This window comes from Salmo salar, chromosome 18, assembly GCF_965601325.2.
Source record: "Salmo salar chromosome 18, fSalSal1, whole genome shotgun sequence".
Classification (NCBI taxonomy): domain Eukaryota; kingdom Metazoa; phylum Chordata; class Actinopteri; order Salmoniformes; family Salmonidae; genus Salmo; species Salmo salar.
In genome coordinates this window covers 11,943,755-12,015,647 of record NC_138308.1, presented here as the reverse complement: position 1 = coordinate 12,015,647, position 71,893 = coordinate 11,943,755, and the positions used below count along the sequence as shown (strand labels likewise).

The window sequence follows — 71,893 nt, the reverse complement described above, 5'->3', positions numbered from 1 at the left end:
GTTCTTGCAGCATGAACTGACATGTCCTAATCAAAGGATCAGATAATGAATCTAGTACTGAAAGCATAAGCTACAGCTAGCTAGCACTGCAGTGCATAAAGTGTGGTGAGTAGTTGACTCAAAGAGAAAGACAGTAGTTGAGCAGTTGTGAAAAATTCAAGAGAAGTGAGATAGAGCTTGGTTGTATTTTTTAAAACTTTCACTTAGCTAGTGAATGCAGCTATCTAGTTAAGCCTACTCAAACACCAGGCTCAAACATAGTGGGATACTGAGCTAGTTAGCTGGCTATGGATAGCCAACACTGGAACTCTAGTTCTAGTATGTTGACTATGACGTGACAATCATGTAGGCTGTGTGTGTCTGTTAGCGGTCATGATATTAAAATACCAAGTACTAAGGTTTGGAAAGGTTTTTTCGACTGGTCACAGACAGCTGATGTGTTGTGCACTGAAGTCCACAATCGAAGGGAAAAGGTGAGAGTGCATAGATAGTTGAGAATTATATATTCAACGAGAAACGTGATCATGCTGTTTTTAAGTGGCTGCTATGAAAGTGAACTGTGTTTGCGTGTGATCAGCAGTGTATTCACTATGCCGATTCTGTTGAAAAATGTAAATAGTCCAGATGGCCATATGATTAATTGTTCAGCAGTCTTATGTCTTGGGGGTAGAATCTGTTAAGGAGCCTTTTGGACCTAGACTTGGCACTCCGGTACCGCTTCCCATGCGGTAGCAGAGAGAACAGTCTATGACTCATGTCTAAACCTATCAATTGACAGTCATCCAATATGCTGATATAGAAATAAGGTCATGCTCATAAAAAAAAAAATATATATATATATATCATCCTCCCTTATCGTAAAACAGCACCGACCGCCACTGCCGCGGGCCCGATGATATTCCAGGGTGCATTCCCAGAGCATACGCAGAACGGCTGCCAATTTTCATGGAAATGTTCAACCTCTCCTTGTCCCAGTCTGTAATCCCCATGTTTTAAGATGACCACCATCATTCCTGTCCCCAAGAACTCTAAGGCTTCATGCCACAATGACTTCCGTCCTGTAGCATCCGTAAGTGCTTTGAGAGGCTGGTTATGGCACACACCAACTCCATCATTCCAGACACCCTAAACCCACTCCAATTTGCATACTGCCCCAACAGATCCATAGACAACGCCATCTCAATTGCACTCCACACTGCCCTCAACCACCTAGATAAGAGCAATACCTATATGACAATGCTGTTGCATTGGCTACATCTCAGCGTTCAACACCATTGTCCCCTCCAAGCTCGTCACCAAGCTTAGGACCTTGGGACTGAACACTTCCCTCTGCAACTGGATCCTGGACTTTCTGACGGGCCAACCCCAAGTGGTGAGGGTAGGCAACGTCACCTCCGCCACACTGACCCTCAACACGGGGACCCCACAGGGGTGTGTACTTAGTCCCCTCCTGTACTCCCTATTCACTCACGACTACAACACCATCATCCACCTCGACGGGATCTGCTGGTCGAGAGCTTCAAGTTCCTCGGTGTCCAAATCACACACAAGTTCTGAAGTTCTAAGGCTGTACCATTGAGAGCATCTTGACTGGCTGCGTCACTGTTTGGTATGGCAATAGCACCGCCCTCGATCGCATGGCGCTACAGAGGATGGTGTGGACTGCCGAATAACATCACTGGGGCCGAGCTCCCTGCCATCCAGGACATCTATATCAGGTGTTGTTGAAGGAAGGCCTGGAAAATCATTAAAGACTCCAACCACCCAAGCTATAGACTGTTCTCTCTGCTACCGCACGGCAAGCGGTTACCGGCGTATCAAGTCTGACACCAACAAGCTCCTGAACAGCTTCTATCCCCATGCCATAAGACTGCTAAATAGCTAACTAAATAGCTACACGGACTATCTGAGTTGACCTTTGTATTTTATTCTTGATTTTGCACTGTCTCTATGTATCAGTGTTGCTTGCATCCCTCCCCTCGCCCCAGTGACAATAGTCACCTTCAAAGCATCGTTATCTTTCGCCCCACAAAAGCCGCGACCCTTGCAGTGCAAGGGAAATCAGCTACGTCAAGGTCTCAGAGCGTGTGACATCACCGATTGAAACGCTATTAGCACGCATCGCTAAATAGCTAGCCATTTCACGCCGATTACATCTATACACTCACAGGGATTACATCTATACACTCACAGGGCCCTACACGCTATGCACACTGATACTCCAACACACATACAAACACTCACTCTATAATTTGCCGACACACACACATAAAACGCACATACATTTATACTGACTCTACACACACGCACTCACATACAATCATCATATAGGTGGCTGCTACTCTGGTTATCATATATCCTGATGCCTAGTCACCTTACCTCTATATTTATCTACCTCTATTGATCCAGTATCCCTGCACATTGTAAATATTTTACTGGAACTGACCCTGTATATAGTATGTTTACTTACTTAATCATGTTCTTCTTATTTCTTCTATGATTTCTTATTGTGTGTTTTTGTTCTAGCTTGTTATTTTTAGTCTTACATTGTTATTGATTAATGCACCGTTGGGGTTAGAGCTTGCAATAAAGGCCTTTCACTGTACTTGTGCATGTGACATGAAAAACAGGAAACTTGAAACGTGACATGAGACTCCCTTGCCAAGCAGTGTAAACATGAATTCCTGGCTACTTGAAATCATATGCTCCATGTAGCTTAGCAAAGGGGCAAAACATTTTGCTACTGCTCCCACAAATATCTTAGCAGGCTCTCCAGTCTAGAATATGTTTTTTAGTTCTGGTTCATAGTGTGTTGCACAGCACTTACACTGCATATCACTCAGCTGTATGTGCTATGAGGCGAAGAGAGTTTGGACTAGGCCACTAGAGACAAGTGCTTATAATATAGGGGCCCCTTACTTGAGTTATTGAACCTGGCCATAACCCTCTGAGAAGAAATCTGATATAATGTCTAATAAGGACTACTAACTTTACTTGATGAAGGGTTTTCATCCATACATGATGTGTCTATATGACCACCCAAGTTTGTTGGGTAGAAGTGTGCTATGCATCTAGTAATAGCTGCATACCACTCATTCTCACTGATACTCTGTGGCTGCGTTTAGACAGGCAACCCAATTCTGATCTGTTTTTCGCTAGTTGGTGTTTTGACCAATCACATCAGATCTTTTTCAGAGCTGATCTGATTGGTCAAAATACCAATTCGTGAAAAACAGATCAGAATTGGGCTGACTGTCTAAACGCAGCCATTCACACTTATTTAAAGATCCAGGTGGGATTACAACTAACCTACCAAAAAGTAGCCTAAAGATGATTGTAACACCATAATATATTATCCTATTGTGACATACCACTAGAAAACCATTTATGACACATTTCTAACCTGGTCGTGCAGTAGGCCTGTGTGACGTTACAAAGGAAACACTGTCACAGTAACTATGACAATATTCATTTGTGTCATTATCAACATCTTAAACTTCGACCTGGGTCACACAGTGTCAGCTTGTTGAAAAATGCATTGTTCGTGGGGCTGCTATTAGTAACAGTCACGGTCTGAGAAGCTGTAACTCTATCTCTGTTGAACAAACAGCAGACGGCGAAGTGCATACACACAGTACTGGGAAAACAATGACCGTAGGAAAGAATATTTCCAAAGTTAGTGACAAATCCCGCGATGATGCATCATGCAGGACAGAGGAGAGGGTAAGCTTGAGACCAGTCAGTTTAATTTTGTATCTTTGTCATGAAAAAAGAGGTTTGTTGAGAGCCAAAATAGGCTGTGAAGTGTTATCATCTTTGCACTCAGGAGGAGTTGGCAGTCATAGGATATTATGACTGTACACTGAAGTTGGATTCAGTCTCTTAGCAAAGAAATTCTGTAGCTATAGGTATTCATGACTAAAATGTCACTAAAATGTAGCTGTAGAAATAAATTAAGTCGGTTATTTTGTCACGTATACCTCAAAATACAGTCCATAAACAAGCCTTTTGCCTGTATTACAAGCCTTTTTTTTACTGTTTGGTCTTTCTTGCATCTACAGGGCAATGAGAAAGGGGACCAGTGTGACAGAGGCAGATGGTGGATGGGTACTTTGAAAGTAGGTATTTTCAGTGAGGGGAAAACAACAACAGTTGGTTTCAGTCATCTTCACACAGTTCTACTATTAAGATGATGGAATTATATAGAATTTATGTAATATTAAAAGATTAGATAAAACTCTCTATCCAGTGCATTTAAAGGTGATGCTGTCCCAAAAATGCCTTGTGTGCAGGAGATATTTAAAAATATATATATATTTTCCTCTCATTCGCATCCCTCCAGGATACGCCCATCCCTGGGAGTTACCACATCCGGGACTTCATTGAGGAGGCTGGCCTGAACCCGGTGCGTAGGACGTATGGCTTTAAGGGTACGGGGAGAGACACCAAGATGCAGATGCGTAAGGGGGACTTGCTGCTGCCGGGAGCCTATTGCTTCACTGACTCCACCCAAGAGGCCCTCCAATGCCAGGCCTCCTACTCCTTTAAGAGCTGCCCCCGCCCGAAAAACTACACCCTGGGTATCCGCGACAAGGTGGGGAGAGGATGGGAAGGGGACAAGAGGAGGGGGACCAGGGGAGGTGTTGTGGGGGAAATGAGATGGGGAGGCGCGGAGAAGGGGGTGTTATCAGCATTCATGTATCTTCTAATAATGCAGTTTTATTTGACATTTTAACCTGAATGTTTTATATTGTCCATCTTTGTCCAGGAAATAGACCTTTCACCATGCCACTACAATGTGACCCAGAAACCAGTGCCCAAGATACCCTGCAAGTAAGCACCTGTCCTGCACAATCTATCGTCATCATTTTTACACTTTCAAATCATCCTTTGAATCACAGCAAGCAGACTGCCTCTGATTCATCTCCTTGATATATGAATCATCCCCTTGATATCTTTTTCCTGTACAAACAACCACCTGACCTCTCATTTCCAGTACCACACAACAGGTCTGGCCTCTTCTCTACGGCACCTATTCTCCTCTCGAACCACTCTCTCTCTCTTCTCTCCTTGCAGACAGGTGATGTTTCGTTCGGCAGTGCAGCGTGCCAGCTTTCTGCCTGTGAGTATCTAGTCTCCACTAGCTATGACTAAGCCTCTTACCTTGCCAACAAAGGCTTGCAGACTTACGTGTTTCAGTCGGTTTGGTTATGACACCCATAACAGAGTCTGTTAGAGACCTACAGTATGTTATGGAGGTTACGGTATATTATCTCTGACCACATTTGATGCCTATTATGGCACTGTGTTGATTGATGTTTCAAGTTCGGTTGCACTGTGTGTGCTGCAGTGTGCAGCAAGTGCGTCCGCACATATTTGAGCAGTGTTGGCAGCTCTCTCGCGTTAACAGAGAAGGAAATGTGTTGGGAAATCTCAAGGGTGTCATTACTATGTAGGAGGGAGCTTTTTTTCACCGCTAGTGGTGTGTCAGGGCTAGTCCAAAACAAGTTTATTGTCAAAGGTTAAACAGTTCAACAAGTCCCGTGGCAATCATATTTGTAGCCACAGCCATTCAGACAGCTGTCTGCTTGATGAATTGAAGCAGGTTCGCCATATATCAGGGGGTCAAGGGTCACAGAGTCTTAATGTTTTACACTGAAAATAGTCAGCCAGCGAATCCCTATCAATCTCATTGAAATGAGCAACGGAGGATTTCTATTGGATTTCTCTTTGCAGGCTCCAAATGTGAAGTAGACTTTCACATATTCACATAGAAATATCCCCAGGGTTTAAGGCATTGCAAACCCAACGAAGAGGGGGGTTGTTTTCTTTCTTATGATTTGACTTAATTTCTTCATCCTCGGGCCTAAATGTGCCCCAGATTTGTTTGTGTGCACTGTGCAGTGTCTGTGCAGATGCAACTCAGAACAAACCATGTTTGGAGCCTGTATTTCCACTTTATTTGATTTATTCCTATCTGGGATTATCTAAATAAAATCTTTATTGTTTGGCCATGGCCTCTGATAAAGTTTTGTGGTCGAAGAGAACAGCTCGGGGTATCTGCACTATGCACACGTGGCGTATCTATGGGAATAGAGGTGTCGAGGACCTTCACTGCGGCATAGTCCATCTTGACACACATAATTAATGAAAGGTCAAAGGTTCAGCAGACATTTGTGGCATGGGCCAGTTATCTGTGCCACACCGGGAGAATGTGGCACTCGCTCCGACAGCAGCAAAAAGTAGGCCGGGCGCCTTGCACAGAGGCAGATCACCAGGACAGCTCATCACGGGCAGGCAAGTGTGCTTTGGTCCTCTGAAATACACCTGCATTAACACCTTCACCGCAGATCAGCTCCCCTGAGGGCTGGCGGACAGGCGGGGATCAAGTGAACTTGCCCAGCGCAATCAAATGGCAAATAATGATAGCTATAGCTAGCTAGTCTGAGCTCAGGGACATAGAAAGGCTTTTCTTTCTCTTCTTTTTTTTCTTCTCTCGTTCTTTGTGCTATGAATCACCGCATCAGGAGGGTTAGGGATGGATTACTGGCTCAGCGACATAAAAATGTTTTATGTCAGGAACGGGAAAGGCTAGGATAGGCTATGTGCTATTTTCTGCTTGTGGCCAACAGTGTGTGTTAGTGGGCAGCAGGTGGAAATGAGAGCTGGATGCCATTGAAATAAAGTAGTTTGAACCTCACGTAATTCATATAATGTATATGCCGTGGTTCAAGTATAAATAGCCATACAATATGAACTGCCTCACAGATCCAACTTCCAACTTTAGTCCTTGAATACTTATACAATCGTGATTCGTGCCAGTAAATAATCTTCCTTGGTCCCTCTGAGCAGTTTTCTTTGCCTGTGTGAGTGAGTTAGCCTATTGTAAATAGTGAATCAAATGGTTCATGTTTGTGTTCAGAGAGAGGGCCCTGCTCCTGGACATTACAACATGAGGACGGGCCCGACCAAAGGAGTCACGTCCTGTTTCAGATCCACTGTGCCCCGTCTTCACAGTGTGCGCTCGGTGAGTGACACACACACACACACACACACACACACACACACACACACACACACACACAGAGTCACCTTCACCACCATTGAGAGTAGTCGCACTCTCCTAAGCATAATGTCACTTCAAATAGTTAAAAAATAAACAGAAACTGTAATTTTTAAAGCTTGGTATGGGTATGGTATGCTCTCTCCCACAGTAATGATACGTGAAAACCTAGCTAGCTGTGCTTTTTTTAGTGAGTGTTTGTTGATCTTGTTTGGCAGAGGACACCAGGACCGGGGACCTACGAGCCGTCCTGGCAGATGGGTCACCGTCTGGGGACGGAGGCCAACATGGGCAGGGCCCACGGTCTCTTCTTCCGCAATGTCTTCTAGATCGTCCAACAAGTGTCATCCAGCCATCCCTTATTATGACTCCCTAGTTCCCCCACTTCTACTGTCTGATAGAATGCACGTGACACTGGGTGGTCATGTTGTTTATTTTCCCTCTGAGTAAAGAAAAACCCTGATTTCGTTGTCAAATGCACTTGACTTCATTTACTCACAAACGCATCTCTTACTATTCCCAGACACATAGGCCTACCATTATCAAATACATTTGTTTTGCCTAAGTCAATTTTAGAGACACTAACCAGGGAAACCAAACAATATTAATCTGCATTGCAACGCTGGTTGACTAAGGGCTCGATTCAATCCGTAGAAGATCGGCGTTATAGCGGGATTGAAATTTAACGCCAGTGTTTTCACGGAGACTGCATTCACGTTAAACGATGCATATCTCGGCTCTATCGAACATTTCCTAAAAACGTCCCATCTTCGGCACTATGGATTGAATCCAGCCCTTTGTACTTCTGCCTACCCCAGTTTCTCTCCCTCTCTCTCTGCTGGCAGCCTGTCTGGCAGGCTGTTGTGCCTCCACACTATCTGCTGTGCTATGCACTCGTGAGTGAGGGGGGAAATGCAGTTCAGTCATCCGTCACATGCACATAGCTGGCATGCTGCACATTCAACATTAGCGGAGCAGCCAGTGTCACACCACGAAAGGGCTATTCTTATCACTACCGATCCTTACTGTCAATGAAAAAAACTAACACGGGATAATGTTGGACTCAGGTTACACTGACATAAACCATAGCCTTGATAGGAATCAGCCCTGTGGACGATAGGCCAAGTAGTTCGTTTCGGTTCTGGATGCTCCGATTGTCTGAAACCACATTACATTCTCATCAGATTGTGGGAATAAACAGAGAGAAAATACTCTTCTCTCTGTGCAGCTATGAGATAAAAAAACAACAACCAGGGAGTACTTGTTCTCGACGTCTTTTGAGACATCACTATGTATCTCACTCGTTCCATTGCCCTGTATAGATGTCAGTTCATAATGTCTGCATTCTCGCAATATTCCCAAATATATCCACAATGTCATTATTTTAGCACATCAGTTTAAACCTTCCAGCACTTCACGTCCTTGTCTTCAGCTAGCGACACATGCGAGCGGCTCAAGTGTTTCAAGAGCAGGGCTCTTATTGACGTTGTCATTATGTAGGGGACTAAGGAGAACACTTTGAGGCTGACAGAAAGACATCCCTATTTACATGGGCTATAAGCCTGGTCCTGTAAGTGGGTAAATCCATTTTGAATTCAATCACTTTTTGACAGCATCCCTTTGGATTTAAACAAAACTGTTCTTACATGTTTGCCAATGGAAGAAAGTGCTCAGAAAGTTACTTCTTGGACCTGAACGCCAAAACATTCAGGAGATAAAGGTGCTCAAAATGGACCCATTTTGCATACCCCACCATACCATGAGACATCGATGTCCTCAGCACTGGAAAATATAAACGGTTGAGTTTGATATCATTTAAAAGCTTACAAACATTTCTGGTGGATGCATCATCGCTGTAGGCTGTGGTCAGGTGTACACTATAGCCAGCCACTGGTAGCCTAGTGGTTAGAGAAGCGAGCCAGCAACCGGAGGGTTGCTGGCATCATCCTAGTTACCATCACCCTTGTACAAGGCCCTAAACCCCCTACAATTGCTCCAGGGGCACTGCACTGCGGGTGACCCATTGCTTCCAGTCCCCCGGGATGTGTTTGTCTCAGGGGGTTGGCGTATGATAGTAAAGACACATTTAAGTTCTATTTAGTTAATGAACAATAAAGTACATCTTATTTTATAATCCCTCATGGTCATCATGACAACACTCTGATCTGTAACATATGCCCCATAGTGAGGACTTAGCACGACCTCTCTTTTAGGTCCTGAGTCAATGAAAGACATTGGTTAGGCTGACCACAATCCCTAGCATCATTTATACCTGGTTCTAACATGTGTCCTGATCTTGTCCACATTCCGATTGTGCCCACATTTTCAAACATGTGTCAAACAGATTTCCTGGTCCCTCCCCGTATGCACATTATTTTACAGATATTCTTTCAAAATAATATTTAATTTTAAGAAAAATGTATGCCATAAGCCAATGGTGCCACCTGTCAATGATTTTAGAAGGCAATATAATGATGATTTAAATGGTTTCACTGTCCAGATCCTTATATCCAGACACAATGGGTCTCCGACGACCTCTGGAGGTGATCAGGAAATCTGATCACAATCAGATCACAATGTGTCTTTTGATTGTCTACACCCGTCAAAAAAATGTGGGCACAATCAGAATGTGAACAAGATCAGGACAAAGGATGCATGCTAGAACCAGGTGTAAACGGGGCTAGTGAGAAAAGGACAACATATGATTGAACCAGGATCAACCTCTCCAAAAAATGCGGAATAAATTACTCTCAGAGAAGGTAAAGCATGCACCTAGGCCACTAGGCTACATTTTATTTTCTAGCAATTGCGTGACTTTATGTTATCGAAAAGCAAAGGAAACGAGATAAGCTTGTTCAATTGATCACCTCCTAAACTCCATGTAAAATCCTCTTCCGGTTCGGAGGCAGTTGGGTTGGCTGCAGCCAAGGTTTATTGCAGGATTAAGTCACTCACTTTCATTAGAAACCATCTGGTGTCAACAAGGACAACTAGGCAGAACAGGCAACCCAAACATGACCTTCTGATTTCTTGAATAGCTATATGAATTCAGGATAATATTGGGAAGGCGATATGATAGTGGATGTTCTTAAAATCCTCCAATCCTTATAATTGGCAGCTTTGAACAGGAAGTGACCCAACATCAAACCAAGCAGTTCAAATAAATTGCCACACTATTTGTGTTTTCCATTGTTTGAGGTAAGGACGTCTGTCCTGAATTGGCGCATACTGTCTCTGGAGATGCAACAACAAGCATCATCAGTCACTCCACGGTCCACATCACTCTTATGATGAACCCACGACGCCAAACGAGCGAAAACAGCCTTTGTTTACAACGCAATGAACCAAGATGGCCGCCCCCACACAATCTACTGCTGCTTCCTCCCTTCCTTGTATTACATGACCACCTTGAAAAACTCCAGCCCTCTCATGTAGCCAAATGGTAAGACATGAAGACAGAGCTGTCATGGAGTATTGTTCACTTATGTCCTCTCCGGCAGGGTCACATCCATTCCCATCGCCACCACGGTGTTGACGGCTGGCTAAAGAATTCAGAAGGCAGCATGACACCAAGGCAGATGACCAGGTATCTCTTTACCATGTAATTGACAGGTGCGATAGGCCGACATTACAGCTCTATTAAATGACATATAAAAGTTTAACAAGGTTGAATAGGCTGCTGTTAGTGAAACAAGGGGTCATTGTTTATCCCGTAATGGCGCTGGCATGATGTTGGGCACATGGACACGGACCAAGGCTGTTTGAGGGCGATCAGGTGAGTCGAATTGGTGAAATAGAACCCGGGGGGGGGGGCAAGGTTGGTGATATCTCTGCTGCTTTAACTCATTTACATTAACTGGTCAACCTCCAAACGTTATCAAGGAGAATACGTTTCAATTGGATATCTGCCACTTCATTGGCTGCTGCCTCTTGTGTCAACATTGTTTTCAAATGTATTGTTAGGTTGCCGTTTTCCTTTACTGATTGTTAAAGAGATATAACCATCTAGGTTAATGTGAAAACCCACACCAATGACCTAACATAATTGCCCTCCAGGCCTGAAGTTCAGATTGCCACACATTACCTATTGTTAGCATCCACTCTATTAAAGGTCCAATGCAGCCGTTTTTATCTCAATATCAAATCCTTTCTGGGTAACAATTAAGTACCTTATTGTGATTGTTTTAAATTAAAATGGTCAAAAAGGAAAAAAAATGCTTCTCAGCAAAGAACACTTTCTCAATAAATAATTTTGCTAGGACTGTCTGGAGTCGGGAGGGGAAAACCGAAAAATATCTGTTATTGGTCTATTAACAAATTTACGACATGATGATGTCACCAGGCAGGCCAAAACTACATCCCACCACAACAGGTTGAAATTTCAGGCAGTCATTTCAAATAGCTTTTACACTACAAGGGCATATTTTTGTTCAACCTCATAGTGTGGAAATATATATACACTACCGTTCAAAAGTTTGGGGTCACTTAGAAATTTCTTTGTTTTTGAAAGAAAAGCCAATTTTTTGTCTACACTATATTTCTTATCAATTTGATGTTATTTTAATGGACAACATTTTTTGCTTTTCTTTCAAAAACAAGGACATTTCTAAGTGACCCCAAACTTTTGAACGGTAGTGTATATATACAGTAGCAGTCAAAAGTTTGGACACACCTACTCATTCAAGGGTTTTTCTTTATTTTTACTATTTTCTACATTGTAGAATAATAGTGAAGACATCAAAACTATGAAATAACACATATGGAAGCATGTAGTTACCAAAAAAGTGTTAAACAAATCAAAATATATTTTATCTTTGAGATTATTGAAGTAATGATGTAATGATGGACTGTCATTTCTCTTTGCCTATTTGAGCTGTTCTTGCCATTACATTTACATTTTAGTCATTTAGCAGATGCTCTTATCCAGAGCGACTTACAGTAGTGAATACATACATTTCATTTTATGCATTTCTATTTTTATTTATTTATTTATTTTTTGGACTTGGTCTTTTACCAAATAGGGCTATGTTCTGTATACCAACCCTACCTTGTCACAACACAACTGATTGGCTCAGACGCAATAAGAAGGAAAGAAATTCCACAAATAAAATTTTAACATACAGTTGAAGTCAGAAGTTTAAATACACCTTAGCCAAATACATTTAAACTCAGTTTTTCACAATTCCTGACATTTAATCCTAGTAAAAATTCCCTGTCTTAGGTCAGTTAGGATCACCACTTTATTTTAAGAATGTGAAATGTCAGAATAATAACAGAGAGAATGATTTATTTCAGCTTTTATTTCTTTCATCACATTCCCAGTGGGTCAGAAGTTTACATACACTCAATTCGTTTTTGGTAGCATTGCCTTTAAAATGTTGAACTTGGGTCTTTGCTGATTTCTTTTGATTTTCCCATGATGTCAAGCAAAGAGGCACTGAGTTTGAAGGTAGACCTTGAAATACATCCACAGGTACACCTCCAATTGACTCATATGATGTCAATTAGCCTATCAGAAGCTTCTAAAGCTTTGACATAATTTTCTGGAATTTTCCAAGCTGTTTAAAGGCACAGTCAACTTATTTTATGTAAACTTCTGACCCACTGGAATTGTGATACAGAGAATTATAAGTGAAATAATCTGTCTGTAAACAATTGTTGGAAAAATTACTTCTCATGCACAAAGTAGATGTCCTAACCAACTTTCCAAAACTATAGTTTGTTAACAAGAAATTTGTGGAGTGTTTGAAAAAATAGTTTTAATGACTCCAACCGAAGTGTATGTAAACTTCCAACTTCAACTGTATATACACTACCGGTCAAAAGTTTTAGGACACCGACTCATTCAAGGGTTTTTCTTTATTTTTACTATTTTCTACATTGTAGAATAATAGTGAAGACATAAAAAAACACCTGTTAATTGAAATGCATTCCAGGTGACTACCTGATGAAGCTGGTTGAGAGAATGCCAAGCGTGTTCAAAGCTGGCATCAAAATCAATGGGTGGCTACTTTGAAGAATCTCAAATATTTAATATTTTTTGATTTGTTTAACAGTTTTTTGGTTACTACATGATTCCATATGTGTTATTTCATAGTTTTGATGTCTTCACTATTATTCTACAATATAGAAAATAGTAAAAATAAAGATAAACCCTTGAATGAGTTGGTGTTCTAAAACTTTTGACCGGCAGTATTTATATAAATATAATTAAAACACAGGAAAAACACATTTTTGACTGCACTGGGCCTTTAACTTCCCTCTGCCCTACAATAACCCCCTGGATGTTGGCAGTCTCATACGGTTGCTCCCTTTTTCTCCTGAATACCACCCCACACACAGTACAGTAAAGGGCTAATCATAGAAATCGAATTACTAGAACATTGCCGTGTTCTGGCGGTCTTTAAACTTCATAGTAATTCAATTTCTATAGGGACAAAACTCTTGGCATGCTTCATATGAAACAGTAGTACAGTTTTCTAAAATGTTGGTGTCATACATTTTGGTACTGCGGTACCAGTACACCGTGCAACACTACTTTTAAATTCTGTTGTTCCCACTGAAACAACAGGCAGGCTGTAGTAGGGGTGTAACTGGGCCCGGACACCTGACCCCCCTCTCAGCCCCACAGTGTACAAGTAGAGCGACCAGGGACCTGGCCGCCCAGCCACCCCTGAGGGTAACCAGAGAACCCTGCCAAGGCCACCTGACATCACATGAAGCTGCCACACAGCAGACACAGCCACTGGGACCCACCTATACATAGGGGAGAACAAAGACCTAAGGACAATCAGTGTCTCCCACAGTGTCTCCCGACCCCTCCTGTCTCAGCCTCCAGTATTTATGCTGCAGTAGTTTATGTGTCGGGGGGCTAGGGTCAGTCTGTTATATCTGGAGTATTTCTCCTGTCTCATCCGGTGTCCTGTGTGAATTTAAGTATGCTCGCTCTAATTCTCTCTTTCTTTCTTTCTCTCTCTCTCGGAGGACCTGAGCCCTAGGACCACGCCTGAGGACTACCTGGCCTGATGACTCCTTGCTGTCCCCAGTCCACCTGGCCGTGCTGCTGCTCCAGTTTCAACTGTTCTGCCTGCGGCTATGGAACCCTGACCTGTTCAGCGGACGTGCTACCTGTCCCAGACCTGCTGTTTTCAACTTTCTAGAGACAGCAGGAGCGGTAGAGATACTCTGAATGATCGGCTATGAAAAGCCAACTGACATTTACTCTTGAGGTGCTGACCTGTTGCACCCTCGACAACCACTGTGATTATTATTATTTGACCCTGCTGGTCATCTATGAACATTTGAACATCTTGGCCATGTTCTGTTATAATCTCCACCCGGCACAGCCAGAAGGGGACTGGCCACCCCTCATAGCCTGGTTCCTCTCTAGGTTTCTTCCTAGGTTCTGGCCTTTCTAGGGAGTTTTTCCTAGCCACCGTGCTTCTACACCTGCATTGCTTGCGGATTGGGGTTTTAGGCTATGTTTCTGTACAGCACTTTGTGACATCAGCTGATGTAAGAAGGGCTTTATAAATAAACTTGATTGATTGATTGGAGAATACAGAACTCTTCTCTCTAATTCCTGCCTCCTATACAGTACTGGGTGTGTGTAAAGGCACGTAGGCTAATTATTCAGCCTGGCGATGAGCGAACCTGTCCGGAGCCCTTCGTCATCTGATGTCATCCTGAGAGGCTTTGCGGCAGGCAGGCCTATTCATTAATATGTCTCCTTTTACCAGCCTTGTCATGGCTGTCCTGACCGCGCCACAATATAGAACATTCCACAACCGCATGGAATAGGCCAGCTGTCTCCTTGGGGATCCCAAGCCATTCCATGTGTTTGATCTATTCGAGCTAACACACCTGATTCAACTCGTCAACTAATTATCAAGTCCTTGACTGGTGAATCAGGTCAACTAGTTCAGGGCAACAACAACATGTTGAAATATCTGGGGGTCCCTGAGGAGAGGTTTGAAAACCTCTGGATTAAGTCATTAATCTCCAACCCACCGGCCAGACGCAGTTGTCACACACAGGCTAATGAGGGGGAGGACAGAGGGAGAGAGTGGTGGAGGTAGTCGAGGCAGGGATCTGAAGGAAATGTGTCGATCACCAACTTAAAATAGGGACGTGCATGTGGCTTTTGATGTGTGAGGGAAGTAGGCCTATGTGAAACAGACAGACTTAAACACTCTTCAGTTATAACCTGGTGTGTGAAAGGGTTAATAAATTGTGCTTGCAGGGAAGAGACTGGGATTCTTCTTCTCAAAACAGAAATGAACGTACAACAGAGAACAATTCGTTACAGCGGCCTCATATGCAGAGCGAGTTGACATCAAACAGACACGGTCAGGCCCATAGAATAGCACACCAGTGGTATTATGTGTGTGTGTGTGTTGTCCAGCAGACTAGATATCTCTCCGCTTCCCCAGTTACTCAAACATGGGATGGCTGCTAGGCAACCAGGCCACATCACATCAGGCAGAGAGAGAGAGAGAGAGAGAACTGAGAGGGTGGATAGAAATGGAGAAAGAGGGAGGAAGAGAAGAGATAAGAGACAGAGATGACGAGGGAAAGCAGAGAGAGAGAAAAAGAGAGAGAGGATAGAGAGGGTAGGGAGATAGCAGAGAGAGAGAAGGGAGGGTGTTGTGAGTTGAGGCAGAAACTGTGCTGGCAGTATTACATAAGATAGCAACTCGAGTCCCACTGCCCATATTAATGTGGTTAGGCACTACGAAGTGATGAAGATTAGTCATAAGTGACGAGACAGATGAGGACACAATCCCACAGTGATTTTAAGTCGTTGTTTATGAGGGCAATGATGTACAAATTAGTTTAAAACAAGACGCACAATGATTCATAATATGATCAATAAGGTTAAGATACAATACAAGCAAATCAGTTGTTTCAACATCACATAATGGTGGTTTCAGTAAAACAGACACACAGGCTGAAGGGTCTCGTTTAACAAGAAGACAATGGAATGATACTTTAGAAAGGATCCCTGAGAGTGGATGTATATGGTCTGGTTAACAGTGTCACCATACACTTGTCTATGAATGCATCTGAGAGATTCTTATGAACGCATAGTCATAGATGTATAGTGTGCTCCAAATGTATTGGGACAGTGACACGTTTGTTGTTGTTTTTGGCTCTGTGCTCCAGCATTGATTTAATGACTATGAGGTTAAAGTTCAGACCGTCAGCTTTAATTTGAGGGTGTTTTCATCCATATCAGGTGAACTATTTAGAAATTACAGCCCTTCTTGTACATAGTCCCCCCCAAATTCACTTACACATGTATTAAAGTAGTCAAAAGTTGAGTATTTGGGCTCATATTCCTAGCACACAATGATTACATCAAGTCTCTACAAACTTGTTGGATGCATTAGCATTTTGTTGTGTTTCAGATTATGTTGTGCCCAATGGAAATGAATGGTAAATAATGTATTGTGTCATTTTGGAGTCACTTTTATTGTAAATAAGAATAGAATATGTTTCTAAACACTTCATTCATGTGGATGCCACCATGATTACGGACAGTCCTGAATGAATCGTGAATAATGATGAGTGAGAAAGTTAGATGCACAAATACCATACCTCCCCAAGACATGTTAACCATTGCAATAACAGGGGAGGTTAGCATTTGTTTGGGGTGGGGGTATGATATTTGTGCATCAGTAACTTTCTCACTCATCACATCATTATTCACGATTCATTCAGGACTGTCCGTAACCATGGTGGCATTCACATGAATGAAGTGTTTAGAAACATATTCTATTCTTATTTACAATAAAAGTGACTCCAAAATGACACAATTCATTATTTACCATTATTTCAATTAGGCACAACATAATCTGAAACACAACCAAAACAAACAGCAAATGCATCCAACAAGTTTGTCACAAGCTTGATGTAATCATTGTGTGTTAGGAATATGGGACCAAATACTAGACTTTTGACTACTTTAATACACATATAAGTGAACTTTTGGTCCCCTAAAATGGGGGGGGGGGGGGGGGACTATGTACAGAAAGTTCTGTAATTTCTAAAACGGTTCACCCGATATGGACGAACATACCCTCAAATTAAAGTTTATAGTCTGCACTTTAACCTCATGGTCATTTCATTTTATATCCAAAGTGCAGGAGTACAGTGCCAAAACAACAAAATATGTCACTGTACCAATACTTTTGGAGCTCACTGTAGATATGAGGAGAGCAGAGAAGGGGGGAGAGGGGCAAGAGAGAAGCGAGAGAGCAAAAAAAGAGTGAGAAAGGGCAAGAGAAGATATATTGCAGAAATGTGTACATTTAAATGATCATACGTTATGTGTGCCTGTGCATACGTGTGTATTCATAAACACGTCATACAGTAGTAGCCTCTGTCTGCTCCTCACAGCTCGCGGGGTATGATGGTGAAGGGCCTGATGGGGCAGGAGGCCTCCAGCTCCAGGGCTGTGAGGAAGCAGTCTGGAGCCTGGCTGCTGCCCTGTGACTGCAGGGCCTCCCCCAGGCCGCTCCATGCCTCGTGAGACGTGCTCTGGGCCTGCACCGCGTCCCGCAGCACCTTCTCCCCCAGACCCAGACGCCCACACCGCACCAACAACTGTCCCTGAGGAGGGGAAAGTAAAGGGGAGGGGAGGGTGTGAAGAGACAAAAAAGTGAGTCTGCGTGGGGGATAAGTCATTGAGAGATTACAGAGAGAGCGAGAGAGAGATCTGGCTTTGACTATGGATCTAGCTTTGGCAGTATCTAAACCAGATACAGCGTGTCAGAGGGACACTAAGCGGACACACCAAAACACGGGAGGGGATGCCATGTCCAGCTTTCTGAGATGTTGAGATGTTGCCAAGTTAAAGATCCTATTTGTACCAACTCTATTTGTACTGGCGTGTTGGGTGATTGCAGCCAAAGGCACTCCCAGAAAGGATGAGGCGTGCGTGTGATGAGGATTACTCCCGATGTGTGTTTGTATACTGTATGTGTGTGTGGGAGAGAGAGTGTGTTTTTTGGTGTTTGGTTCAGTGAGTGTATGTTTGTGGCCGTGTGAGAGGGCAGTAGTGGTCAGTGCAGCGTGACATGTCTCTTTGGAACTTCTCTCTGTTGAGGCACTGTGTGTCTCGAGAGTCCAGCAGCATAACAGGGTATCACGCAACCGACGTGTGTTCATGTCAACGGCATGAACACACAGAACTACACACCCACACACATGCACACGCACACAGCCTCCAGAGCAGGGCTTGCCTGAGGTCAAACAGACGAGTCTTGTTATGCAGGCTCTGATCACAAACTCCAGATTAATTGGTCTGAAACTCAGAGATCTGTCTCGGGGCTCTGATGCAACCTCCAAAGAGGATGTTCTGCTCCCTCTGTCTCTCAGTCGCCAAGCTACTCTCTGCTCTAACTCCATACTATCTTCACTCCTTTTCCCACATCATAGTCCTCCCATATACTGTATATTTCCTCTCTCTGCTGCTGACAAGAACAGAAGAAAAGACAGAAGGAGATCTAAGATGGGGTGCAGACTTAGAGACACAGTGGAGGATATACAGTGAGGTCTGTAATTATTGGTACCATTGATAAAGATGAGCAAAAAAGACTGTATAAAATAAATCATACAAATACTGAGCTACAGTATATTGTAAAGATAGGGGTACAAATAATGTTTACCCCTGGTTTCATTACTCTTGCACCATCCCCTTGCGAGGAGACAAGTGTTGGTTGGGGGAGGGGTGCTGTGGGATTATTTAAAATACTCTTTGATGAGGGAGGGCTTCAGATGTTTTTGGAAGATGGGCAGGGATTCTGCTGTCCTAGCTTCAGGGGGGAGCTTGTTCCACCATTGGGAAGAGAAGAGATATGACTGGACTGAGCTGCCCTCCCATAGAGGTGGGAGGGCCAAGAAACCAGAGGTGGCAGAGCGGAGTACTCGGGTTGGGGTGTAGGGTTTGAGCAAAGCCTGAAGGTAGGGAGGGACAGTTCCTCTTGCTGCTCTGTAGGTAAATACAGTACTTGCAAAAGTATTCATCCCCCTTGCCGTTTCCCCTATTTTGTTGCATTACAACCTGTAATTTAAATCGATTTTTATTTGGATTTCATGCAATGGACATACACAAAATAGTCCAAATTGGCGAAGTGAAATCCCCAAAATAACTTGTTTTAAAAAATTCGCAAAAATAAAAAACGGAAAAGTGGTGCGTGCATATGTATTCACCCCCTTTACTATGAAGCCCCTAAATAAGATCTGGTGCAACCAATTTCCTTCAGAAGTCATATAATTAGTTAAATAAAGTCCACCTGTGTGCAATCTAAGTGTCACATGATCTGTCACATGATCTCAGTATATATACACCTGTTCTGAAAGGCCCCAGAATCTGCAACACCACCAAGCAAAGCGGAACCATGAAGACCAAGGAGTTCTCCAAACAGGTCAGGGACAAAGTTGTGGAGAAGTACAGATCAGGGTTGGGTTATAAAAAAATATCCAAAACTTTCAACATCCCACAGAGCACCATTAAATCCATTATTAAAAAATGGAAAGAATATGGCACCACAACAAACATGCCAAGAGAGGGCCGCCCACCAAAACTCACGGACCAGGCAAGGAGGGCATTAACTAGAGAGGCAACAAAGAGACCAAAGATAACCCTGAAGGAGCAAAGCTCCACAGTGGAGATTGGAGTATATGTCTATAGGACCACGTTAAGCCGTACACTCCACAGAGCTGGGCTTTATGGAAGAGTGTCCAGAAAAAATCCATTGCTTAACGAAAAGAATAAGCAAACACGTTTGGTGTTCGCCAAAAGGTATGTGGGAGACTCCCCAAAAATATGGAAGAAGGTACTCTGGTCAGATGAGACTAAAATTTAGCTTTTTGGCCATCAAGGAAAACACTATTTCTGGCGCAAACCCAACACCTCTCATCACCCTGAGAACACCATCCCCACAGTAAAGCATAGTGGTGGCAGCATCATGCTGTGGGGATGTTTTTCATCGGCAGGGACTGGGAAACTGGTCAGAATTGAAGGAATGATGAATGGCACTAAATACAGGGAAATTCTTGAGGGAAACCTGTTTCCGTCTTCCAGAGATTTGAGACTGGTTCAGAGGTTCCCCTTCCAGCAGGACAATGACCCTAAGCATACTGCGAAAGCAACACTCGAGTGGTTTAAGGGGAAACATTTAAATGTCTTGGAATGGCCTAGTCAAAGCCCAGAACTCAATCCAATTGACGTCAACAGTGAATAGGCGACTCCGGGATGCTGGCCTTCTAGGCAGAGTTGCAAAGAAAAAGCCACATCTCAGACTGGCCAATAAAAAGAAAAGATTAAGATGGGCAAAAGAACACAGACATTAGACAGTGGAACTCTGCCTATAAGGCCAGCATCCCGGAGTCGCCTCTTCACTGTTGAAGTTGAGACTGGTGTTTGACCGCTGCAAATTGACTGCAAGAAGGCCAAATAGATGTAATATTTGACTAAAACATAATCATTTCAAATCTTTCCCACGTTTGTATACAATCACATACATACTACTGTTCAAAAGTTTGGGGTCACTTAGAAATGTCCTTGTTTTTGAAAGAAATGACAAATTATTTGTAATTATGTTCCGGCTCCTCAACCATCCGCTCAATGAAAAGTCGGACCGCGGCTGAATCTCATTGATGACAGCTGTACTAGAGCATAAACCTGCAGGAGTGAGTCACTGCTTTAATGTTTGCAGAGAATGACAGGATGTTGTCCAGGGTCATGCCAAGGTTCTTTGTACTCTGGGTGTACTCTGAGAGTACTCTGAGAGGGGGACACCGTGGAGTTGCCAACCATGATGGAGAGGTCTTGGAGCGGGCAGGCCTTCTCCGGGAGGAAGAGCAGCTCTGTCTTGCCAAGATTGAGCTCAAGCTGACATCCAAGCTGAGATATCTGCCAGGCATGCAAAGATGCGTGTCGCCACCTGGGTGTCAGAAGGGGGAGGGGAGGTGAAAAGAAGTTGAGTATCATCCGCACAGCAATGATAAGAGAGACCATGTGAGGATATGACCGAGCTGAGTGACTTGGTGCATAGAGAGAAGAGGAGAGGGCCTAGAACTGAGCCCTGGGGGACACCAGTAGTGAGAGCACATGGTGCAGACCCATCCTCTCTGCGTCACCTGGTAAGAGTGACCTGCCAGGTAGGATAAAATCCAAGAATGTGCAGAGCACGAAACGCCAAGTCCCGAGAGGGTGGAGAGGAGGATCTGATGGTTCACAGTGTTGAAGGCTGCAGACAGATCTAGGAGGATGACAACAGAGGAGAAAGAGTCAGTCTTGGCAGTGTGGAGAGCCACTGTGACAGAGGAGAGCAGTCTCGGTTGAGTGACCAGTCTTGAAGCCTGACTGGTTAAGGTCAAGAAGATCGTTCTGAGAGAGTTTGTCAGAGAGAGCACGCTCAAGTGTTTTGGAAAGAAAAGAAAGGGAAACCAGTCTGTAGTTTTTGATGTCAGAGTAGTCGAGTGTTGGTTTCTCGAAGAGGCGAGTGATTCTGGCTATTTTAAAGCCAGAGGGGACGCAGCCAGTGGTAAGGGATGAGTTGATGAGGGAAGTGAGAAGGTCTCCAGAGATGGTCTGGAGAAGGGAAGAGGGGATGGGGTCAAGCAGGCAGGCAGGTTGTCGGGCAGCCGGACATCACTAGTCGCAGGATTTCATCTGGAGAGAGAGGAAAAAGAGCTCAAGGCATAGGGTAATGATATGTGAGTGGTACCAGTGGACTCAATAGGCGGAGTGAATGAGAAGCGGATGTCATCAACTTTACTTTCAAAGTGGTTGACAAAGTCGCTCACAGAGAAGGAGGAGTGAGGGGGAGGGGGTGGAGGATTAAGGAGGGAGGAGAAGGTAAGGTGGAAAATAGGGTTAGAGGCAGAAGCTTGAAATGTATAGTGAAAGAAAGTGGCTTTAGCAGCAGGTACAGAGGAAGAGAAAGTAGAGGGGAGTGATTGAAAGAATGATAAGTCCTCCAGACGTTTAGTTTTCCTCCATTTTCAGATGCCCGCAGCCCTGTTCTGTTAGCAAGTAAGGTGTCACTCAGCCAGGAATCAAGAGGAGAGGGCTGAGCTGGCCAGGGGGAAAAAGGACAGTGAGAGTCATAGGCAGGTTAGTAGGGTTGAAGAGGCACAATCAGGGGACTAGGGATTTAGCAGAAGGGAGAGATGATAGGCTGGAAGAGGAGAGAGTAGTGGGAGAGAGAGTGAAGATTGCGACGGCGCATGAACACCTGGACAGGGTCTAAGTGAGTAGGGTTGGAGGAGAGGGACACAGAAAAGGGAACAAAGTAGTGATCAGAGACCTGAAAGGGGGTTGCAGTGAGAATAGTAGCAGAGATGAGGTAAAGAGATGTAGAGATGACCAGAGATGAGGCAAAGCACATTGCCTGCCTTGTGAGTGGGAGGGGACAGGGAAAGGGCTAGGTCAAAAGAGGAAAGGGGTGGAAAGAAAGAGGTGGAAAGAAATTAATCGAAGGCAATAGTCGGGAGGTTGAAGTCTGGCTCACGATGGCTCACCACAATAAGTGGTGAGCCATCATCAGGAAATGAGCTTATCAAGGTGTCAAGCTCATTGAGAAACTCTCTAATGGCACCTGTTGGGCAATAGATAACAACAATGTTAAGCTTGTGTGGACAAGTGACAGTGATAGCTTGGAGTGCAAATGAGATGGACAGGTGAGTGAGGGAGAAAAAAATGATCTCCATTTAGGAGAAATGAGTAGCCCTGTGCCACCAGATGCATTCAAACTTTGAGAGAACACATGGGTCAGATGAAGAGAGAGTAGCTGGAGTAGCAGTGTTCTCTGGGGTGATCCATGTCTCCGTCAGGTCCAAAAAGTCTAGGGACTGAAGGGCAGCATAGGCTGAGATGAACTCTGCATTTTTAAACTCTAATACAATTAATTAATTTGAGCTTGAAGAGGACCTTGAAGAAGTTGTGCCACAGATTGCGTCTTTTTAGGAGGAACCACATGGACATGGACTTGGATGAGGTACTGGCCTTTGTGAAATCAACAGTGTACGGAATACATATTAGGAACTTAATCATTCCTCCTCATCAGACCTCATCCCTTACCTAGCCTAGTTTTAACCCTGCACTAGTCAAGTGTCACCCCTCCTCCTCAAGCTTCACCCCTCCCCTAATCAAGTACATACCCTGCACTAGCCAAGTGTCACTCCTCCTTTTCAATCTTCACTCCTCCCTTAGTAAAGTATCAACCTTGCACTTGTCAAGCGTCACCCCTCCTTCTCAAGCCTCACCCCTGCATTGGTCAGCCATCAAACCTCTGCCTCACCTCTCTCATCCGTGCATCAGTCAGTTCTCACCCTTGCATTACACCACATTCTTTCTTTCTAAATCCCAATGAGCATGTCTATTGGCCAAAAATACATGTCAATTCAAAGAGCCAGCTCGGAATTATCATTTATCATCGTAATGATTAAATTACTTTCAAAGATACTAGCAACAATAGCTTAGGGAAATGACATGTTTACATACACACACTAAAGGACTTCACTTGCAAGCGAGCTATGTTATTTTATATACAGTCTAGCTAGCACACCAACTAGATGGAGCAGGTCTAGTTACAAAGCAGGATCAATGAGTTATACCCAATTCATTTGCTTACATTCTGGAAATATGTTGAAATGGGCACGGATTGCTTTAACTGATTAAACCAACCCATGTTATTTAGCAATATTAAGCTTTGGTGGTGTACCAGAATTCTAAGATTGCAATAGCTTAGCCCAGATCCAGGAAGTGGAGTGGTTGTGTTTACATGCGGCCAGTGGAGTGCTAACAATATCCATATTAGCTAGCAACATTGTAATTGAAATTAATTGAATCCTACCTAAGCTAGCTACATTTTCCCAAATGTATACCTCCACATGTGTTGTGGTTGTTGTTGGCTCTTAGCATGTATTTCGGCCAATGGAAAAGCTCATTGTGAATAAATGAGTGAAAGGGTGAGCGGTGAAAAAGAGAAGTGAGGCTTGACTTGAGCAGGGGTGATAATTGACCAATGCAGAGTTGAGGAGAATTGAAGAGAGGGGGTTCCTAATATGTATTCCATACAATTGCTCCGTGGTGATCCCAGTGGTAGCATGTGATTATGGCAGAGACAAATATCAGGCTGTAGCCTACTCAAAATATCAAAAGTGTTTGAATTTATTCTCCACATTTAATTTTGATTTCATCAGGGGTTTTTTCTTCACTTTTCCGTAGTCGTCAGCTCTTTTTGGGCTCCCGAGTGTCGCAGCAGTCTAAGGCACTGCTTGAGGTGTCACTGCAGATGCCCTGGTTTGATTCCAGGCTGTATCACAACCGGCTGTGATTGGGAGTCCCATAGGGCGGCGTACAATTGGCCCAGCGTCGTCCGGGTTTGGACGGTGTAGGCTGTCATTGTAAATAAGAATTTGTTCTTAACTGACTTGCCTAGTTAAATAAAGGTTAAATGTAAAAAATATATATAATCATTTATGGACTGCCTTCTTCAATTCAAACCACAGGTTATCAATGGGGTTCAAGTCTGGAGAGTAAGATAGCCATTGCAAAATGTTGACTTTGTGGTCAATTAACAATTTCTTTGTGGATTTTGATTAGTGCTTGGGGTTATTGTCTTGCTGGAAGATCCACTTGCGACCAAGTGTCAGACTCCTGGCAGAAGCAACCGTTTTTTTGTGTGAGTGAGGAAAGAACAGCTGACTGAAGACAGGACTGCCGGGCATTCGTACAGTTGAGTCCATTTCTGCTGTAACATGGACTCTACAGCATGATGAAACTTTGTTGCTCCTTGCTGAAAAAAGCAAGGTGTTGTAGAAAACGAGTCTTCGGTTGCCTAGACAATGCACCCCTCCCTGCAGCAGCAGCACATGCAGTCAGGAGCGGAGGAGGAGAAAATGTGCATGTTAAAAAAAAAAGAAGCTACTCGAATGGTTATTACGGTGACTGCGGTCATTTGGCTGACCAATAACTGTCATTCAAAGTTTCATGACTGTCACAGCCCTAATTGTATTTCTATAAATTAATATAATTTCCCAAAAATGTTTGCTTCATTAAATAACACCCGCAAAACACCAGTTTCAACACTGAAGAGGCGACTCAGCAATGCTGGCCTTCTTGGCAGAGTTCCTCTGTCCAGTGTCTGTGTTCTTTTGCCCATCTTAATATTTTCTTTTTATTGGCCAGTCTGAGATATGGCCTTTTCTTTGCAACTCTGCCTTGAAGGCCAGCATCCCAAAGTCGCCTCTTCACTGTTGACGTTGAGACTGGTGTTTTGAGGGTACTATTTAATGAAGCTGCCAGTTGAGGACTTGTGAGGCATCTGTTTCTCAAACCAGACACTCTAATGTACTTGTCCTCTTGCTCAGTTGTGCACCGGGGCCTCCCACTCCTCTTTCTATTCTGGTTAGAGCCAGTTTGCGCTGTTCTGTGAAGAGAGTAATACACATCGTTGTACCAGATCTTCATTTTCTTTGCAATTTCTCACATGGAATAGCCTTCATTTCTCAGAACAAGAATAGACTGATGAGTTTCAGAAGAAAGTTCTTTGTTTCTGGCCATTTTGAGCCTGTAATCGAACCCACAAATGCTGATGCTCCAGATACTCAACTAGTCTAAACAAGGCCAGTTTTATTGCTTCTTTAATCAAAACAACAGTTTTCAGCTGTGCTAACATAATTGCAAAAGGGTTTTCTAATGATCAATTAGCCTTTTAAAATGGTCAACTTGGATTAGCTAACACAACGTGCCATTGGAACACAGGAGTGATGGTTGCTGATAATGGGCCTCTGTACACCTATGTAGATAGTCCATTAAAAATCAGCCGTTTCCAGCTACAATAGTCATTTACAACATTAACAATGTCTACACTGTATTTCTGATCAATTTGATGTTATTTTAAATGGCCAAAAAAATAGCTTTTCTTTCAAAAACAAGGACATTTCTAAGTGACCCTCAACTTTTGAATGGTAGTGTACAGTATATCATTTTAAATAATATGATTTATGATAACTAACAATCAAATAAAAGCTAGAATAGAAAATTTTAAAAAATGGGTATTCAGGCCACATTGATTTTGTTGTACTGTTGAGTAGAGGAATTAGCCAAGCATTAGCCATGGCAAAATGCATCGAAGTGCAGGAAATTACCTTCAAAACTTTTCTCTACGCTGCCAAGGTACCTTTCTAGCTAATACTTTGTTAGAGTTTACACTTCCTCTTCCAATGAACTGTGGGGAGGTCAAGATAATGAATCTGTCGACCAAAAGTATTCATTTTAAAACGTTGATTACTTCTACTTGCCATTATCATTCACCAGATGATAAGAAAAGATGTGATTACATGTTTTTTGCTAACATTTGATGGGGGTCCCTGGGTCGCCGGTTAACCTGGGCGGGGGTCCCTGGGTAAGAAAAGTTTGAAAACCCCTGCCCTATCCCTGGTAGCCTTAGTTATCCCTAGTAGCCCTGTCTCTATCACTGCTCTTCATCTCCCCCTCCCTGTGCCTGCCCGCATGACCGTAGTCTTGCTCGCCAGACTCAGAGTGCATCAGAAGGAGACTAACCTGCCCGTGACCTGACACACAGCCAGGGCGGGCCACGGATATGACACGCCTTGTGTCAACAGTCAATAATACACAAGTGAATCCAATCTCTCAAATGCATACCCATTCAGATAAAGAGAGAGAGAAAGGGATGGGAGAGGGGAGAGGGAAAGAGAGGGAGGGAAAACAAACAGAGAGAGAGAGAGGCGAGAGTGAAAGACAGAGAGAATGGGGTGAACACATGCACACATGCAAACAAGCCAACTCCCTTCCTCCTATATTAATTTCTAGCTGGTTATCAGAGGTCTTGCTCAATAGAATATATTTCCCTGGTTGCTAGGCAATCCCATAAAGCGCCAAAGAAGGAGCGAAGTGTTATAAATAATGTATTTGCATGATCAAATCAGCTGCCAGCCACCCCCATACAGAGAGAGAAGAGAGATAGAGAGGAAGAAAAGGAGGGAGGAAAGAGAGAGAGGGCCCATTTGATCACTGGAACACAGTTAATTCTATTAGATGAAGTCATTGTCCTTGACTGTGTGTTTGTGCACGAGTGTCTGTGTATCTGTCTGTGAATATGTGTGTGTGCGTGTGTGAGTAGAAGAATAGAGAAAGAGACCGAGAGAGTGTGAGGAGGAAGAGAGCGGATGGTTCAGTGAGAAGAGGCCTATGTGTAGCCAGCTGACTCACAGCGAAGTAGCCGGCCCGAGCAGAGGAGAGGAGCAGAGGTGCTGGGATGTGGAGAGAGGTGGTGAGAATCATTTAACAGCAGAGTCAGGAAGAAGGCAGTGCATGGAAGGCCACAGCTCAGCTCAGATCCACTGGCTTCCCAACCCAGCCACCACTACCCATCCGAAAATACACCCATCCAACTAGCCCTGGGGATGAGTCACACCACACTGCCTTTCATAATGTATCACACACACACACACACACACACTTTACACGTCACATACACACATCCTACACACATTTAGTCACACACACACACACACACACACACACACACACACACACACACACACACACACACACACACACACACACACACACACACACACACACACACACACACGAGAAAGTGTGATCCACTCTCATAACGCTATCGTGTTTTCAAAATATCTGTTCCTTGACTCATACTCCCCTTCACATGTTCCTGTGGCTAGTTGTGTGAAAACAGATATAGGGCTGACAAACAATGTTCTTCTCATCACTGTAAGGTCCTGTGCTGGTTATAAATACTGCGTAGACCTAGTGAATAGAATAAAATCACTGTCTGGTTAATCCTCGTCCTTGGTGTGAGACCGTAACCCGCTGGTTATGTTGAACACAGATTACATCATCACTGTATAACACTGTTTTATGGGGGAGTTGAGGGAGTGTATTTTTGGGTACTAACACCCAGAAAGATGGAGGGAATGAGCTGTTGCTAGGCAGCGAGCGGAAGAGAAGAAGAGCGAGTCTGGAGAACATGCGCTAACGGTGTTGCGATAGCTACATTGCTAATTACCGTAGCTCGTTAAACCAAGTTATTATTAGCTCGCTTGTAAATTAAGCTCATAAAACAAAGAACAGGACCATGTTAAAATGGCCTCCGGGGTTAAGGGATAGGAGGTTCGGACGAACACCAAAACCCTCGAATTGGTACAGGCAGAGAGAGGAGCAACCGCAATATTGGTGCTGGATTGGTAATACTTGGATTGGAGCAAGCATGATTGACCATACTCCACATAATATGCTGTTCTGCTTACACACAAGCACAGACACACACACAGTGACACATCTGTCGTAGGAGAGATCCAGAGTGGGCCAGTGCCAGCTGGCTGTGTTTCAGCTCCTCATCACCCCAGGGATTGGTACTCCCACTGGCCAAATATGGAAGAGAGAAGCACCCTCTCTTACCCCATGGGGGCTGTGTACTCCAAACACACACACACACACACACACACACACACACCACCACACACACACACACACACACACACACACACACACACACACACACACACACACACACACACACACACACACACACACACACACACACACACACACACACACCACACACCAGAGCGAGAGAGAGCCCTTATGTGGTCACACTGCAGCCACTGTTTTAAGTCGGAGAAGCATTTACGGCATCACAACCAATGTATGGTCACTACGGAGCCGGCACGTGGGGTAATGGGAGAGTTCACATTCTCTAGTTCTCTAGTCTTTCACCATGACAACAGAGAGGGGTCAGAGCTGCTCTGGTTAATCCACTGGGTCAGCACAGATGGGCGAGGGAGAGAAAGTAGAAGGGGGGGGAGAGAGAGAGAGATCAGCAGAAAGTAGGAGTTAGAAAGAGATCAGGAGATGAGGTAGGTCTGGGATTCTTTACGATTGGACCATTTCTTACAGAGTGCTATGACTCACAGGTAAGTTTTATGATGGTAATCTGCCATTACTGATGATAATAGGTCTGTTGATGTGCCCCAGGCCTTTGTGGGTGTGACTCTCATCTGGGCTGTATGTATGTGTGTGTCTCATCAAACCTGTGTTTGTATGCCTGTGTCTCTCTCACCAGGTGCAGCAGTATGCGGTGTCCGTTGGGGTGGATGGCCAGGGCTTCGTCATAGAAGCTCTTGGCCTCGTCCTGGTTCCCTTTGAGCTCGGCCAGCCGGGCCCTCAGCAGCAACACAGAATGGGAGTTGGGAAAGAGCACCGCTGCCTCATGGACACAGAACTGGGCCTCCTTCGCACGCCCCTCTGCCATGAACAACTCTCCTACGGGAGATAGATGAGGGGATGAGAGCGAGACAGAGAGAGAGGGGTTGGGGGGGGGAGGGGAGCATTAGCACCGGATGGGACAATTGCAATACATTACGTGCAGATAGTCAGGCTAACATGTCACTTTACCAAATGGCCACGTTGTTTGACATAAATTATTCTTGTTTCATTTCTCTTTATTTTACCAGGTAAGTTGATTGAGAACTTCTACTCATTTACAATATTTACCAATGGAGCGGTTCCACGCCAGCGAGAGCGGAAAATGTTTTGGGTATCTCAGATTGTTCTGGCAATTCTTCCATAGGAACTTCATTGGGAGGAAGGATGTTTGACATTCTTTTTACATTCGTATTACAAACAATTTTGGAGAAAATCATGATGAAAGTGACCATTGTAGTCCCTTTTTAGACCTATACATGCCTCCTGTAAGACATTATGATCTGTTAATCATACATGATACAGACAACATCTTGGTGTCATTATATTACCTATAGTGTTCTCTCAAAAATGAAATATGTCTAGATTCTGAAATACACATTAACATTAATTTATTCAATATAACAAGTATTAATATCTCAAAACTACTATTTTTGATTTAGTTTATTTGTTAACATATTGTTTGTGACAATATACTTTTTAAACACGTGACATTTTCTGGTCCTGTAATGATATAACGCATATTATGCATAGACATTCACGATATAGGTCATCAATCATTCACAGACCTCCTTTAGGATTGCAAATTCAGCAAGTCAACAGCAGAGGGAGTTCCCTTTTGAATCCATTTTCCCATTCAGTGTGTTGGTGGTACTCATAAAATGTATCATACCTTCAGAATTAGCAGAGACTACTCTGGAAATGTGATGTACTTGTACAGTTCAAAACAATATGTATTAAAATGAACATCATCAAAAAGGGGCATTTTGGGATGTTAATATTTTTAACGTTGAATAAATGAATGTGAAATTGTACAGTGCATTTATAAAGTATTCACACCACATTACTTTTTCCACATTTTGTTGTGTTACAAAGTGTCATTGAAATAGATTTAATTGTCATTTTTCTATCAACGATCTACACAAAATGCTCTGTATTGTCAAAGCGGAAGAAACGTTCATTTAAAATTGTTTTAGAATTTAAGTTCACAAAAATAAGATTGTTTATACAATTTAGAAAATACAATGTGGGGACCAAAATATTCTTTCAATTTCAACTTATTTTAGAAGAAATAGGGAATTATATACTGCGCCTTCAGAAAGTATTCATACCCCTTGACCTATTCCACATGTTACAGCCTGAATTGAAAATGGATAAAAACATATATTTTTTTACATACAATACACACCATAACATGTTTTAGAAATATTAGCTAATTGAAAATGAAATATAGAAATATCTTATTTACATAACTATTCACACCTGAGTCAATACTCTGTAGAAGCACCTTTGGGAGCGATTACAGCTTTGAGTCATCTTGGGTATGTCTGTATCAGCTTTGCACATCTGGATTTGGGGAATTTCTCCCATTCGTCCTTGCAGATTTTCTCAAGCACTGCCAAGTTAGATGGGGAGTAGCGGTGAACAGCAATCTTCAAGTCTTTCTACAGATTTTCAATGAGATTCAAGTCTGGGGTTTGGCCCGGCAAGTTAAGGACTTATTGTTCTGAAGCCATTCCAGCATTGCTTTGACTCTATGCTTGGGGACATTGTCCTGTTGGAATGTAAATCTTCGCCCCAGTATAAGGTCATTTGCATTCTGAAGCAGGTTCTCGTCAAGGATTTTCCTGTATTTGGCTCAATTCATTGTTACCTCTATCCTTACCAGTCTCCCAGTCCCTGCCACTGAAAAGCATCACCATAGCATAATGCTGCAACGACCATGCTTCACAGTAGGGATTGTGTTAGACGGGTGATGAGCTGTGCCTGGTTTTCTCCAGACATAGCGCTTTGCATTCAGGTCAAAGACTTCAATTTTTGTCTCATTAGACCACAGAATATTTTACCTTATGCTCTCAGAGTCTTTCATGTACCTTTTTTTTGCAACCTCCAGGCGTGCTGTCATGTGCCTTTTTCTCAGGTGTGGCTTCCATCTGCCCACTCTCCCATAATGTCCAGATTGTTGAATTGGTGTAGAGACTGTTGTCCTTCTGGCAGGTTTACCCCATCTCATCGAAGGAACTCTGTAGTTCTGTCAGAGTGGTCATTGGATTCTTGGTCACCTCCCTGACCAAGTTCCTTCTTGCCCGGTTGTTCAGTTTGGTCAAATGGCCAGCTCCAGGCAGAGTCTGGGTAGTTCCATATTTTTTAAGTTTCTCAATGATGAGACCACTGTTCTCTTGGAAACTTTCAACACTTTGCAAATGGTTTTATACCCTTCCCCAGACATATGCCTCATCACAATTATTTCTCTGAGATCTATGGACAGTTCCTTGGACTTCATGGTATAGTTTCTGCTCTGACATGTAATGTCAACTGTGGGACCTTACACTGCTCTTGCCATGACATAGACTGACAAGGTGAATCCAGGTGAAAGCTATGATCCCTTACTGATGTCACTTGTTAAATCCACTTCAAATCAGTGTAGATGAAGGGGAGGAGACAGGTCAAAGAATGATTTTTAAGCCTTGAGACGTGTCAAGAACTGCAACTCTGCTGAGTTTTTCATGCTCAACAGTTTCCCATGTGTATCAAGAATGGTCCACCACCCAAAGGGCATCCAGTGAATGTGACACAACTGTAGAGGGATTGTGAAGTCAACGTGGGCCACGTTGACTTCACCTGAGGGCAAAAGTGGGTGCGACTCAATATTAGGAAAGTGTTCCTAATGTTTTGTACACTCAGTGTAGACAGGTGTGTTTCTTTCTAAATCATGTCCAATAAATGTTATTGGTCACAGGTGGACTCCAATCAAGTTGTAGTGACATCTCAAGGATGATCAAAGTAAATTGGATGCACCTGAGCTCAATTTGGAGTGTAATAGCAAAGGGGTGTGAATACTTATGTAAATTATATATTTCTGTATTTAATTTTCAATACATTTGCAAAAATCTCAAAAAACATGTTTTATGGAGTATTGTGTGTACATGGGTGAGAAGCATACAGGTGTCATTCCTAACTCAGTTGCCAGAGAGGATAGAAACAGCTCAGGGATTTCACCATGAAGCCAATGGTGATATTAAAACAGTTACTTAGTTCAATGGCTGTGATAGGAGAAAACTGAGGATGGTAAACAACATCATGGTTACTCCTTAATACTAACCTAATTGACACAGTGAAAAGATATTCCAAAGCATGCGTCCTGTCTGCAACAAGACACTAAAGTAATACAGCAAAGAAATTGTCAAAGCAATTCACTTTTTGTCCTGAATACGTGTTATGTTTGGGGCAAATCCAATACAACACATTACTACGTAGCACTCTCCATATTTTCAAGTGGAGGTTGCATCATTTATTTTTTTATTTCACCTTTATTTCAGCAGGTAGACTAGTTGAGAACAAGTTCTCATTTACAACTGCATCTTGGCCAAGATAAAGCAAAGCAGTTCGACACATACAACACAGAGTTACACATGGAATAAGTAAACACACAGTCAATAATACAGTAGAAAAAGTCTATATACAGTGTGTGCAAATAAGGTAAGATAAGGGAGGTAAGGCAATAAATAGGCCATGGTGGCAAAGTAATTACAATATACCAATTAAACACTGGAATGGTAGATGTGCAGAAGATGAATGTGCAAATAGAGATATTGGGGTGCAAAGGAGCAAGATAAATAAATACATACAGTATGGGGGTGAGGTAGTTGGATGGGCTATTTACAGATGGGCTGTGTACAGGTGCAATGATCTGTGAGCTGCTCTGACAGCTGGTGCTTGAAGTTCGTGAGGGAGATAAGAGTCTCCAGCTTCAGTGATTTTTGCAGTTCGTTCCAGTCATTGGCAGTAGAGAACTGGAAGGAAAGGCGGCCAAAGAGGAATTGGCTTTGGGGGTGACCAGTGAGATATACCTGCTGGAGCGCGTGCTACGGGTGGGTGCTGCTATGGTGACCAGTGAGCTGAGATAAGGCGGGGCTTTACCTAGCAAAGACTTGTAGATGAGCCAGTGGGTTTGGCGACGATTATGAAGCGAGGGCCAGCCAACGACAACGTACAGGTCGCAGTGGTGGGTAGTATATGGGGCTTTGGTGACAAAACGGATGGCACTGTGATAGACTGCATCCAATTTGTTGAGTAGAGTGTTGGAGGCTATTTTGTAAATGACATCGCCGAAGTCGAGGATCGGTAGGATGGTCAGTTTTACGAGGGAATGTTAAGCAGCATGAGTGAAGAATGCTTTGTTGCGAAATAGGAAGCCAAATCTAGATTTAATTTTGGATTGGAGATGCTTAATGTGGGTCTGGAAGGAGAATTTACAGTCTAACCAGACACCTAGGTATTTGTAGTGTTATGGATATCATGTTATGGATATGCTTGTAATAGTTAAGGACTGGAGAGTTTTTCAGGATAAAAAAGAAACGGAATGGAGCTAAGCAGAGGAAAAATCCTAGAGGAAAACCTGCTTCAATCTGCTTTCATCCAGACACTGGGAGATGAGTTCACCGTTCAGCAGGACAATAACACAAGGCCAAGTCTACACTGGAGTTGCTTACCAAGAACACAGTGACTGTTCCTGAGTGGCCGAGTTAATTTTGACTTAAATCTACTTGAAAATCTATGGCAAGACCTGAAAATGGTTGTCTAGCAATGACCAACAACCAATTTGACAGAGCTTGAAGAATTTTGAAAATTATAATGGGCAAATGTTGCATTATCCAGATGTGAGTTACCTAGAAAGACTCAGAGCTGTAATCGCTGGCAAATGTGCTTCTACAAAGTGTTGACTCAGGGGTGTGAATACTTATGTAAATAAGATGATTCTGTATTCAATTTTTCAATACATTCACAAAAATGTCTATAAACATGTTTTCACCATCATTATGGGGTATTGTGTGTAGATGGGCGAGAAAAAATAAAAATTTAATCCATTTTGAATTCAGGATGTAACACAACAAAATGTGGAATAAGTCGAGGGGTATGAATACTTTCCAAAGGCACTGTATGTGCGCTAGCCCAGTAAAGTGTGTGTGTCTGTGGACGCATACCCATGTGTCTATGTGTCTGTGTGTGTGAGAGACAGATTGAATAAATGTTTGTTTATCTGTTTTTTGAAGTGGGCACAGATGGGAGCTAGATGGGAGCTTTGTGTGCACGCTATTATACACTCATATAACATTAGTCAGAAAGATAAAAAAGGCTATTTAGGATCCCTATTTTAATTTGGGGGAAAGAATAGTTATTCAAAGCATTATCCCCTGTTATATAAACTATTTTTCATATTCCTCACCTGGACTCTCACCAAAATGAACAACACCAATAATATGAACGAATCATTCATAGTGGCTGTGTGTGTGCGCACACGCATACATGCGTGCCCGTGTGTGTGCCTGTGCGTGTGTGTGTGTGTGTATGGAGCCAGGTCATGCTGATTGTTTCCTGTGTCCTGCCCTGAGGAGAGGAGCAGTGCTGTGTGTGTGTTTGTGCTGCCTGACTATTTGACCAATCATGATGCGAGATTTTAGGCAGGAAGTTACAGTAAGTGGAGGCTCCTCATAGGAGGAAGACAAGGACTCTCCTACTCAGTAAATAAATAAAAAATATATATACACATTTGATCCTTTTTAGATAAAACTATCCTAAATATAGTCACGTCACCAACTAACTGATTAAAACACTGTTTTGCAATGAAGGTCTACAGTAGCCTCAACGGCACCCTCTAGGGTAGCACCATGGTTCTTACCCCCTTTCAAAAGACTTACACAGTTATGACGACTTCCGGAGGACGTCCACCCACCTATCAGAGCTCTTGCAGTATGAACTAACATCTTGTCCATCCAATCAAAGGATCAGAGAATGAATCTAGTACTGAAAGCAAAAGCTACAGCTAGCTAGCACTGCCGTGCATAACGCGTGGTGAGTAGTTGACTCGGAGGAAGACAAATTCATTTCTTCAAAATTAAGGAGAAGCAGCAGCAGAGAGAGCTAGCTATATTTGTAGTATTTTTCTTCTTAGTTTACCTGTCACTTAGCTAATACAGAGAATAATGCTATTTATGTTAGCTAGCTGGCTATGGCTATCTAACACTGCAACTCTTCCAAGTCAAGGTAAGCGTTCCGTTTTATTCGTTTATTGCTACCGGGGCCCGCCAGTGTAACTGCTAAACTGCTTACTGTACACTGTCTGTATTGCGTGATTGTACACATGGATTGGATTGTGGGTTTCCAAATGCGTTAGTTCTATGTAGTTTATTGACTATAGCGTTAATATGGTAACAACGATGTAGGATGTGTAGCGGTTAGCAGTTATGTATGTGGCTGCTTTAAAAGTGAACTGTGTGTTCGGGTGATCAGGGGGGGTATTCATTCATTCTGCCGATCCTGCTGCAAAACGTTTCTTAAACGGAAGCAAACGGAACAAAAAAATGGCGAGGGACCTACCTGAATATATCCAATAACTGTTTGGACTAATGATTACACACCGCAGATCAGCTAGGAGGCAAGACTGTGTAAGAATGTGTCACTGTGTCACCTTGATTACTCCGATTCAGCTCTCGACCCGTGTACCTACGTTACCTACGACACCAACCGCCACTGGATACAGTATATGTGTATCTGATGTGATGTAATCTGGAGAGTTCCGCGGGTTTTGCAGTGACAAAAATGTAAAGGTTCAGTCTAAAGGTTAAAATCCTACACGGTGGACTCGACCCCGAACTCATCCAATGTTATAATGGTGGCCTTTCTCTCTGCTCAGGTCACAATTATAGGGTAGGATACCCTCTAGCTAACTCTAGTGGAGTGTACACTAGTACCTCCAGAACTAGAGTGTACACTCCGGTGGTAGAGTCTACACTCCCTCCTGTATCTCCCTCACTAGCTTTAAGCACCAGCTGTCAGAGCAGCTCACAGATCACTGCACCTGTACATAGCCCATCTGTAAACAGCCCATCTATCTACCTACCTCATCCCCATACTGTATTTATTTATTTATTTATCTTGCTCCTTTGCACCCCTGTATCTCTACTTGCACATTCCTCTTCTGCACATCTACCATTCCAGTGTTTAATTGCTATTGTAATTACTTCGCCACCATGGCCTATTTATTGCCTTAACTCCCTTATCTTACCTCATTTGCACTCACTGTATATAGACTTTTTGTTTTCTTTTGTTCTACTGTATTATTGACTGTATGTTTTGTTTATTCCATCTGTGTTGTTGTATGTGTCGAATTGCTATGCTTTATCTTGGCCAGGTCGCAGTTGTAAATGAGAACTTGTTCTCAACTAGCCTACCTGGTTAAATAAAGGTGAAAAAAATAAATAAGCTAATTTCAGTGGATAAGAAGCACACACTTGTCCTAGCCAACTCCAGTGTACACTCGAGTGTAGTAGACTAGATAGTAGTGTAGTCCCCCTCCCTCCTGTACCTGCTTGCAGCCAGATGTGCTCCAGGGTGGTCCAGATGTAGGCGGGACCCTGTCTGTGGGCGGAGCTGATGGCTGACACCTCTGAAGTGGCCTGCTCCAGACGAGACGCAGCGAGGGACGGACCACTCTGAGAACCTGACCCAGACAGAGCTGACAATCAGCACACACACACACACACACAACATCATACACTATCATACACAGTAAACTTGATCCAGGAAGAACTGATACTCACTCAGTACACATACACACAGAGCCTGATCCAGGAAAAGTGGAGACTCAGCACACATACAGAAAATACGAATGATGATATGATATATATATCCTCATACACACTCAATCTGGTCCGGGAACAGTTCTCATTCTCAATCAGTACACATGCACGAAAACCCCTAATTTACAAACAGCAGATCATATTTTGTAAAGATACAAATACTGGTCTCTCTTGCAAAATAGCTTTTATTCTCAAAGAGACATGGTTAAATAAACATCAGTACACTCCCAAGAGGATGTGTACAGTATACACACCAGTCTCAGGGTCCTGAAAGTCTGGCAGGGTGAGGTGGAGACCGCTGGGTTTGTGGCTGAGTGGAAGTGGCTCTGGTGGGTGGATACTGCTGCTGTCATCCCACTCACTGCAACACCACATGACAGCTAATCAATACACAGCATTGTATAAAGCTCCCGCTGAGCACACAGCAGCAGACATTATACAGACATGCACCAATAGTGCAGTAGACACATGCACACACAGTCACTCATGCACGCACGTACGTATATGCATGCACACACCCACACATGAAATACAAGCATGTTATACACTAGGCCTGGGACAATACAAGTATCACAATATTCTTTCCATGGAAATTATGAAAACAGGAAGCAGACCTAACTCAGACCTAAACTGCTTTATATAAAATATTGTGTGCTGTAGCTTGGAAAATAAATAAATGTGACTCTGGATGACAACATAATAATGTTTGTTTCCAACATTAGGGCTGTTTTCCTAATGAAGTTAACTCTGCATCGTGCTTTGTTTCCTTGCCACGATACTGGTATCGTCCCTATTATACACACAAGACACAGACACCAACACGCATGCATGCACGGAATGGACGCACCCACATGTAACAAACGCAATATTGACACAAACAGAGAGACAGACAGGCAGAAACATTCACGTACCTGGTGCGTGTGAAGTCATAGCGCCTCTGCCATAGATGCAGCATGTCTTGGCAGGTCTGGAGTGCTATACCTGGCCCATACAGAGCCTCCTCCAGCTTCACCTTAGTGAACAGCAGGCTGAGTGACAAGGAGCACATTAACACAACAATATTAGTACACCATTAGCACTTAACACATTGATACACACATTCGTGTGCTGTGCCATACACTCAAACAGGGGTTGGAACCAAAATTATTTTCCAATCGTTTCGTTCTGAACAGAACCATCATTTTTTCCGTTCCGTTCCACTGTTCCGACTTGCAAAATAAAGTTCTGAACCGGTTGGAACCCCCAAAAAGTACAGGTTTATATCGTTCCTTTCTGTTCCTTTTTAAACTTCTGAAATCAATTATTTTTTAAAGACATTTTTTTTACATTAGCTCGACATTAAATTACTTCACCAATCAGTGCGGATAGAGCAGCTTGCTATGGAACGAGCAAGCAATAGTTGTTTACATGCGCGATGGACAGACAAGGCTTGGCCGACGCGCTGGGCATCTTGTTATGACATGCATTATCTGAATTAGGCCCACAGAATTATACCTACGGAGGACCGGCTTCTATGGAGGAACTTCGAACGTCAGAGCTTGTGTGTGCAGAGCGGCAGCAGAATAAAAAATACGTCTTACTTTTTTGTAGTTAATAAATCCAATGTGAAACGTGATAACTATAGTATCTTTAGTGGTGTAAAGTACTTGGGTAAAAATACTTTAAAGTACTATTTAAGTAGTTTTTGGGGGTATCTGTACTTTACTATTTATATTTTTGACAACTTTTACTTTTATGTCACTACATTACTGAAGAAAATATTGTACTTTTTACATTTTCCCTGACAACCAAAAGTACTTGTTACACTTTGAATGCTTAGCAGGACAGGAAAATTGTCAAATTCAAGCACTTATCAAGAGAACATGTGGTCATCCCTACTGCCTCTGGCTTGGTGGAATCACTAAACACATGGATCTTTTGTAAATGATGTCTGAGTGTTGGAGTGTGCCCCTGGCTATCCGTAAAAAAAAGAAAACAAGTAAATGGTGACATCTGCTTTGCTTAATATAAGGGCTTTTAAATGATTTATACTTTTACTTTTGATACTAAAGTATATTTTAGCAATTACATTTACTTTTAATAGTTAAGTATATTTAAAACCAAATACTTTCAGACTTTTACTCAAGTAGTATTTTACTCGCTGCCTTTCACTTTTACTTGAGTAACTTTCTATTAAAGGTACCTTTACTTTTACTCAAGTATGACAATTAGGTACTTTTCCCACCACTGAGTATCTGTAACTAGCATTGAAAAAATGTATCCATGCATTCTTCTCTAATTAAAAAATCTCTCCCTAATTTCTGAATCACGTTTGTAACGTCAGTAGGCTACAGCTATGCTTCTTAGGGGGAAGGGCAGGTAGCCTACACACACACTGGCAAAGATTTTCAGCTGGCTGGCAGACACAGGAATGCGTTTCTTAGTGACAGAGTGAGGGCTTGTTGCGTTTTTTTGTGGGACTGAAAAAAAATGCCCAGAACGTAAAATAACATTATTAACCGGTTCGCTTGCTTTTAAAATAACAGTTCTGTTCCGGAACAGTATAGATCACTTTCATTCCCAGATCTGATTATTTTTTTAGATTTTCCAGTTTTCGGTTGTAATTCCTGAACCGGTTCGAACCCCCGCACTCAACACATCAGCAAACACACACAACCACCCCACAATATAGGCTCAATGTTGACACAACATTGCTGTGTTTGCTAGGTCAGCCCATACTGTTGACACATCAACCAGGACCTGATAATACTATCATATAGGATAATCATGTTTATCAATGTATGTTTATAGAGCTTTGGTCTTCTGTTCTCCAACAGATGGGTGAGGAGGAAGACCTGTTTCAATGGCCAATGTCCACCAATAGACAAATAGACTGGACAAATACAGATGCTCCCCCAGCTTTTCCAATGGCTCCACACACGTACAGTGGGGGATAGTCATCTGCTCTGTGTGTGGTAGAGGGAGAGAGGTCGAGTATGTAATGGGAAAAGAAAGAGAGAGAGACAGAGAGAGAGAGAGAGAGAGTCAGGGCCCTCTTTCAACAGTGTGAGAGAGCGAGAGACACCTGTCTGCCTCCGCTTGCTGTCTTTCTGCATGCCTAACTGCCTGCCTGTCTACCTCTCTGGCTATCTGCTTGCCTGTATGCCTGTCTGTCTCCATTCCTGTCTATCTTCCTGTTCCCCTGCCTGCCTGACTGCTCCCCCAACTGAAGCCTCTTCCAATTATTCCTCCCTCTCCTCATCTCTGGCTGCCAGACAGCACTAGCGATCAATAGCGCAGCGAGACGGCCTTCGTCGGGGGAAAAACTACCGGTGAAATGTGGCTCGTTACTTGGTCACGGGTGGGCGGACGGGCTGGGGGGATGGAGGGAGGGATGGGGGAGGGAGGGAGGAGAGATGCCTACTGGATCATCTGACATGAGGATGACAACTGCTGCTGAGGGACGTGATGTTAAGGATACGCCTGTCAGCGGGGCCAGTTGGGGCTGTGGGTTTCCTATTAGCCCCCGTGCCGAGCAGCGTTTAGTAGTGGAGTGATATGCCGTGTGTTAGTGGGCTTCCTCCTGGGTGTGTGTGTGTGTGTGTGTGTGTGTGTGTGTGTGTGTGTGTGTGTGTGTGTGTGTGTGTGTGTGTGTGTGTGTGTGTGTGTGTGTGTCTGTGCAAGTACTCACGCGCGCACACACACGCACGCACGCACACAAACTGTAACATCCTGCAAGATGAATGCAGAATCAAAGGATGGGATTAATCATTCTCTTTAGAACAAACTGTGAGACTACTCTCTCTCTCCTCCCTTCCCCCTCTCCCTTTCCACAGCTCTCTCACTGTGCTAGATAGAATTCCATTTAGATTGGAAATGCTCGCTTGTTTACTGGCTGATAAAAATGTCAAACATAGACAGAAAGATAAAAAAAAGAATTCAACATGCTATTACTGCATTTTAAGGTAAAAGCTCAATAAAATGTCTGAAATATAAGAAAAATGTCCACACATATCAACTGTTTCACCCAATTCCTGTCTGCTATTAATAAATGTACTGTGGCACCATGTGGCTTGAATAGACGTTTGTGTTTAGAGGCTACCTACGGACGTGGCGTACGAGATGTGAGAAATGAATCGAGATCTGCGTGTTTACACTACAGTAATAAGTGTATGCGGGCATATTATTTTGAATGTACATGTATCGTAGTGTAAAAGCTGTCTGTTAGGAGAAAAAGAAAGACAGAAACAGAGAGAAACCACAAGGATTCAGTGTCTGTGCTACAGTGGTGCAGAGATTCTATGACTAGCGCCACCTCGCATGCACACGCGTGCACAAACCCTCACACAACCTGCTCAAACCAAATCATCTTCAGCATCATTTCTACACACATACAACGCTTTGGGAAAAGTATTCAGACAACTTGACTGTTTTAAAAACATTTTGTTACGTTACAGCCTTATTCTAAAATGGATTACATTTGTCTTCACACAACACCCCATAATGACAAAGCGAAAACAGGTTTTTATAAATTTTAGCAAATTTATAAAAAATGAAACCCAAAAATACCTTATTTACATAAGTATTCAGACCCTTTACTATGAGACTCGAAATTGAGCTCAGGTGCAGCCTGTTTCCATTGATCATCCTTAAGATGTTTCTACAACTTGATTGGAGTCTACTTGTGGTAAATTCAATTGATTGGACATGATTTGGATGCAGTCTATCACAGTGCCATCCGTTTCGTCACCAAAGCCCCCTATACTACCCACCACTGCGACCTGTATGCTCTCATTGGCTGGCCCTCGCTTCATATTCGTCGCCAAACCCACTGGCTCCAAGTCATCTATAAGTCTTTGCTAGGTAAAGCCCCGCCTTATCTCAGCTCACTGGTCACCATAGCAGCGCCCCCATGTAGCACTTGCTCCAGCAGGTATATTTCACTGGTCACCCCAAAAGCCAATTCCTCATTTGGCCGCCTTTCCTTCCAGTTCTCTGCTGCCAATGACTGGAACGATTTGCAAAAATCACTGAAGCTGGAGACTCATATCTCCCTCACGAACTTTAAGCATCAGCTATCAGAGCAGCTCACAGATCACCGCACCTGTACATAGCCCATCTGTAAATAGCCCATCCAATCTACCTCATCCCCATACTGTATTTATGTATTTATCTTGCTCCTTTGCACCCCAGTATCTCTACTTGCACATCCATCTTCTGCACATCTATCACTCCAGTGTTTATTTGCTAAATTGTAATTATTTCGCCACTACGGCCTATTTATTGCCTTACCTCCCTAATCTTACTTAATTTGCACACACTGTATATAGACTTTTCTATTGTGTTATTGACTGTACGTTTGTTTATTGCATGTGTAACTCTGTGTTGTTGTTTGTGTCGCACTGCTTTGCTTTATCTTGGCCAGGTCGCAGTTGTAAATGAGAACTTGTTCTCAACTGGCTTACCTGGTTAAATAAAGGTGAAAAAAAATATTTTAATAATCATAATTTTTATAAAACAAATTTGGGAAAGGCACGCACCTGTCTATATAAGGTCCCACAGTTGACAGTGCATGTCAGAGCAAAAACCAAGCCATGAGGTCAAAGGAATTGTCTGTAGAGTCACTGACGTGGTCTTCCTGTCTGGGTTGGCGCCCCCCCCCCCCCCCCCCCCCCTTGGGTTGTGCCATGGCGGAGATCGTTGTGGGCTATACTCGGCCTTGTCTTAGGACGGTAAGTTGGTGGTTGGAGACATCCCTCTAGTGGTGTGGGGGCTGTGCTTTGGCAAAGTGGGTGGGGTTATATCCTGCCTGTTTGGCCCTGTCCGGGGGTATCATCGGATGGGGCCACAGTGTCTTCTGATCCCTCCTGTCTCAGCCTCCAGTATTTATGCTGCAGTAGTTTATGTGTCGGGGGGCTAGGGTCAGTCTGTTACATCTGGAGTATTTCTCTTGTCTTATCCGGTGTCCTGTGTGTATTTAAATATGCTCTCTCTAATTCTCTCTTTCTCTCTTTCTGTCTTTCTCTCGGAGGACCTGAGCCCTAGGACCATGCCTCAGGACTACCTGGTATGATGACTCCTTGCTGTCCCCAGTCCACCTGGCCGTGCTGCTGCTCCAGTTTCAACTGTTCTGCCTGCGGCTATGGAACCCTGACCTGTTCACCGGACGTGCTTGTTGCACCCTCGACAACTACTATGATTATTATTATTTGACCATGCTGGTCATTTATGAACATTTTAACATTTTAACATTTTGACCATGTTCTGTTTTAATATCCACCCTGCACAGCCAGAAGAGGACTGGCCACCCCTCATAGCCTGGTTCCTCTCTAGGTTTCTTCCTAGGTTTTTGGCCTTTCTAGGGAGTTTTTCCTAGGGAGTTTTTCCTAGCCACCGTGCTTCTTTCACATGCTTTGCTTGCTGTTTGGGGTTTTAGGCTGGGTTTCTGTACAGCACTTTGAGAATATCAGCTGATGTACGAAGGGCTATATAAAAATAAATTTGATTGATTTGATTTGATTTGTAGAGCTCCGAGAGAAGTTTAGATCCACCAAGACTCTTCCTAGAGCTGGCTGCCCAGCCAAACTGAGCAATCGGGGGAGAAGGGCCTTGGTCAGGGAGATGACCAAAAACCAGATGGTCATTCCGACAGAGCTCCAGAGCTCCTCTGTGGAGATGGGAGAACCATCCCTAAGGTGAAGCACGTTGGTGGCAGCATCATGCTGTGGGGATGTTTTTCAGTGGCAGGGACTGGGAGACTAGTCAGGATTGAGGGAAAGATGAATGGAGCAAAGTACAGAGAGATCTTTGATGAAAACTTGCTCCAGAGTGCTCAGGACCTTGGATTGGGGCGAAGGTTCACCTTCCAACAGGACAACGACCCTAAGCACACAGCCAAGACAATGCAGGAGTGGATTTGGGATAAGTCTCTGAATGTCCTTGAGTGGCTCAGCCAGAGCCTGGACTTGAACCCGATCAAACATCTCTAGAGAGACCTGAAAATAGCTGTGCAGCAACGCTCCCCATCCAACCTGACAGAGCTTGAGAGGATCGGCAGAGAAGAATGGGAGAAACTCCCCAAATACAGGTGTACCAAGCTTATAGCGTCATACCCAAGAAGACTCGAGGCTGTAGTCACTGCCAAAGGTGCTTCAACAAAGTACTGAGTAAAGGGTCTGAATACTTATGTAAATGTGATATTTCAGTTTAATTTTATTTAATCAATTTGCACCAAGAAAAAACACCTGTTTTTGCTTCGTCATTATGGGGTATTGAGGAAAAACAAAAATGTAATACATTTTAGAATATGGCTGTAACGTAACAAAATGGAAAAAATCAAGGGGTCAGAATACTTTCCGAATGCACTGTATGTGTCCCTGCCTGGGCTGAAAATACCCATTCTCTATTTCTCCATAACAACTGAGTGGAAAAACAACTGATGTTGACTGCTCCCTCCACCGATATGACCTCATGGTTACCGGGGTGATGGGCATTCCTGGCGCAGGGAGGGCTGTGATTGGCTGAGCCTGGCAAAGAGATCTTAAATGGGTCAATGCAGTCAAGTGTCTCTATGGAGAAGATGTGTGTGTGTGTGTGTGTGTGTGTGTGTGTGTGTGTGTGTGTGTGTGTGTGTGTGTGTGTGTGTGTGTGTGTGTGCATATGTATATGAGGTAGAGAGATCGCTACAATATACGCTTTAGATGATACAGTATACAGCCACAAATACAATATCAATGCTTGTTTGATTTTCTCTGCACTTCTCTCTTTAGTTCCCTTTCTCTATATCCCACTCATGCATCTCTTATCTATTTTCGCTGTATCCCTCTCTGCCTCTTCTTGAGAACATAGAGACCAACACTGACCCCAAATGGTTGTGCTGTGAAGAACACGTGTATTAGATGGTTATTGCAGACGCTCAGGTGAGATGGTACTGCAACATACTATAAATGGCACGTGGCGATCAAATATCCATATTCTTCTAATAGAAAGAGGCAACACTGAGTGACGGGTCAATTGCATGGTGACTTATGACTATAATGCAGTGCGTCAGTGTATGTTTACTACTGCATAATATTTTCTGCTTCTCAAACGGAGAGGGAGTACTGCAACACCAACCTACATGGTAAAGTCAGTGCGGCAGTGTGAAAAGGGTAAAGGTGTGTGAGGGTAGCCTCCGCAGCGCAGTGCAGATGCCCGGTCTGGCACGTCTAAATAAAGCCTTCAGTGTGTGTGTGTGGGTGTGTGGGTGTCCGTCCGTGGTAAGACACCCTATCCCCACAGAAAGGTCCAGAGCACCCGTATGTGTGACACACACCGGAGCTAGTCTCACACACACACACACACACAGACAGACAGACAGACAGACAGACAGACAGACAGACAGACAGACAGACAGACAGACAGACAGACAGACAGACAGACAGACAGACAGACAGACAGACAGACAGACAGACAGACAGACAGACAGACAGACAGACAGACAGACAGACAGACAGACAGACAGACAGACAGACAGACAGACAGACAGATAATACAGGAGAGAGTGGGGTCCTACTTGAAGTTCTCGGGGTGTTGACTGAGGGCTAGTGTGAGGGTTTCGAGGGCGTGTTGGTGGTGTTTCTGGGCGCTGAGCAGCAGGGTCAGCAGGTGGAGAGAGTGCAGGTCGTCCCGACGCAGAGACAGAGCCACCCGCAGGGGATCCATGGCAGCTGCCACCTGCACACACACACCCACAGTGAAGAACAGAAACCCAAGGACTAGAGAGGCATAAGATCCAAGATGGAGAACCACTAAGGCGAGCCCTAATGGTGAGTGCGTGTGTGGCCGTGCTGACTGACCTGCCGTACAAGAGCCAGCTGGAGCGACAGGTAGAGGGCGATCTTAGCATCATTGGGGTCCAGTGCATAGGCTCTGCAGAAGAGAGGTCACACTCACTGACAAAGCAGAATAAACACACAAACTGTAGCGCACGCTAACTATAGAAACAAACACACAGGTGAAGACCAACCTAGACCGACAGAGAGAGGTTGGTACATACTTTTGCAGATTTTCCAGCGCTCGTCTGTTAAACCCATCCCGCTGAGCTTTCAGAGTGGCTGGAGAGAGATTAGGTACAGAGGGACAAATCCATTAGTGGAAAACAAGACATTTTAGTGGGCATTGTCTAATAGTAGATTATAATGAGGGTCATGGTATTTTTTTTGCACAGTTCTACTGTCTTTTGCACCATTGACTGTTTGTGAGTAACACCTCAGATTCATCCATACACAGTTTACCTCTGAATTAGATACGGCAAAAAGTGATGAGGATGGGGAATTAGGAAGGAAAACTATGGATCGTCAGGACAAGTGAGTTCAGTGGGTTCTGTAAGTGGCGGTTTCTCACTGTATCTGGACAAGGGACTCCGTTTGTTACAGGAAACCTCTCCTGCCTCTACAGCAGCTCGCAGTGATGTCTCTTACCGTCAGAGGCCTGCAGACTGCAGCACAGCCCCACAGTCAGGTACGCACGGGGCAGAAACTCTGCAGCCTCCTCTCCCATGGACACCACACTCTGAGACAGGGCCTCTGCCTCCTCCAGCTATCACACACACACACACACACAGAGACAACAGTCAGATGCAGTATGGGTGTCTAGAAGTACAGTATCTAGTCTGCTGAAGTACTTACTGTGGAACCAACTGTGAGCTCAAGGGTTTAAAGGCATGTTCAGTTTGTCTCGTTTAGTGAGCTTTTCTATTTGTATAGTGTAGAGAGTTCTAATCCGAAGGCCTGTATGGTAGGCAGAATGATATCGTGAGAAGAATGACATTGAATAGTGTTAAAAGGCAGTGTGTGGTTAGTGTGAGGAGGACTCTGTAGATTCAGCTGAAGAACAGCGCACTATAGAGTTGAGAGAGAAAAATGACGTATTTACCTGATTTGTTTGATATTAACAAATAGCAATTAATGCTTAACAAATGAGTCTCCCCTCAAACAGCGCCAGGCTGCAGTCAGAGTGTGGCTGAGCAGGGCTGAGCTAAAAGTGTGTCACTCAGTATAAGGTATGGGGGGCGCCTTTGAAACGGTGCCATCAGAACAAAAGGACAGCTGCTTAGACTATCCCCCCTCTCCTCTCTTACTCCTGTACCATAAGCCCTTCCTTCTCTCTTTCTAGCTCTCCTCTCCCTCCTCTTCATCCTCCTCCTCTCTCTCGATCCCTCTCTCAGAATACGGATGCTATCAACAAAGTTCCATGAAACATTTTAGAAAAAGGTTCAGTGCCATTATCCTCGCAGGCTGAGGTTCTGAAAGGTATTGAAAACAGGGGTGTAAAATAATTTTGAGCCCCGTCTCTTTGTGGAAAAATTATAATAATACTTGTTAAACAAAATCTCTTTCTCTGAGCAATAATTATATGCGTATAAAAGGTATAACATTTCCCAATATTATTTATTTTATACAGTCCTTCTTGTTCGTCTTTATCGAGGGTGCCAATAATTTGGGACCCCACTGTATGTATGTATATATTGGTCACTCCCCTCCAACCAACTAGGAGTCAAAGGTCCTCGAATCACTCCCAAAAGTCCCAGACTCCCAGACTTTCCAGTGCAAACGTGTGGCTCCATGGTCGGTTATTGGGTCCAGATGTATTGTCATTCGTTGCTCTATGGTCCCATAGTGTACTATTGTGATTATTAAGGCTGTAAGCGCCTTAGTCTCTCTAGACACCCCTGATCTCTAGCTCCTCTGTTGTACTGACAGATGTGCCATGCCATCACACGTCTTCTAATCCTACACTAACCCCCCCTCCGGATCAACGGGACAGCCAGTACTGGGCTGGCTACCACAGTGGAGGGAAGGGAGGGCGTTGTCAGTGTGGAGTGTCGCTGTGTAATAATGTGTCCAGCTATTCTGGATGGTGACAGACTTCCTGTATGGATGGTATGCAGTGTAAATGTATCGTGAAATAGAAAGTGTGTGTGTGTGTGTGTGTGTGTGTGGTGTGTGTGTGTGTGTCATTCACCCAGTGCAGCTGGCCGATGCAGACTTTGGCAGCCAACATGGGCAATGAGGGGTCCTCGGGTCTCATCCTGGCACACTCCTTGAGCACAGACACTGCGCCCACACCCTGTATAACACAGACACACACACTCACACTCACATATTCATGCTTACACACACACACTCTCATACTGTAGTCTAGTGATATAACAGGAGTATAGATCACACACACATTTACTATCCATATAGAGTAACACAGATATGGACTCATATCGGCCATTCATCAATGCACTACAAACACTATCACACACACGGCTGGCCCCCCCCCCCATCCTTATAGGGAGCAGCCTATTTCCAGAGTTCTCCATTGATCTCCAGAGTCACCTCGTCCTGCAGGCAGCCAGGCAAAGAGAAGATCAATTATCCTGTTTCACTCAGAGGATTCCAGAACGTTCTATCTGTGTCACACTACTCATCATCGCCCAATGAGCGCTCGCTCAGTCATGCTACCGCACACGCAATCTCACAGCAACATTTAGAGGATGAGTGATCCTATATGATTGCGAGCACGTAGTGGTGCCAGATTACAGTAGGATAGAAAGTGTGTGTGTGTGTGTGTGTGTGTGTGTGTGTGTGTGTGTGTGTGTGTGTGTGTGTGTGTGTGTGTGTGTGCGTGTGCGTGTGCGTGGTGGGGAATGTGTGAAAAGATACGAAGATGAGCTCACCTTCCCACACGACATGAGTGACAAGCCCAACTGGTGCCAGAGGTGGAACTCATTAAACGAGAACTTCATGGCCCGCTCCAGGCACTGGAGAACACATACATACATACACACACGCACATGCATTTCAGCTCGCAGGGCAGACGTATCAACACACGTTGATGAAGGAGAGTGAGGTTGAAGGGTTTGAGGTTCATTTAAAGAGTTCTATCTAGCGGCCCACACTGTGACACCTATGAGAGGGAGGACGTTAGCCAGGCAGACAGACATAACCGGCGTCTATTGTTAGCTAGCCTAGTGGCGCCCTGCATGGCCCCACACGTGAGAGGGTTCACCTGTTTGCCAGTGCTCACTCTCATTCACCTGGAGAAAAATGGCTGCCAACCTGGATGCAAATAGAGAGAAGACCGGGTGAGACAGAGACAGAGAGAGAGACAGAGAGAGAGAGAGAGAGAGAGAGCAAAACCCTGCTTGAAAGTATATGACACAACAGGGGGCAGTACAAAGTTGTCAGGCAAGGGCTTTCCCTTCACACAGTGTAGAGCTAGTTCTGTTGAAGTATCTCCTATCCTCCCTTTAGCCTCCAGTGTTTTCCGTGCAGGCTCACCTCAGACAGCATGGCATACTGCCCCCTCCTGGCCATGCCGATGCTCAGCAGGTCGTAGACAGAGGTGGCGTCCTGCAGACTGGTCTCCTGCGCCTCCTTATGGTCGGGCACTCGGCTGATGACTGCGTCTCCGCTGGCCTATAGGGGGAAGAGTACAGATCCAGGATCAGATTCAACACAAGGCTGTTGCAATAGAAGGCCTATGAAGTGCCTTTAATCTGCTAGAGTCCTTTCTTTTACCTGTATTGACAGGACAGGTGAAAGCTAGCCTTACACCTGTCAAGCCTTTTTAAAATCAATGTCTCACCATGGATTCTGTGATGAGCAGCAGGAGGACTGCCTCCTCGACCACGTCCTGGGGACAGAAGACACTGCGAGGAGACACAGGAAATAGGAGCAGGAAGTGACGAGTAACGCAACAGCCCCATTCCGTTGGCTAGATCACGGGGAGTGTCCTGTTTCCACTTCACCTGCTGGTGGTGTAACACAACCCTCTGACCACCCCTACAGTATCACAGCACGCCGCTCTCTCGGGTGTCTCTCACACGCACGTGCACAAAATGTGTAAGCACGCGTGTGCACGTTTGCCCCCTTCCTTGGTCCCTCTCTTTTTTCTCTGGCACCTTCCCCAGTCCTCCCACCCATCAGTTTCACCATCTCACTCTCTCGCTCTCTCTCCTTCAATCTTGACCAGCTGATCCTCGGATGTACCGACTAAAGATACAATCACAAGACAACGAATCGGGCATACAACAACAGCACTTTATTTCCCAGAGTGCATTCTCCATTCCTGCTCTAGTGTTCTCACTCACGCATGTTGTTTGGGGCTCAGCATTTGGTATCCTCTGAGGATAGTGCATACCAATACGATCTTATATGAGATACGCTGGAACAGTCAAAGGTAAGTCCCTGACAAAGCCTGACTAAAACTCCACAAAGGAAACATGAGTCCACAGAGTTCCTAGCCAATAGGAGTGAGACTGTGGTGAGATCAAGTCATGTTCCACGTGTGGGTTTTGTATGACCGGAATAGTCTGGGCCTCTAGGAAGGTCTGTCTTGTCGAAGCTCTGGGACTGCTTAAGGTTCAACGGTTCAGCAGGGTCACACACAAGTCCCTGTATGGGAATGTGAGCTGATCTCTCAAGCCAGCGCTGAAGCTAAATGATCAAGGGGATTGAGCAATATCGGCGGGAATAATGCAATGACACACGAGCAGAAAAGAAAGAGGGGCGAGAGACGGTTGGGAAAGGAAGAGAGGAAGGAAAAGAAGAAGAGAGGAGAGCTACAGACCTGTCAGTACTGTAGCGCTGAGGTGGTTTGGAGGAGGGGTAGACGGCCTCCTTCGTGCCGGCGTTCCCTTCTCTCTGCAGCCAGGCGGAGGGTGGGAGGGACATGGGGGCCCAGTAGCTGTCCTCACTCACCGAGCTCAGCAACACCTCAGCCAGCTTCCGCGCTGCAGCCTATGAGACACATTAATGAAACATGCCATATAACGCCGTAAAATATAACTAGGGCACAACTAGGGCCATGGCTGTTTACCTAAATTAGTCAAGTCGCGTTGTCAGGAAAAACCTCCAGGCCGTAAAGATGAAATACATATAGACAGCCAGTGATTCATCCGGCTAACTAAGTGACAATGTGAGCCCTCCTCACCTTCCTGAAGCTCTGGGAGCCTCGAGACTCCACCACCCCGAGGACCCTGCGCAGCTGGTGGGCTCCCTGGGCCAGGTGACTGACAGACAGACAGACAGACAGACAGACAGACAGACAGACAGACAGACAGACAGACAGACAGACAGACAGACAGACAGACAGACAGACAGACAGACAGACAGACAGACAGACAGACAGAACAGACAGACAGACAGACAGACAGACAGACAGACAGACAGACAGACAGACAGACAGACAGACAGACAGACAGACAGAACAGACAGACAGGGTGTTCAGTGCCTAGGGCCTTGTTAGTCAGTGCCAGCAGCATAGCATGCTGCTCCATCTATGTAGAAATGAGTGGCGCACCGGAGCTCAATCGCGCCACTACAAACAATGACTCTGTCCTATCTGAGGTGCAATACTGAAACCTACTGGTCAAAAACAAAAGTGCCACTTGCTGTTGCTGAAATCACAACGCACTGCTCCAGACAGGAAGAGGCGAAGCTTCCACCATCTTTGACTGCTCTCCCGGACCATTTACTCACCCCCTATGGAGCAGACACAGGTACGCACTCTGTAGCGCCGCCTGCTGGAAGAAGCCCAGGTCGATGTCCAGTGGTGGATGGGCCAAACTGGCCTTACCTACTTTAGAACTATGGGTGACCACCATCTGCCAACACAGTAACAACTTCAGTTGGTAAACACATACACCAAGTAGTTTTGTGCAGCTGTGTATCATGAAATAACATGTATTATCTGCATTGGGGGTAAAAAATAAAATAACAAGCAAAAACACACGGACACACACCTTATCGAGCTCTTGCAGGTAAACGAGAGCTGTGTCACAGGCCCTCAGGTAACAGGACAGACATTCCTCCTCTCGCTCAGACAGACGGACACGGGAGGCAGCTGACACTGCCTGGTGGTCCAGGGACAGCCCTGAGAGAGGGGAGAGAGAAATACAGAGAGATACAGAGGGATAAAGAAAGAAAGAAAGAAAGAAAGAAATTTGACACAGAAAACAAATAGCACTGTTGCTTGTAGGAAGACGCCGGCTTGTTTTGTATGGATAACGTGTCAGTTCGAGACAATGAGTGTATGGGAGGATGAGTATGCTTGGGACAGATGGCTGGAGGGGGAATATGGTTATTAGTATAAATAAACAAATAGAGTGAGACAAGACCTCCAGGATTGCAGGGAGGCAGGGAGGACACGGCCAGACAACAGCCTTAATCAAATAAGGAGCAGCTGCCAATAGACAAGACCTCATCTAACAAATATTCCTATCTCATAACATTCCCAAAACAATATAATGGAAACCTCGGAAGGATGTTGAGAAACTATGCAATGTCAAGCCCTGTACATAGCTGAGTGATTCCCATCAGATCTTCTCTTTAAGCATATTGGCTTGACTCTACTATTAATCTACTAACATTACTTATAGTCCATTATGGTGGATTCAATGATAGACGTCAACAAGGCTGCTACATGAATTCTTCCCTTCAATCGAAGCAGCAGACACTGTGATGACGTTAACGTGTCAACGGCCAGGAAGCTATGACTGTTTGAATGTAATGCATCTCATGATGATGATGAGTGACGCTTCTCGAACACAATTATCCAGACATGGACCAGCAGTGTGTTGTGTGTGACAATGGACAACGCCCTCTGTTTCACTGTGTGTGTGTGTGTGTTCATGTGGAAACTCTGCCTAACAAAACTCATAGTTCCAGTCCAACTATATATAGATGGTTCCCTAGGGACATCTTTACTGCATTACTTGGACTCAATTCTGCCTAAGTTCCCTTTTGATTTGTAATCACTTCCAAGAGAAGTCCAAAACCAGGAAGTGATTTGAAGAACGAACAGACACAAAGACACACACATAACAAGTGAATCAACGCATAGCAATGTGTCGAGTGAAATTTCCTCCGTCATGTAAATGAACACATGGCCAACGCTTCCTTTCTTTCATAGCCTAAAGGAGAAAACTCACCAGACCGATTGTCGGCCTGTACAGTAGGGGGGCCGTTCATTTGCCATTCGTTCTCTTGCTGGCGGTTCGGTCTGTTATAAGGTCCTCCTGCCGGCACTCTGTTCAGAGGTGCTAAGTACTCTCGGCCGGTAGACACTCGACAATCTTACTGGTCTGTTCGTGCCTTTGGAGTAAAGATTTCACTACATTCATATCAACATACCTGAGATACTGATCTCTCTAGTCAAGCAAAGGTTTTCCAGGCATATTTCATTCTAATGATTGTATTCAGACATCCTAGAAAGGGTGACTTCTAAACCCATACACGGTTATAGTCATCACAGGCCTATAATAACTCCTACCATGGGGATTAGGAAATAGATCATTAAGTACATTTATGCACAGTGCTGTTCAACTTTAGTGTTTTTCAGGGAAACGTGCTAGTCTGCAGGCTTTGGCTGTCTCTTTGTCTAAATCGTCGGAGAGAGATTAATGCCAGTATGCAAATCATATTTGAGATCCATGTAATCATTACACTGTACAGACGGAGACTAAAACCAGAGGATACCTGATTGAAATCATCATCATTTGTTGCTCTGGGCTTGTAATTATAAAGCGCCTCATAGTAGGTGTGTTGATCGAGGATCAGTTTTGCGATTTAGATTATAATGAATGGACAGAGGGGGGACCTGATCCTAGATCAGCACTCCTACTCAGATGCTTTATGAAAATGGGCCCTGGTCGTTCCTTTACTTTGTGCATTGAGTGTCCATCTTAGTATAGGTCATGGATGGGCAACCGGCAGCCTGCAGGCCGCACAATTTTGAAGGCCCTCGGATCAATTGGCTGACAGCCGTGGTATATCAGACCATATACCACGGGTATGACAAAACATTCATTCTTACTGATCTAATTTAAGTTGGTAACCAGTTTATAATAGCAATAAGGCACCTCAGGGGTTTGTGGTATATGGCCAATATACCACGGCTAAGGGCTGTATCCAGGCACTCTGCGTTGCGTCGTACATAAGAACAGCCCTTAGCTGTGGTATATTGGCCATATACCACACCCCCTTAGGCATTACTGCTTAAGTAATAATGATGAGTTCAGCTTTTTTGTGGCTCCCACCCCCATCAAAGTTGCCCATCCCTGATATAGGTCATATTCAGGTCAACATTTCAGGTAACACAGAATGTTTAGTCTGTCTTCTAAAAAATTTCCATAACTAAATACCACACAGGTTAAACATTATGTGTTTTCCATATATCATACCACCCAGTATTTGCTTATGAAAGGATTGGTACCTTTGATGACAAAGGCCTCTGCGAGCAGACGCAGGTGGTAGACGGGCTGCTCGTCCCCCGTCAGCTCATCTATGCCCACCCTTGCACACATGCCCTGGGCGTCACGGTAATCGCCCTGGACATAGTGTATTTTGGCCATCAGGAGAAGAGCCTCGTTCAGGTGCCTGGGCTGTGTGGGGACATACAGAGAGAGACACACAACACGAAGGCTGTTACGAGAGGCTAAGTGAAGGGTGACACAGAGAAAACAGGTACATACTGTATAGAATGCATTCGGAAAGTATTCAGAACCCTTCCCTTTTCCCACATTTTGTTACATTACAGCCTTATACTAAAATTGATTAAAAAAATAAATAATCCTTGTCAATCTACAACCAATACCCTATAATGACAGAGCAAAACCAGTATTTTTTATTTTTTTTGTCATTTATAAAAGGTAAAAATTAGAAATAACTTATTTACATAAGTATTCAGACCTTTTGCTATGAGACTCGAAATTGAGCTCAAGTGCATCCTGTTTCCATTGATCATCTTTACCTGTGGTAAATTCAATTGATTGGACATGATTTGGAAAAGCGCACACCTGTCTACGTATGTAAGGTCCCACAGTTGCCAGTGCATGTCAGAGCAAAAATCAAGCCATGAGGTCGAAGGAATTGTCCCTAGTGCTCCGAGAGAGGATTGTGTCGAGGTACAGATCTGGGGAAGGGTACCTTAAACATTTCTGTAGCATTGAAGGTCCCCAAGGACACAGTGGCCTCCATCATTCTTAAATGGAAGAAGTTTGGAACCACCAAGACTCTTCCTAGACCTGGCCGCCCGGCCAAACGGAGCAATAAGGGGAGAAGGGCCTTGGTCAGGGAGGTGACCAAGAACCCGATGGTCACTCTGACAGAGCTCCAGAGTTCCTCTGTGGAGATGGGAGAACTGTCCAGAAGGACAACCATTTCTGCAGCACTCCACCAATCAGGCTTTTATGGTTCAGTGGCCAGACGGAAGCCACACCTCAGTAAAAGGCACATGACAGCCCGCTTGGAGTTTGTCAAAAGGCACCTAAAAGACTCTCAGACCATGAGAAACAAGATTCTCTGGTCTGATGAAACCAACATTGAATTCTTTGGCCTGAATACCAAGTGTCACGTATGGAGGAAACCTGGCACCATCCCTACGGTGAAGAATGATGGTGGCAGCATCATTCTGTGGGGATGTTTTTCAGTGACAGGGACTGGGAGACTAGTCAAGATCAAGGGAAAGATGAACGAAGCAAAGTATAGAGAGATCCTTGATGAAAACCTGCTCCAGAGCGCTAAGGACCTCAGACTGGGGCCAAGGTTCACCTTCCAACAGGACAATGACTCTAAGCACACAGCCAAGACAAAGAAAGGAGTGGCCTTGGAACAAGTCTATGAATGTCCTTGATTGGCCCAGCCAGAGCCCGATCGAACATCTCTGGAGAAACCTGAAAATAGCTGTGCAGCATCGCTCCCCATCCAACCTGACAGAGGTTGAGAGGATCTGCAGAGTCCCCAAATACAGGTGTGCCAAGCTTGTAGCGTCATACCCAAGAAGACACAAGGCTGTAAACGCTGTCAAAGGTGATTCAATAAAGTACTGAGTAAAAGGTCTGAATACTTATGTAAATGTGATATTTCAGTATTTCTAAAAACCTGTTTATGCTTTGTCATTATGGGCTATTGTGTGTAAATTGATGAGGAAAAAAACAACGTAATCCATTTTAGAATAAGATTGTAACGTAACAAAATGTGGAAAAAGTCGAGGAGTCTGAATACTTTCCGAATGCCCTGTATAAAGAATATACTGATTGGAAACTTGGTGAAACAAATTAACGAGATAGAAAGCTAAGTAGAATAGGAGGAAGTAAGATGTAGAGGGAGGTGACACAGAGGGGAGATGCTCAGACTGACCCCCAGGAGCCCCCTGCTCAGGATGGAGTTGAGGTAGCCCTTTGACCGGGACAGTTTGGGCTGGTTGATGTCCGTCAAAGGTGTAGCATTGCGTAACAGACTCAGGTTGTCCTGTAGACACTCCTCCAGCAGGGCCTCTGCCAATAACAGTGTCCCGTAGTCATCTGGAGGAGGGCACAGGGAAATAGGACAGAATTCAGAGTAGTGAAGGGGTTGGTGGGCTGAGTGCAGAGTGGGAGTCCAGGGTCAGGGGTCAGCTGCTTTGGGACACAAAATAAACCCAGTCCAATCCATCATAGCATCATTTCCCACAAGCCCCTGAGAGAAGGGAGAAAAAACTCCAGGGGAGCCTAAAACTGAAGTCACTGGATGGCAATAGAAGTCACTTGCATACACATTCTGTATTAAAGCCTTCCTGTTTGGTCCAGCTCTCACTCCTCTCCCGTCTCTGGTGGTGTGTTCTGACGCCAAGTCTGTGACTGGAGTTTATGTCCTGGCATCTCTGACATACTGTAGCACCTCATGCTTATGAGACCAGCCCAGTCAAGGTTTGTCACTGAAAGGGAGGATAGGGGCTGGAGAATGTTTAATGTAATGTACAGGGTTTGGGATGAAAAGATTACATGTAAATCAGTTACATATAATCTGATTACAAAAAAATGGTAACTGTAATCAGTTACGTTACCAGCAAACATATTGTAATCAGATGACAGATACTTTTGGAAAAATGAATGATTACTTCTTGGATTACTTTTAAATTCACAAATGATGTTTGTGAAAAAATACATTGACACCTTTCTGTTTTCCCAATGACATTCAATTCAGCATTGAAAAAAGGCCCAATTTTAAGTTTGTTCCACCTGAGCGGATCTGACCACAAGTCAGAGACCACTATGATGACACACCAAATGTGTTTGATGGATCATTTTTGTCTTCTAATGCCTCTTAAGGGGAAAGTAATCCAAAAGTAACGGAAAGTTATCAGATTACGTTACTGTGAAAAGTTATGTTACTGATTACAATTTTGGACAGGTAACTAGTAACAGATTACATTTCGAAAGTAACGTACCCAACCCTCGTGATGTACAGTATTTATTTTGTATTTGTATTTAACCTTTATTTAACTAGGCAAGTCAGTTAAGAACAAATTCTTATTTTCAATGACGGCCTACTAAGTAAAGAATATGCATAAAACAAATAATTCTGCTCTATAAAACATTAACTACAATCTAGTAGCAACGTGGAATGTTCATGTGGTGAATAAATTCTTCAGGAGAATAACAAATCCTCTACAAGGCATCTGAATAAAGCTACATTATCTTCAACACACTGTTCTGATCTCAAAACTTCCTGGTCAGACTGATCGTGATTTCACCCGTCTTGAATTGCAACTTGTAGTCGATGCCTACATATATGGCAGCTCTGCTTCTAGCTTCTAAGCAACCTTGCAGTATTTCTTTTTTTTTGTGTGTTATTTCTTACATTATTAACCCAGATTTTTGGTGGGGCCATCACTAGCCGCCTTCCACCCGATTATGCAACACTGCACTTTAGAGGCTGCTGCCCTATATACATAGACTTGGAATCACTGGCCACTGTAATAATGGAACACTAGTCACTTTAATAATATTTAAATAATGTTTACATACAGCTTTACTCATCTCAAATGTATATACTGTATTCTATTCTACTGTATTTTAGTCAATGCCACTCTGACATTGCTCAATCTAATATTTATATATTTCTAAATTCCATTCTTTTACTTTTAGATTTGTGTGTGTCGTTGTAAATTGTTACATATTATTGCACTGTTGGAGCTAGAAACACAAGCATTTCGCTACTACACCCGGCAATAACATCTGCTAAGTACTTGAACAAAAAAAATGTTGATTTGATTTGAACAACTAGGGACAGTGTTGTTACAAAATCAAGAATGGCAAAACTATGGGCAAACTGTCAACATCAAGACAGACTTTAACAGAAGACCAGCTAGGGATGACTTGAATTCTAAACACTCTAGCATAATACATTTAGCAGTTCTGTACACCTGCCGGCATGGTGAAAACAGTCTCAGGTGGGCAGTGGGAATTCCATCTGGCTGATCAAATGACATATAAGATTTGGATATTAACACAATAACAGTGACACGCAGCAAGGTTGTGAGCCATGTCACCTTACCCCATGTTTACTTTAACTACATGAGGTGAGGGGAGTTGCTACATTTTGCAACCCACTTCAGACTGAGTGCACAGTAGATTTGAGTATATAGACTTTACTCCTGGTGAATGTGCTCGAGTGGTGTGTTATAATACATGGAAAATCATTTTAAAAAGAACAAATGACAGTGATAGTGACAATCAGTTAATACATGTTCACTACAATATGTTCTGTTTTAAACATTTTCCATTAAGAGGTGTAAGGTGATGATGTAGTTGTTCGAATTGTAAGCTACTGCAGTTTGGGCATTCCTAAAGCTGTTAGTTTTCATTGTTTGCAGAGTGGGCGCATGACATTGCGCTTACTTGCAGAGTACAAAGTCCAACTCATGCGGAACTATTGCCACCCCTGTCTGGACATGTGACAAAAACTTACTCAGAAAAAAAGAAACCTATACCAGAATCCAACAGGTAGTTATCACTCACCGTCTTCGTGAAATCGGGCGGCCACGAGTTGCTCTACGATAGTGGGTATCTTGTCCCACTGGCACTCTGCTCTGTGGCGGTCGATCTCCGCTTCCAGGCGGTATTGTGAGAAAGAGACCCTGTTGGATGCCATGCCCGCTCTAGATCCCGATCTGTCTCGGTGACCGTACTCCCCTGATACCCGGGGAGTAACTGCGGACTGACAAACACATAAGGAATAAAGTGTAATGCCATCTATGAGCATGTGCGGCTGCCCGAACGTCCCTCCTCATTAACATGTTGGGTGGACATGTCAAAATATTATGTAATCACCATTTATTCTTAAATACCAATCAGTCAATGTGGACACAATGAAAAAAGCTATGCTGTTAGAGTTGTATACAAACTCAGAGGCTACTGTAGGACAGGTGCTTCAGTTTGAGGATGAGATTGGGAGATTTGTGTGTACCCGTTGTGTGTACTTTTGTAGATTCAGATTTGTTTATTTTTCATAATAACTATTTCATGAAGTTGCGTATGATTGCTTTATAGCCAGTCAATATATAATAACTCCTTGTAGTCGACTCTACCCTATTACGCTTGTATTAAGTTTGCATACAATAGGTCTACACACCTCAAATATTTTAGGAAGAAAATCAATGCTTGTAGAAGTATTTTTTTCTTTACGCTACATTGTAATACGGTAGAGGCAACACATTAGCTAGCCTATAGGCTGCTGAAAACGGTTTGCTTTTGAAGTGCCTTTTGTCCTAGATAATCGTCCTAGATTTCCCTTCAAAAGCTTTCCCCAACTAGATCAATTCCTGGGATTAGCGCTAATAGTTTACTAGAGTGCAGAGGGTATAGATAAAACAGTAAAGTTCAAACTGTGGATCTAAGAGACACACAGGTGGCAAGTTATTATTCAGGATTGTACCGCAGTGTATGTCCAATCCCTTAATAAAACCTAAATAGGCTACTGTATTTAAAAGGTCAATTGTCTACTATTTCCATTGCCCGACTTTCAGGTTTTGTGGCTAAAGGTAGCTACACCTGCCATACGGTCTGCTCAGACATTTCAGCCTTGTATGGTAACGCGTGACTATGAGCTGTTGAAAAACCTTTGGTAAAGAACGTAACACTTTACATGTTACAAACTGAATACAAAAATGTAGACGTTTAATTGGCGAGTGACTTATTTGGGAGAAAGGGGCAGGGCAAACAATTATGTTAACGACCATTTGTCAAGAATACAATACACTATTTAATATACCTTGACATGATGGTAGAACACATTTTTTTTGCTGGCATAGCTGCTAAATCGGTCTTTCACAAAAACATTGGAAAACGACAGCTCGAACACTTGACTAGCTTACACAGCAAACTAATGTTTAGGTCAAGTGACCTACGACTACAAGCGATTACAGTTTTCTATAGCTAATCCAAACTCAAATCTTCGGAAAATAGATTTGGTGGCTTCATTTTCCCTATGACAGGTTGACATTTGCTTGTCAGATGTGTTTACTTATCAAATTCAACCAAATACCCAGTTAACAACTACATTCACATTCCTGTTTTGCACAGGTGTCTGATTTTGGCAACTGCACGCCTTCAAATCTCTGACGCAAAATGCCGATATCCAATCAGAATTTAGCTGTCGTGTCCGTGAGTTGAAAGGTGACTACGGCTCACAGCGATGCCCAAAAAGGTTGAAGAAAATACAAATAGTTCATTAACAAGCGAACTATTCCAAGTCTGTTTGTCAACTGGTGAGTATGCATTTTAATCGTTCATATCGCTGTAGATCCATTACGGTGTGCTTGTTATCACCATATTAATGATCTTGCTAAACTAACTGCTGTCCTTAAACCAACTAGGTGCAAGTATAATTAACTTTAGCCAGCCATGTGTCTATCAACAACATCACTAGCTAGATTGTATTCTGAACTGTACATATAATAATATATCACTGAAAACAATGAAGCTATTATTGCCTGAAAATAATTCAATTCCATTTGATCAATCTTCTGATTCTTCTGTCATGTATGTGTTTCCAAAAGTTAACATATGGGTTCATAGATGGATCACCTATTTCTAGTGGAAGCTCTTGCCATTCAGTGACGAGTGACACTGGCTGTTCTGTGCCTTCACCTTGCTTGCAACCATTGTTCATATTATTCAGCTTTGATTAACTTTGTTGTTAAAATTCTGTCCCTTGCTCACGCTCTCTGTCTGTGTCTGTATCTGTGTAGTTACTGTACAGCCCAGAATGGTGTTAAGAGTAAGTAGCAGGAGGAGCGTGGCGTGGGGCTGGCTACTCCTGGTCTCCTGCTTTCTGCTGTCTGTTCGTTCCCATGAGCAGGCAGCCCACGAACACCCACCGGAGAGTCACCGTCCTAACATGCACCTGGACAAGAACATGGTCCATGACAGAGAGTGAGTAAAGGGTTGTGTTCATTAGGATATTCTGCGCTTAAATGCTTTGCAACAGAAGAAGAAGCAAACGTTTCTTATTGGACAAGTACAGACAGACAGATAGATAGATAGATTCTATCTGTCTGTCTGTCTGTCTGTCTGTCTGTCTGTCTGTCTGTCTGTCTGTCTGTCTGTCTGTCTGTCTGTCTGTCTGTCTGTCTGTCTGTCTGTGTCTGGTTTGCTCTATTCCAAGCTTTACCTATAATTTGACTGACAGTGTGTGCATGGTTAATGCACTGAGCAGTGTCTCTCCTATGTCCTCTAAGACACATCATGGAGCATCTGGAAGGTGTGATTGACAAGCCGGAGTCGGATATGTCGCCGCAGGAGCTGCAGTTGCACTACTTTAAGATGCACGATTATGACGGCAACAACTTACTGGATGGGCTGGAGTTGGCCACAGCCATCACTCATGTACACAAAGAGGTATGTGTGAAAGGAAAAACATAATATATAAAAAAAATGATATTATCAGCCAATGATGCCACATACTGTATGTACTTTATTCACCTATACACATGTGCACTTCCATGTTTCCATATTTTCTGCAGGAAAAAGGTGAGGATAGCCAGCCTATGAAAGAGGAGGACCTCACAAGCCTTATAGATGATGTTCTGAGGGACAATGACAAAAACAACGACGGGTACATAGACTACGCCGAGTTTGCCAGGTCCCTGGAGTAGAGAAATGGTGCCTAACTACTGGGGTCTGGCTCTGTGCACTGCACACAACCACACCACTTTCTCCACCACACCACTTTAATTTACCTGAGCCAGTGTGCATGTCTCACTCTCTGTGGGGCTATCACTATCCTTCATCCGTCCAGACAGCATGTATAACAGAGGTGGGCAAACTTCTTGGCTTGAGGGCCACATTGGGATTTTGGAAATTCAACGAAGGGTCGCACAGATTTGTTTTGTTTTTGTTTTGTTTTGTTTGTCAAAACCTATTTGCGGGTCAGAAAAAGGGCAGTAACTTGAAAATATTTAGGTCCGTTATCATTTCTACATACTTTCTATCTAGTTTTAGACGTTCAAGTGTGACCTGGAGGTTTTTACCCCCGTCCCCAAAACAAAATAAAAGGGTTTTACTCCAAACTCCCGTGTGCCGGATTGAAATGTTTGCCCAGCCCTGATATATATATATATATATAATATATATATATATATATATATAGTAGATTATTAAATTATTACTGTAATTATTAAACTGCCAAATTTGTCTATTGTATGCTGGCAACTAAACTAGTTTAGTCATGTTAGAATGACATTCTTGAGCAGGTATTTACCTAAGCGCTGCTTTGCTGTATAAAATCCAGGATTATGGACCAAAGGTTTTGATATTTATGCATCCAATCAAGTTAGGCCATTAATGACAACTGCCTGTGGTCCTTAACTTTAAGAGTGGCCTTTACTATTACTGCACCATTCTTGTACTATTACTCATTGTGGGAATGTTACAGCCTGGATGCAGTATACTGTACCACAGAGTGTGTGGGAATGTTACAGCCCGGATGCAGTATACTGTACCACAGAGTGTGTGGGAATGTTACAGCCTGGATGCAGTATACTGTACCACAGAGTGTGTGGGAATGTTACAGCCTGGATGCAGTATACTGTACCACAGAGTGTGTGGGAATGTTACAGCCCGGATGCAGTATACTGTACCACAGAGTATGTGGGAATGTTACAGCCCGGATGCAGTATACTGTACCACAGAGTGTGTGGGAATGTTACAGCCTGGATGCAGTATACTGTACCACAGAGTGTGTGGGAATGTTACAGCCCGGATGCAGTATACTGTACCACAGAGTATGTGGGAATGTTACAGCCCGGATGCAGTATACTGTACCACAGAGTGTGTGGGAATGTTACAGCCTGGATGCAGTATACTGTACCACAGAGTATGTGGGAATGTTACAGCCCGGATGCAGTATACTGTACCACAGAGTGTGTGGGAATGTTACAGCCTGGATGCAGTATACTGTACCACAGAGTATGTGGGAATGTTACAGCCCGGATGCAGTATACTGTACCACAGAGTGTGTGGGAATGTTACAGCCTGGATGCAGTATACTGTACCACAGAGTATGTGGGAATGTTACAGCCCGGATGCAGTATACTGTACCACAGAGTGTGTGGGAATGGCAAAGCAGGTTTGGAGGATTTGTCTGACGCTCAGAAACAAGCCATGAACAGGGCTGCTTTCAGTTGGAACAAAATGGAAGACTGTGTTTAGAAACGGAGGCGGTAAAACCTGGGCTAGTCCTACAAGTATGCTCGTTCTTGTTTTCAAAAACGCTTTCTCCCATTTGTTCGTACTGAATGTGACTCAGGTAACATAAAAGCCACACTTGGTACGGGTTTGGTTCTGGTCAAACACAGTCAATCACAAATAATTTTTCTTCTGATCCACACATACTTTACATCCCTTACATAGTCTGTTACCCACCTACATGAAAGCACAATTCCGCTTACAGCAGGGCTGATACTTGAGATGAACAGAATTTGAATTTAATACAGAAGATGTGTTGTGCTGCGCATTGTGATTTTTTTCATCACTGGATTCACTTTGACTTATAGCACAGTGAGACCTCTGGGTGACAGCAATACTGAAGGGTTAACTTAATTTTACAGGTGTGTTATAAGTAGAATGCAGGGTTATGTTGCTATAAATGTTAGTGGCCTATTGAAGTAATGATGTTACATTATGTGTAGTTACACCACACTTGATTCTTTCCAAATGAGCTCCATTGCTGTTAAACAGTTACAGATCATTAGGTTACCAGGACTTTATGCCATAAGGCCCAGGTCTATATTTGACCCATTTATAATACTTCTAAATGTATACTGAAACTTTATTTGTTACAAAATAGTTATAATTTCATCATTCAGTGACGGTTGTTCGGTGAATACAGGTTATTAAAATAAAAATGTTATTAAAATCTATAAAATGACAAGATTAGTAGACACATGCAACTGTGTTGTCTTTAATATGCTGCAATAAACAAATATATGAATGTCTTCTCTGTTGATGTCGTTTTATGTTGAATATGTCTCAGTGGCATTCACATACTGTAGCCTTTTTGAGTGCATGTTAGTGCAGATCTGTCTGAGGTGTAGGTTATGATAATTAGCAGATACCCATAGACTTCCAGTCATTGTGCTAACGCTAGTTAGCAATTCCGCTAGCACTAGTTAGCACCTTCCTACAAACTTCATGCAGAGATAAAAATGGTTAATTTGACTCTGGGGGAAGTAGATAAAGGGCCTCATTGCCAAAATCCTGAAGTATCCCTTTAAGCCAAAACTGTAACTCGGCCACTCAAGAACATACTCTGTCTCTTTGGTAAGCAACTCAGATGTAGATTTGGCCTTGTGTATTAGGTTATTGTCCTGCTGAAAGGGGAATGCTTCTCTCATTGTCTGGAAAGCAGACTGAACCAGGTTTTCCTCTAGGATTTGCCTGTGCTTAGCTCCATTCAGTTTATTTTTTTATCCTGAAAAACTCCCCAGTCCTTAACAATTACAAGCATACCCATAATATGATGCAGCCACCACTATGCTTGAAAATATGGAGAGTGGTACTCAGTAATGTGCTGTATTGGATTTGCCCAAAACATAACACTTTGTATTCAGGACAAAGTGTCCATGCAACTCATTATGTGACTTGTTAAGCACATTCTTACTCCTGAACTTATTTAGGCTTGCCATAACAGAGGTTGAATGCTTATTGACTCAAAACATTTCAGCTTTTCATTTTGAACAAATTTGTCAGAATATCTAAAAACATAATTCCACTATGACATTATGGGGTATTGCGTGTAAGCCAGTGTAAAAAAAAATCTAAATTTAATCAATTTTAAATTCAGGCTGTAACACAGCAAAATTTGAAAAAGTCTAGGGGTGTGAATACTTTCTGAAGGCACTGTACGAAATGGATGACGTTGTACACAATTGTGGGGACCCGTTTTGACTTGTGAACACTACTTTCAAATCTACTGGCTGAAATTATACAAAACCTTTCTAGCATCACTTTAACATTTAAACAAACACATAACTCCCGAAACACACTACTTTATTTACAGTGAAAATACAAAAGGCATTGTTAGGAGAAAGATGTATAGTATATATTTCAGACAATCTATATGGATAATTCAAAATTACCCACAAATGTCTTTCTCTCAGTTAGGCTACCCTGAACTTTAATCTGCTAGTCACAGAACACATGCAATTTCAGGTATTCAATGGGAGAAGGAGTTAAGTCATTCTCACTATTCTCTAAATTCTTCCTGTTCTTTAGTTACTAGCTATCACTGCATAGATACAAAAAACTGTATTTTGTAATCTAATCTAAGGTGCAATGAATAACTGTTAGTTCTTTGAGACACAGCCTATAAGAGCTTGTCTACCTCCTGACGTAGAAGTTACTCTTTCTTTAGTTCCAGTGAGAGCCAGGGTCTAGAGCAGGCATGGAGGTCAGGGAGAACACAGGTGTGGCCAGGTTGCTTGGTGGGGCTCCAATGTTCCGTAGCGGGCTGTACCACTCCTCGTGCTGGCGGGGGGGTTGTGGCTCTGGTGGGACTGTGGGGCAGGAACACTGGCTGGCTGAGCCTGGGTGGTGGGAGTGGGAGTAACCACCTGAGGGCAGCATAGAGGGGAACCGGGTGATATGGTGAGCCAGGGAGTGAGGGTAGTACTGACGGGTCAACCCTGTGGACTGAACACACATGCTGCCCAACAGTGCCCCGTGCCCTGGCATCATGGCCATTGGCAAGAGCTTCTGAGACGCACGCTCCTGCCTGCGGTATTTGGCGCGGCGATTTTGGAACCATACCTGTGAAATACAATAAGAAATCAGTCTTAACTGGGTTGAATTTGAGATTTAACCATTTTATAGGACAATGGATAATAAGTATGTCATGGCCTTTCCTTTGTAAATGAAAACTGTTTGAGTTAGACATCGCAAGTATTATCAACTTTCCCACCCAGGATTAAAAAAAAAAATGTATGAAATCCCTGTGTACTGATAAATAGGCCCAAGCCCACTCACCTGTATGCGTGCCTCATTGAGTTTGGTGAGCCTCGCTAGTTCCTCACGGCAGTAGATGTCAGGGTAGTGGTTCTGTCCAAACGCCATCTCCAGCTGGTCCAGCTGCTTGTGACTGAAGGTGGTGCGATGGCGCCTGCGTGCTGGGGATGGGTAGGCTCTCCCACGCCTGCTGAGCCCTAGGGCCATACTGTCAAATGGGCCTTTTCTGGCTGGGCTGCCCACATCTGTAGGCGGGATAAGAATATGTTGAGTGGGTGAGGACTTTGAATTGAACAGTAAATTGTGGCTGATTTTCTTGATTATACTCTCTAGTTCACGTTTCATGAGGTAGGCTGGCCAGGCCTATAGACCTACTTGTGTTTCACTTTCAACACATAGGAAGTCGCCCACATTTGTAAGGACACATTTCACTGATGAATGTCCTTAAAAAAAATAGGGATTACATGACTTTATCTTTCCCATCAACCTCGAGCAACCTAATAGCCACGAGGCTTTGCTGACCAAATTCAATCTCGTGAGAAAGAGATACCAGAGATGTGGGGATTTGACCAAGATTAAGTTAACAATAGCTAACAGTGACTAATTTGTCAAATTGGTTGACATAGTTGACTAGCTGTTCACATTACGCTGGATGGAGAACAGACATAACGAACAGGGAACTGGACAAAATAGTATTTTAGATTTGACATTTTTGTTTGTTTCTTATTCTTTCAATCATTTTCCTCAAAGTCTAGAAATATAAAGGACTTCCATTTTTCAGTCCATTTTCATATAAATATTTGAATGAAAACAATTAGCTAATACTACAACATCAACTCATGATATTTACACTTAAATCATGCAGATATAAATGAAAGGCCCACAACCACGTATCATATGTTATTAATAACGTAACTTCAGCATCCAATTTTGACTGATCCAATAGAATCTCGACAGAAAATAGCATTTTGACTAACCTGCGCTGGAGCTGACGATGGTAATATCAGAGTACATCTCTGCACGCTGCTGCTGACTCTTGACACCATCCACGGGTGACTTAACCTGGGCCATCTTCACAGGTGTGGTCTGTGATGCTACAGTCAGGAACGCTAGCATACATTGAGCTACCTGTTGTTTTCCCCCACCGTGTCTAGCAGTGACATCACGTGCCATTCCCACCCACCTCTACATTTACCTGGCTATGGCTTTCCTCGAGTGTCTTCTCAGGTCAAGTAAGGTCACAAAAGGTCATGGGCTACAAGATTTACTCAAGGCAGACGGAAAGTGACAAAATGCTCACTGAGTCACAAGAATTCAAGCATTATGCTTGTCTATGGGATTGATTCCATTGAAAATGATGTTCATTGAAAATGTCTATCCTGTATTCTAATTTATCATGTTTATTCTTGATATGAAATCAAACATAATACCATAATCTACCTTGGATTTAAAAAAGATTTGTGCATTCATTCACTTCTTTACAATATTACTGAAGTGCAAGTTGGACATATAAAACAAACTGAGTGACATTTGCTGAGTGAAATTGCAATTGTACCTATGTCCACTAGGTGGCAACACAACCTTTACTGTCTGTCCATGAGAATGTGCTAGGGAGACTGCTCTTTGGTACAGATTAGTCTCCCTCCCCAGCACACTCTCCTGTCCTCTCTCATCCTAACTTATTAGGCTATAGGTAAAAAATGACAGTTTCATAGCTACGTCTCTGTCTTTCTTTCAACATGTTATCTCAAATGACCCTACTCCCTTCCGTTCGTTTTTTTCTGTTCAACTCAAATGTTTTCTCATGGGAATTGAGCTGGTATGACAGCGTTGGCAGTCATTCCCATGATGCTAAACTCAGCACAGGCCAGTGCAGAAGAATGGCCTTTTCACATGAGTGGACACTGGGCAGAGTCCCAAATATACCCAAGTCATGACAGGAGAGCATGTAGGCCGATTCAGAAACTTTTAGTGGGCAAGCAATGTCAATTTATCCTCAGTGAAAAAAAGTATAATTTACCACTATATGGGATGGGCCATCACAAGAGCTGTACAGGTGTGTGTGTGTGTGTGTGTGTGTGTGTGTGTGTGTGTGTGTGTGTGTGTGTGTGTGTGTGTGTGTGTGTGTGTGTGTGTGTGTGTGTGTGTGTGTGTGTGTGTGTGTGTGTGTGTGTGTGTGTGTGTGTGTGTGTGTGTGTGTGTGTGTGTGTGTGCGTACACGTACAAGAGAGTCTTCATCCCCATTTAACCTGCTTGTGTAATGGTGCCATCATTGGACGTTTGATCTCACCTCCATGTGATGTAGTCATCCTCGTCAAAGCACTTATTAATAAGCGTCAGGAACATTACATCTAAGGAGCCAACATGTAAGAGTGTAGTAGGGACTAGGGATTGTTTGTATTCCCAGAAAAAAGGGTAACACTTCATAGCCTGCAGGAATAATGCATTATGCCGCAGTTATAATGCATTGTACAACTTGCAATAAGCGTACATGACCTCCTGTGAGGTTTTATACACTGCTCATGATACCTGGATTACGAAACCCACTGAATACCTGATCAGCTTTCACATGGAAAAGCTCTTGTTGAATTGCCCAAAAAATACGTTAGAATGAATAAACTTCAAGATCTTGTCTTGACAAAGTCCCTTTCCTTGTTCAAATGTCTCTTTATGTAAAAAGGCCTAATTTGATTCCTTGTGATATATTGTCTCTGAGGGCATAGTGATGCCTCAGCCTCCTCTCACTCAATTTGTCTATGTATCCGCCCGCCCGCCCGTCCGTCCGTCCGCCCGCCTCTCTCTCTCTCTCTCTCTCTCTCTCTCTCTCTCTCTCTCTCTCTCTGTTTGGTGTTTGGTGTGGAGGGCTCTGTCCTAACTAACTTTCTTGATTCTGTCCTTGGTCTTTTCTTTCAATTTTATTTTCTATGGTGGAGGGTTAATGCATTATTTGTTTTAGCGGTATCCACAGGTTTTTTCAAAGTTAGGGTGGAAGAGGACAGAGTTAGTTTCCTGGGGTTTGGAAGGTGTGGTGTGCGCGATGGCTTCTCAGCCTAGCGCGGAGGAGACGCTGTCGATACGGCATGGATTCAGGTGTGTTCCTGAGGATTGAGTTAAAGTGGAGGAGGTTCTGCTTGCAGTTGGTGAACAGGTAGGAGCTGAATTTATACATTCCGCTTCTAGAATGAACAAAGCTATGGTTGTGTTCATGAAAAGAGCAAATTTGGTTGGTAGGCTAATTGCTAGTCGAATATTTGTAAGGGGTGTGTTGGTGCCAATTTCACCTTTTTCTACCCCTTCGACAAGGGTGGTAGTTGCAAATTTGCCTCAGTTTATTACGGATGATCAAATCTGGAAAGAGCTGAGTCGTTTTGGTAAGTTTGCTAGCGGTTTTCGTGTACTGTTGGCAGGTTTTCAGGCAGATGCCGTTAAGCACGTTGTTTCGTTCCGGAGGCAAGTGTTTATGTTTCTGAACAACAATGAGCAACAGCTAAATGTGCATTTTAAAGTGAGGCATGGGGAGGGGCTCTACGCAGGGTTTGCTGGCACAGATAGTCTACGGTGTTTTGAGTGTGGGGATTTGGGGCATAAGAGTTTTGCATGCCCACATAAAGGCCGTAGACAAGGTGAGGGCACAAGCGCCAGTGGGGGAAATTGAGGTCAATGTGCAGGGGGCAATGAGATGCAGACAGCAGAGGCTGAGCTTAGTCATGCCAGGGATGGTGGTGTGAACTTTGGACTGGTCTCTTTAGATCAAGAGAAGGCTTTTGATAGAGTGGACCATGAGTATCTGTTTAATGTGATGTCTGTGTTTGGGAAGAGTTTTTTGACCTGTGTGAAGCTGTTGTATGCTGGGGCGTCATGTATGGTCAAGGTGGGAGAGGGGCTCAGTAGGACAGTCTGGGTGAGACGGGGAATTAGACAAGTATGCCCTCTATCGGGGCAGTTATATACACTAGCATTGAGCATTGTTTTGGGCCTGCTACGCAGGAAACTGCAGGGAGTGTGCTAGACAGGCATGGGTGTGGTGACAGGCATAGCAGTGTCGGCATATGCAGATGATGTTTCTGTGATGGTTAGGGATGGGCAGGATATGCAAGCACTAGAGACCAGTCTGAAGGTGTACGAGGGAGCTTCGTCAGCTAAGGTAAACTTGGGCAAGAGCCAAGCTCTGTTATGTGGGGCATGGGGGGATAGGGCCCCTCTGCTTCCAGGGGGTTTGCAGTGGGGTTGTGAAGGGCTTAAAGTGTTGGGGGTGTACCTGGGCTCGGAGAAGTGGGTCAGGAAGAACTGGGAGGGGCTGTCACAGGCAGTGGTGTCAAGACTGGCCAGGTGGAGGTGGCTCCTGTCCCAAGTGTCATATAGAGGGAGGGTGCTGATAATCGACAACCTGGTGGCATCTTCCCAGTGGCGTAAACTGGCTGTCCTCAGCCCCCCCGCCGGTCTGCTCGCAGACCTGCAATGCAAGCTGGTGGACTTTTTCTGGTCGGGCCATCACTGGCTGAGGGCGGCAGTGTTGTACATGACCATTCACAAAGGAGGACCGGGCCTGGAGGAACTGGAGAGCAGGGTGGCTGCTTTCCGATTAAAGGCAGCGCAGAGACTGCTGTACCATACTGATGTCGGCTGGAGGGAACCAGCATGCGCACTGCTGAGGAGAGCTGGCGGATTAGGGTTGGACCGGCAGCTTTTCCTCATGAAGCTGGAGAGGCTGAGTACAGCAGGTCTCTCAGATTTTTACTCTGCAGTGCTGAGGCCCTGGCAGCTGCTAAGGCCCACAGGAGAAGGGGGTGTGGAGCCTGGGCTGTGGGTGTGGAAGGAGCCTATCTTCCACAACCCAGCCATCCCTTTGAGATCGGTTCAGTCAGCCACCCTGCAGAGGCAACTGATGGCAGCGAGTTTACAAAGGCTGGGTGACCTGCGACTGCTGGGAGAGGAGGGGTGGAAAACCCCGGAAGTCCTGGCACAACAAACAGGAATAACATCTCTTAGGATGCTGGAGAGATTCCTGGAGGAGGTCCAGGAGGCACTGTCTGAGCCGGTAAGGGGGATGTTTGAGCGGCCAAGGGGGGAGGGGCCACCAATGTTTCCACCACTGCAGGTGACGGCAGAGACTGGAGACTGGCAAGGGGGTCTGGAGGACTTGTTAGATTTTAACATTCCGAGCCTGGGGGAGTTTGAAGGGGTGGGAGGTAAAGCCCTCTACAACTTCTGCGTTAAGGTGAGGAACATTAGAAGCCTAACAGAAGTGAGGGCACATCAGTGGCAGGGGGTATGTGGGGAGGAGAGTATGGTGGGTTTTAGATGGAGGGGGCTCTACAAACCCCCAGTAGCAAAGAGGTCAGGGGACCTCCAGTGGAGGGTTCTTCATGGAGCCCTGGCCACTAACAGCTGGTTGGTACGGGTTGAACAGGGAATCGGGCAGGGGT

General features: G+C 43.9%; 4 protein-coding genes across 6 annotated transcripts; 2 read left to right on the top strand and 2 right to left on the bottom strand.

The window, feature by feature from the left end:
* The first annotated feature begins 3,509 nt into the window (after positions 1-3,509).
* On the top strand, positions 3,510-7,526 carry stpg4 (sperm-tail PG-rich repeat containing 4). Its single transcript, XM_014154447.3, has 7 exons — positions 3,510-3,723; positions 4,062-4,118; positions 4,343-4,594; positions 4,769-4,833; positions 5,077-5,122; positions 6,923-7,027; positions 7,282-7,526. The coding sequence occupies exons 1-7, from the start codon at positions 3,649-3,651 to the stop codon at positions 7,390-7,392; spliced, it is 711 nt and encodes a 236-aa protein (XP_014009922.1). The 5' UTR covers positions 3,510-3,648; the 3' UTR covers positions 7,393-7,526.
* A 9,558-nt stretch (positions 7,527-17,084) lies between these two features.
* LOC106576764 (tetratricopeptide repeat protein 7A) lies at positions 17,085-59,234 on the bottom strand. 3 transcript variants are annotated; one of them, XM_014154140.3, is made up of 20 exons: positions 58,983-59,234; positions 56,341-56,504; positions 54,416-54,584; positions 51,945-52,075; positions 51,682-51,806; positions 51,134-51,212; positions 50,771-50,940; positions 49,787-49,850; positions 49,480-49,617; positions 48,876-48,959; positions 48,173-48,277; positions 46,630-46,747; positions 46,206-46,263; positions 46,006-46,078; positions 45,723-45,883; positions 38,101-38,217; positions 37,444-37,550; positions 36,916-37,065; positions 29,188-29,390; positions 17,085-17,677 (listed from the first exon to the last, which is right to left on the bottom strand). In XM_014154140.3, exons 1-20 carry the CDS (start codon positions 59,224-59,226, stop codon positions 17,459-17,461), a joined length of 2,679 nt encoding a protein of 892 aa, XP_014009615.2. In that variant the 5' UTR covers positions 59,227-59,234; the 3' UTR covers positions 17,085-17,458. The 3 variants fall into 3 exon arrangements, with proteins under 3 accessions (XP_014009615.2, XP_014009616.2, XP_082820842.1); XM_014154141.3 differs by having other exon boundaries at positions 36,916-37,050; XM_082964716.1 differs by lacking the exons at positions 56,341-56,504; positions 58,983-59,234 and adding an exon at positions 53,133-53,295 and having other exon boundaries at positions 54,416-54,553.
* Positions 59,235-60,672: 1,438 nt separating this feature from the next.
* On the top strand, positions 60,673-62,530 carry mcfd2 (multiple coagulation factor deficiency 2, ER cargo receptor complex subunit). The gene is given in 4 exon segments (NM_001140627.3): positions 60,673-60,730; positions 61,214-61,397; positions 61,703-61,862; positions 61,988-62,530. Coding segments are annotated over 3 exon segments (459 nt in total). The 5' UTR covers positions 60,673-60,730; positions 61,214-61,230; the 3' UTR covers positions 62,120-62,530.
* A 2,966-nt stretch (positions 62,531-65,496) lies between these two features.
* prop1 (PROP paired-like homeobox 1) lies at positions 65,497-67,539 on the bottom strand. The gene is given in 3 exon segments (NM_001136547.1): positions 65,497-66,272; positions 66,489-66,712; positions 67,445-67,539. Coding segments are annotated over 3 exon segments (717 nt in total). The 5' UTR covers position 67,539; the 3' UTR covers positions 65,497-65,873.
* Between the last annotated feature and the right edge of the window lie 4,354 nt (positions 67,540-71,893).

Coding starts and splice junctions, on each gene's coding strand:
- stpg4 (XM_014154447.3), top strand. CDS start 3,649: ATGACCGTAGGAAAGAATATTTCCAAAGTTAGTGACAAATCCCGCGAT. Junction 3,724..4,061: donor CATGCAGGACAGAGGAGAGG/GTAAGCTTGAGA, acceptor TTGCATCTACAG/GGCAATGAGAAAGGGGACCA. Junction 4,834..5,076: donor GTGCCCAAGATACCCTGCAA/GTAAGCACCTGT, acceptor CTCTCCTTGCAG/ACAGGTGATGTTTCGTTCGG.
- LOC106576764 (XM_014154140.3), bottom strand. CDS start 59,226: ATGCTCATAGATGGCATTACACTTTATTCCTTATGTGTTTGTCAGTCC. Junction 38,218..45,722: donor CAACACCCCGAGAACTTCAA/GTAGGACCCCAC, acceptor CTTGTCACTCAG/CCTGCTGTTCACTAAGGTGA. Junction 17,678..29,187: donor ACCGCATACTGCTGCACCTG/GTGAGAGAGACA, acceptor TCCCCTCCTCAG/GGACAGTTGTTGGTGCGGTG.